At 31.9% G+C, this 72,089-nt stretch overlaps 2 protein-coding genes and 1 non-coding gene across 3 annotated transcripts; 2 read left to right on the forward strand and 1 right to left on the reverse strand.

The window, feature by feature from the left end:
* Nucleotides 1-3,957: 3,957 nt before the first annotated feature.
* LOC114170914 lies at nt 3,958-4,066 on the forward strand. Its single transcript, XR_003601268.1, has one exon. It is a non-coding gene; the product is annotated as a small nucleolar RNA R71 (small nucleolar RNA).
* A 14,607-nt stretch (nt 4,067-18,673) lies between these two features.
* LOC114169793 (pentatricopeptide repeat-containing protein At1g03560, mitochondrial) lies at nt 18,674-21,663 on the forward strand. Its single transcript, XM_028055099.1, has one exon. The coding sequence runs from the start codon at nt 18,832-18,834 to the stop codon at nt 20,692-20,694; it is 1,863 nt and encodes a 620-aa protein (XP_027910900.1). The 5' UTR covers nt 18,674-18,831; the 3' UTR covers nt 20,695-21,663.
* A 28,220-nt stretch (nt 21,664-49,883) lies between these two features.
* LOC114168656 (B-box zinc finger protein 22-like) lies at nt 49,884-54,936 on the reverse strand. The gene is made up of 3 exons (XM_028053552.1): nt 54,629-54,936; nt 51,521-51,946; nt 49,884-50,470 (listed from the first exon to the last, which is right to left on the reverse strand). Exons 1-3 carry the CDS (start codon nt 54,809-54,811, stop codon nt 50,189-50,191), a joined length of 891 nt encoding a protein of 296 aa, XP_027909353.1. The 5' UTR covers nt 54,812-54,936; the 3' UTR covers nt 49,884-50,188.
* Nucleotides 54,937-72,089: the final 17,153 nt, after the last annotated feature.

Genomic DNA, 72,089 nt, shown 5'->3' on the forward strand with positions numbered 1-72,089 from the left:
AATCCTCCACGCATCTTTGAAGATGGTGGGCCAATAAAATCCGCAATCTAGCACCTTACGAGCTGTCCTTTGTGTGCCAAGGTGACCACCAGGTGCAGATGAATGACAAAATTTGAGGACCAAGTCAATCTCATGGTCCGGAATGCATCTTCTGGTAACCTGATCACTGCACATTTTCCACAGATAGGGGTCATCCCAAATGTAATACCTAGCATCGCTCTTGAGTTTATCACATTGAGCTCTGGATGCTAGGGGAGGAAAAACAGAAGCAGCAAGATAATTAACAATGTTAGCAAACCAAGGTGAGGAAGAAGTAGAGAGTGTCAACAAACTTTCATCGGAAAAGTCATCCCGGATCGGTGAAGCATCATCAATAGACCTCTCAATCCTGCTTAGGTGGTTTGCAACCAGGTTTTGTGCTCCGCTCCTATCACGGATCTCCAAATCAAACTCTTGGAGCCAGAGCATCCATCTTATCAGCCGAGGTTTTGATTCTGCCTTCTTCAACAGGTACTTAAGAGCTGCATGGTCAGTAAACACAACAACAGGAGAACCAAGCAGATAAGATCGAAACTTTTCAAGTGCAAAAACTGCCGCAAGGAGCTCTTTTTCTATTGTGGTGTAATTTGATTGGGCAACATCTAATGTCCTGGAGGCGTAGTAGATTACCCTCGGGATCTTATCAATCCTTTGAGCTAGAACAGCCCCTAATGCATAGTTGGATGCATCACACATAAGCTCAAATGGGGCTGTCCAGTCAGGCGCCTGAATGATTGGAGTTGTGGTCAGGGCCTTCTTGAGGCAATCAAAAGCCTCTTTGCATCCTTCATCAAAGATGAAGTCAACATCCTTTTGCAATAGGTTGGACAGTGGGAGGGCCTTCTTACTGAAGTCTTGAATGAAGCGCCTGTAAAACCCTGCATGGCCAAGAAAAGAACGAACCTCTCGCACAGAAGAGGGGTAAGGCAATTGTGAAATAATTGAGATCTTGGCAGGGTCAACTTCAATGCCCTTTTTTGAAATTATGTGCCCCAATACTATGCCTTGTTCTACCATGAAATGACATTTCTCAAAATTGAGAACAAGGTTAGATTGGATGCACTTGTTTAAAACTCTGTCCAAACTATCCAAACATGCATCAAATGAGGACCCATATACAGTAAAGTCGTCCATAAATACCTCTATGCATTTTTCAAGAAAATCACTAAAAATGCTTAGCATGCACCGCTGGAATGTGCCAGGGGCATTGCATAGGCCAAACGGCATCCTCCTATAGGCAAAAGTGCCAAAGGGGCAGGTGAATGTGGTTTTCTCTTGGTCCTCAAGTGCAATGTGAATTTGAAAATAACCAGAAAACCCATCAAGAAAGCAATAGTGGGACTTACCTGCCAAGCGCTCAAGCATCTGATCAATAAAAGGCAGGGGGAAATGGTCTTTTCTGGTTTCTTGGTTTAGCCTTCTGTAGTCAATGCAAACCCTCCAACTGTTTTGCACTCTTGTTGGAATTAGCTCCTCTTTTTCGTTCTTGACTACAGTGAGGCCAGTCTTCTTTGGAACAACATGGATGGGGCTAACCCACTGACTGTCAGAAATGAGGTAGATGATCCCAGCTTGTAGAAGCTTGGTCACCTCCTTCTTTACAACATCTGAGATGACAGGGTTGAGTCGCCTCTGTGGCTGTCTCACTGGCTTTGCTCCATCTTCCAACAATATCCTATGCATGCATGTTGATGGGCTAATACCAGGGATGTCAGCCAATGTCCATCCAATTGCCTTCTTATGCTTCTTAAGAACTTGCAACAACCTTTGCTTTTGTTTAGTAGTGAGAGAGGTGGAAATGATGACAGGCAGTTTGTTCTCCTCCTCTAAGTAGACATACTTGAGGTTGTCTGGCAGTGGTTTCAATTCTAGAGTACTAGATGCTGGCTGAATATCAGGAACCAGAGGGGAGGGAGAAATGGGTTCCACAGCCTGTACCTGAGCATAACAATCAAATGCATATGTACTTCCTGCAACATGGTTAGTGCAACCTGATTGTATAACATCAAAGTGAATAGGTACAACATCCAGAGAGTCAAACTCTGTACATTCAACATTATCCACATCATATTCAGCATCATCAGAATCAGAATCAGAATTAGAATCAAGAACATCAATGCATGCAAATTCAGATAACTCAGACACGGATGAATGTTTTAATGTATGCAAAGAGTGGAAATCAGAAATCAATCCATCAACAGCATCATCAATAATATCCACGTGAAAAACAGAATGATCCTCAGAAGGATGTTTCATGGCATCCAGAATGTTGAATCGCACAACAATATCATCAAACTCCATGGACAAAGTACCTGCATGGACATCAATTTTGGTTCGTGCAGTTTTCAAAAATGGTTTGCCTAAAATGATTGGTGCAGAACCAAGTGAAAATCCCTCTTCCATGTCAAGAACGTAAAAATCGGCAGGGAAAATCAATTCACCAACACGAACCAAAACATCATCAACCAAACCTGCGGGGTGGGCAACACTTCTATTTGCCAACTGAATCACCACACCCGTAGGTTGCAGGGGTCCAAGAGAAAGAGATTTAAAAATAGACAGAGGCATTACATTTATTGAAGCACCAAGATCAAGCATTGCATTTTCAAATTTATTGTTACCTATGATGCAAGGTACACAAAATGTACCTGGGTCCTTGCACTTCTCAAAAATCTGAGGAACAAATTTACCTATCAATGCTGACACGTTTCTGCCCATGCTGATCTTTTCGTTTCCCTTCAGCCTCCTTTTGTGCGTGCATAGCTCCTTCAAGAACTTTGCATATCTGGGAATCTGTTTAATGGCATCCAACAGAGGTATGTTGACCTCCACCTTCCTGAAAGTTTCCAAGATCTCCCTGTCAACCTCTTCCATCTTTTTGCTTGGAATGGCTCTTGGAGGGAAAGGAAGAGGTATGGAAGGTGCAGCAGTAGAGGTGGAAGGTGTAGAAGTCGATGTGGAAGGACCAGCTGCATGAGCATCACGCTTTCTCTGAAGTGTGGCAGGGTCGGCTTCCTTTGGAGGTGTAGGCTCGGAAGTGGGAACTTCAATGTTCTTCCCAGATCTCAAAGTAATGGCACTCACATTCCTAGGATTTTCCATTGTCTGTGATGGAAGCTTGTCAGAATTCTGAGCCTGTGCCTGGTTTAGCTGAGTGGCCATTTGCCCCATTTGATTTGTCAAACTCTGGATTGAGGCCCTAGTCTCCTGCTAAAATTGCATATTTTGAAGGGTCATCATCCTGACTAACTCCTCCAATGAAGTAGAAGAAGAAGGTGCAGGTGCTGCAGCAGGAGTTGGTGTGGGTACAGGTGGAACAGGAGCAGCTTGTGGTGCAGGTGCAACTCTTTGTTGTGGAGGTGGTTGCACATTTTGTAATTGTTGGGGCTGCTGGTTACCCTGGTTTCCCCATCTCAAATTAGGGTGATTCCTCCATCCTGGATTATATCTGTTGGTTGACAAATCATGGTGGTTTTGTTGTTGCTGTTGGGGCCTATTGTTGTTGAAAATATTTGCTGCACAGGCCTGAGGGGTATCCACTGGTGTAGAAGAAGAAGGCTGTTATTGCAATGCTGGGCAAGAGTCTGTAAAATGATCAACAGATATACAAAGGCCACAAACTCTTGCAGCTTGAGCTCTCTGATTGGAAGCAAGTTGATTGATCAGTGTAGTAAGAGCATCAATCTTACTTTCCAACTTCTTTGTGTACTCGGCTGCTCCTACATCATGAACACCTCTAACAACTATGGCATCACTCCTTGTGCCAAATTGTTGAGAATTTGAAGCCATGTTCTCTATCAGTTGTCTGGCTGCAACTGGGGTTATGTTACCAAGGGCACCACCACTTGCAGCATCAATCATATTTCGATCCATGTGGTGCAAGCCTTCGTAAAAATACTGCAGGAGGAGATGTTCAGAAATCTGATGGTGTGGACAACTTGAACAGAGATTCTTGAACCTCTCCCAGTACTCATAAAGGGTCTCCCCATATTGCTGTTTGATGCCAGAAATCTCCTTTCGTATGGCTGTTGTCCTTGAAGCAGGAAAGAACTTGGCAAGGAACAATCTCTTCAGGTCATCCCAGCTTGTGATGGACCTGGGTGCTAGGTAGTACAGCCAGTCTTTCGCATTACCCTCCAAAGAATGAGGGAAAGCCTTCAAGTATACATGGTCCTCTTGTACATCTGCAGGCTTCATGGTGGAACAGACGACATGAAACTGCTTCAAGTGTTTGCACGGGTCCTCACCTGCAAGACCGTAAAACTTTGGCAACAAGTGTATCAAACCAGTTTTCAGCACATATGGAACCTCCTCCTCAGGGTATTGTATGCATAAACTATCATAAGTGAACTTTGGTGCAGTGAGCTCACTCATGGTTCTCTCATGAGGTGGAGGAGGTTGAGCCATGTTATCAGTATGAAAATGCTCAGAATATACAGTATGCTCAGAATGCAAAGAATGAGGAGTGTCAGGAATGTGATGAGAATCAGAAGAATCAGGAAATGTCACTGAATATTCAGCATGCAAAGATGGATTCCTAGGATGCCTACTTCCTCTGTGGAATGTCCTATCAATTTCAGGGTCAAATGGTTGTAATTCACTTGGGTTTCCCCTAGTCATGCACCAAAAAGCACTAATTGTAGTGATATTGGCATAACAAAGGGTATAACTACAAGTATACTAAAACGACCTTATAATGACTTGAAAATTGGTAGGATATTCCTTTGAGTGGTCAAACAGAAGCACAAAAAAAATCAGATCAAAACTCAAAGCACAAGTATTTTTTTCAATTTTTCAAAAGTAAAAAAAATGAAGAAAAATCACAAAAAACATTGCTGAAATGTAGAAAATGGCATTTTCTGGAGAATCTGAGTTTGCAAACCAGCGAAGCGGGTTACAAAAAGGTGGGAAATCAAATTCTACCCCAAATCCATATAAAATAATAGTGATTCTGATAACCAGAGCAAAAGTTATGGTCCTCTGAAGTTTTACTAAAAATCAGTCCAATTTTTTTTTTGAATCTCTTAACTCAGACCATACCAACTGCTCTAGCTATTTTTCCTATCAAGTTCAACGTCTTAGAAGTGGGGAAAAAAATTTCAAGTAAAAACAAGCTCCGTAGCTACCAAAACAAAAATCCAGAAGTTAAATGCCAGATTCGGACACTATTCATACACTATTCACTACTACAAATGACACTATTAATGTGCGCCGTGACACTATTCACTACACTACATAGAAACACACAGGAATGGAAACAGGCACTGAACTTAACACAACATCACAATGAACATATACTAACTCAACCACACTTGAACTACACACACCAAAACACAGAACACAAACACACTGAAAATTTTACTTTGAACGAAACGATTGTTCCCCGGCAACGGCGCCAAATTTGATAGAGGTCGTACCCCACCAAATTAAAACATATTAAATACAGTATATGAAAGTGAACCAAGTCGTCTCCCAACGAACAATATTTTCATTCAAAGCGAAATTTCCAGATGAACATAACAATAACACAAGGGGGGGTTTGGCAGATTTATGGATGCAACGCACAATTGAAAACTTCAATGCAGACGTGTAAAATTAATGTAAAAACAGTGTTGATTCTTTGCTTCAAATGAACATCCACCAATCACGGATTACAACTCAAAATTGTTATATTAACTCTAATGAGACCCGAATTAATTACTAAGCGCAAATGAACTCGAACTCAAGTGCAATTAAGCAAAGCACACAACCATGAATCTGCTACAGTTCACTAAGCATGAACACATAATGATTCCACTCTGCAAATTAAGCAAAAAAACAGAACGGTTTCTTCATTTAAACCCATCGCAAATTCAAAATTGAGAGATTAACATAATTCCACCGAACAAAACACTAATCTCAAGGTTTCAATCCATTCTCTGCAAAGAATCAACACGCAAATTTAGTTCCTCATGGAATCCGAATAAGGCTTAAACATAAATTTTGATTCAACCATCCAAATGAGTGCAAATTGATGTAGAAAACCTAAATTGGTGCAGGAATCGAAAATGAGCAAGGAAAGAAAGGGGCAACAACGAAAACAGCAACAAAAAATGAGAATACTTCAATATAAATGTTACCCAAACGGTAGAAAACGTTAATACAACTTCAATGTGCTGTCCAAGGCTCATAAAACGTGAAAAACCAATGGAAAACGTGAAAAATTTGCTTGTGCTACCATGGGTCACCTTCCAAAGCTTAAAAAAAACAAAAATGGAGGTTTGAGAGAGTGTAGAAGAAGAAGGAGCGGCCGGTCCCTTTCATGCAGACCTAATTCGTGGTCATATCACCCATGCCACTCAGAATTACAAAACTGCCATTATGAGCCGCAGAATTACAAAAATGCCACTCTGGGCCTCAAATGTTGACCCATTGACTTTGCTGACGTGGAAATGACATGGAAATGATGTGGCAATGATGTGGAAAGTTTCTTCAACTAAATATTAATGTCCAAGCTCCAAAATTGCTTCACCCAAATACCTAAAAATAATTAAAAAAACAAAAATTAGGCCAAATAATGTGAAATTAGTCCAAATTCGGAACAGTGGCCCAATAAAGCCCAACAGATGAAAAACACTCTAATGATGAACAATTAAGCACTAATCAACTGTCTAATGGGTGCACAAAGGCTAGTGGAATAGAAGAAAATAATGACTCATCAGATATTTATCAACAACGGTAACATCTCAACCCCCTAAAGTAGTCTACATTAGGCAAACAATCAAATAAATATGCATTACTCATGTATTGAGATAACTAATTATTAAATTTTCAATTACATTTAGAACACTTACCTTAACTTTCTAACATTTTAAGTGAGTTTAAATTCATTGTTTTAACTGGAATGTATCAAATTAGGATTAATTGAGCTTTTAAATAAGATCATCGATTAAAATAACATTTTTAAACATTGATATATGTTGGAGGTTCTATATAGACTAGTCTAATTGAAAAGTCTAAATGTTCAACTTAGGACTTGATAGATCATCAATGAGATAAGTTTTGATGATATGATGTAATGCATAAACAGTTTCTGAATGTTCTAACTTTTGCTTTGCGCAACTGTAGTATAAACAAACTCATAAGTCATCAATAGATGATACAATATAGATTGTCTAATGGATATATGGACGACGTTAGCATGTTGATTTAGGGTTTTTCCAGGAATCGAGAGAAGTTGAGATTATAAGCTTAATGAAGAAATAAAGTATTTTGAAGATTGAAAAAGAAGAAGCTAATTTGTGACAGGTCAAGTGTGCTAGACACATCTAATGTGTATTATTAGAATCATCTAATCAATATATAACTAAAATCGTCTAATTACTATATGATCATAATCATCTATTCAATAAAGGATTAGAAGTGTCTATTGTCTCATTGATGTTTAAGTTTACTCGTCTACTTTGTCAACATACTAGACTTTGTAAAAAACTTTGCTAGTAACCTTTGGCTGAGATAACACAGAAAAGATAGCATAAAAATGTACAACTCTAGTCGATTAAAAAAATTGAGTTGATAGATGTACCTTTCATGATAGACACTCCATCTACATGTTGTGAGGAATTGCTATATTGTGTTATGGGTATGGATGGGTCAGGCTATGTGGCTAATGATTCGAAAGATAAGGTAACAGAATTGAAGCGCAACAAGAGAGAGAAATGCAAAACGTGGAACTTGAGGGTATTTTAGGAGGAAAAATGCATATAATGATTGAGGCAAGGAGTGTGATGAAATTTTGTCGGTTCCTTTCTCTCTTTCACCCTAGCCTACGTTTGTGACTTTGGATTACTCCCCTTTCTTGATTTGTATTTTCCTCACTTTTCGTACTCTTTCATATTAATAACAAAGGAACTTATTATTCTATTATAGTTAACATTTGGTGCTTTCATTGTCCTCCCGATGGCTAACAACACTCGCTTGAAGAATCTCAACGATGATGTGAGAGCTCTGTAGGAAATGCTTCGTTATGGGTGTCTTGACCAATTGGAACAAAAGCTTAATTTTATGATGTTAACTAACGACCCTTCGAGACTTGATCGTTTGGAGTCCACGATGGATTCTATTACCAAGTCCATTGATAAGCTCACCCAAAATCTTGATAAGTTAATGTGCTTCGACATCGGTACAGTTGGTTCGGTGGCAAACCTTATCGACATACCCCTTCACTGTATGAAGCTCGATTTTTCTCGTTTTGATGGTTTAGAGCTTTTAAACTGGTTGTTTCGAGCGGAAAAATTATTTGGCCTCTATCAAACTCTGGATTCTCAATGATTGTCCATTGCGACGATCCATATGGAAGGTGATGCAGGGCTTTGGTTTCAGATGTTACAACACAACAACCTTCTTCCTTCGTGGCAAGCTTTAGCTGATGCAATGCAGAACCACTTTGGCCCCTCTCCATTTGATTCCCCACACTCAACCATATTCAAGCTTTAAGAAATGGATTTCGTATCCCAATATTATACCACATTTGCATCTTTATCCACTCATGTGGAAGGCCTCACCGGTGAAGCTTTGTTGGATTGCTTTATCAATGGGCTTAAGCGTGAAGTGAAACGAGAGGTGTTAGTCTAGTCCCCTCCTACCCTATTGCATGTGGTGGCATTAGCAAAACTATATGATGCCAAACCCATCTCCTTTTCACACCACTGTAAGCCTCGTTATTCCACCTCCCTTAGCCCAGACCACAACCTCCCTCGTTACCCCACCTCCACTAGCCAAAACCACAACCCAACTTTAGGCCCTTCATCCCTACCTGGTTTGCTTGCACCCCTAAAAACCTTAACCCTCCCTACGCCACCAACGTCACCATCTATCAAAACCATAACCCCAATAGAGATGCAAGTTCGTCGCAAACGTGGCCTTTGCTACACTTGTGATGCTAAATTCACCCCTAGTCATCGTTGCCAAATCTTTGGTACTTACTCCTTTACCATGATGATGAGCCACCCCTTAATTCTAAGACCTCCCTTATGGTTGGTCCATCATGCTTTGAATGATGTAAATGGGCTTACGACTCTTCAATTTCAAGGGTCAGTTTGAGCTCATGTCATCAAGGTCCTTTTGGATAGTGATTGGTCTGATAATTTCATTCAACCCCAGCTTGTTAAGTTTTTAGAGCTTCCGGTCCAACAAGCACCGAAGTTTAAGGTCCTAGTTGGCAACAACCACTACTTGACGCGAAATTCCTCTTACCATCCAAGGCTACATTGTTCACCTCTCAGCCCTTTTACTTGTTTCTGGTGCGAAAATCATGATGGGAGCATCTTGGTTGGCAACATTAGGGCCACACGTTGCAGATTACAACCAATTGACCATTAAATTTTATGATGGCCTTTCTTTTATGACCTTCAAGGGTGGCCTGGAGGTGCGTCCTTCTACCATTCAAGTCCAATTTCATCATTTGTGCCAATGACAAGATACATATGCTATTTCAGAGGTGTCCACCTTCCATTCCTAACAACTGACTTTGACTTTAGAGGATCTCCTTATCTCATTGTCCACCTCTTCCTCTAGACTTATTGGGTGTTCTTCACAAATTTGCTTCTACTTATAGAAAACCTCAAGGGTTACCACTAGTTCGGAGTCATGATCATGCCATCCCTCTTATATCGGGTGTAGCTCTGGTTAAGATCCATCCTTATCGGTATCCATTCAGCTATAAAACAGAGATTGAAAAAATTGTTCAAGAGCTTTTGCACGACAACTTTATTCAACCCAACATTAGTCCATTTTTGTCACCTATCATTCTGGTGCAAAAGAAAAACAGTTCATGGCAAATTTGCAACGATTACAGGGCCCTAAATGCAGTAACAGTCAAGGATTGTTTCCCTATTCCAACCATCGACGAACTTTTAGACGAATTACATGGTGCCCAATTTTTCTCTAAACTGGATCTCTGTTCTGGATACCACTAGTAGTTGGTGAAGCTTGTTAATCGCTATAAGACAACCCTCTACACCCACCAAGGCCACTACAAATGGTTGTTATGCTGTTTGGCTTTACCAACGCATCAGCTTCCTTTTAAGCTTTGATGAATCACATTTTTAGAGTTTTCTATATCGATTTGTCTTAGTTTTCTTAGATGATATTTTGATTTATAGTGCTTCCTAACTTGACCACTTGTTACATTTCGAGAAAGTGTTGTCTATATTGCAGGAACATCAATTACACGTTAAATTGGAGAAATAGGCTTTTTCGAATAAAGCAAATAGCATGCTTGGGTCACATGGTTTCTTCTCAAGGAGTTTTTATGGATCCTGATAAAGTCGCTACAGTGCTTCAATGGGTTGTTCCTTCTAATATCAAACAACTTCGTGTGTTTTTGGGCCTCGCCAGCTACAATTGTTGGTTCATGATAGGATATGCTGCCTTAGCCTCTCCTTTGCATTACCTTTTAAAAATATATGCTTTTGAGTGGTCTGAAAAGGCTCAATCTACCTTCCAAGACTTAAAAGCGTCTCTCACTAAGGCTCTAGTGCTTGTTCTGCGTGATTTTTCAATACCCTTCGAGTTAGAAACAAATGCTTTCAGAACATTTTTAAGTGCTATTTTGGGACAATAGGGTCATCCCATTGCCTTTTTCTCTAAGAAGTTGTCACCATCGTTATAAGCTAAGTCTGCCTATGTACGTGAAATGCTAGCAATTACTGAAGTGGTGGCTAAATTTAGCTACCATTTGCTTGGACATCGTTTTATGATTAAAACAGATCATAAAAGCTTGCGCCCTCTCATGGACCAGGTTTTGCAAACGCCCGAACAACAATAATGAATGCATAAAGTCATGGGTTATGACTGTCATTGAATACAAGCCCGACCCATAAAATTCTAGTGTAGATGCTTTATCTATAATGGACTGTTTTGCTTTATCAGTTCAACATTATGAATTCCTAAATGCTTTAAGAGCTGAATTGCTTTAGGATCTTGAATATAGTTCCATTCTCCTTACTCTACGGCGTGGTGAGTCAAATTCCTTCTATCAAGAATCTCATGATCTTTTGTATTAGAAAGATCGTTTGGTGGTTCCTGTTCGCTCTCCCCTAATTGCAACAATTATGAATGAGTTTCATGATTCTCCCGTGGGTGGTCACGCAGGGTATCTCTGCACTTATCAACGATTGATTTTGTAGTTCTTTTGGCATGGGATGCAACATCATGTTAAAAATATGTACGACAATGTCAACTTTGTCAATAGGCCAAGATTTCACATTCCCTACTTGTTGGGCCTTTGCATCCCTTGCCCATTCTGTAAAACATTTGGGAAGATCTTGCTATGGATTTCATCATGGGACTTCCTCTGGTGCACGGTTACACATTTATTCTTGTGGTCATTGAAAGGTTATCAAAATATGCCCATCACATACCATGGATAACTCATTTTATGAGTGCATTAGTAGTAGAGAAATTCATCCAACATGTTAAATTACACGGGGTAGGTAAGACCATTGTGTCTAATCGTGACAAAACATTTACGAATAAGTTTTTTGCAGTAATTGTTCAAAAGACAGGGCACCATTTTAGCCATGAATACGACATACCATCCGTAGACGGATGACCAATCTGAAGCTCTCAACTGCTACATTGAGATGTACCTTCGCTTCTTCATTTTCGAGCGTCCTCGTAATTGGCTGTAATTTGTTCCATAGGCTAAGTATTGGTAAAACACATCTTATTAAACTACAACTGGGTTCTCTCCATTTCAGGTGGTTTACGAGCGACTTCCTTTGATGCTATTTCGGGACACTACCGTCACTGTTCCAGTTGATGTGGAGCAATTCCTTCAACAACGTGATGTAGTATTATCAACCCTTAAGACCAATCTTGATAGGGCGCAAAATCATATGAAGTAGATTATTGATTGCAAGCGTGCAAATGTTGAATTTCAGTTGGGTGACATGGTCTATGTCAAGCTTCAACCATATTGATAAGTTACACTGCGTGAACATTGTCACCAAAAACTTGGGCTTCGCTATTTCGGGCCTTTTCTTGTTATTGAATGGATTGGGCTTGTTGCATACCGCCTCATATTGCCTCCTTCTGCCCACATTCAATTTGTTGAACTTGACTAGCTTATGCCTGATGAATTCCCCCATAGTAGCTACTCTCGACACGGGCTGAGGTGGAATCTTAGCCCTCGGTTGCGCTGCCATTGGCTGCATCGCATTCACTAATCGGTGGATTGCATGCACAATCTTGTTAGTCCTAACAGTGTTTCTTTGCCTTTTGTGTGTCATTGCCTGGATACGCAACATATTCAGCTAATACAATAAAGCAAGCTTAAGTTATATCTAAGCAAACATGCATTAGCAATCAAACTCACACACAAGTTAGTAACCAAAACACAACAAACTCAATCCCCAAGGCCCAAAAAATCTTTGAGAACTTTAGCTCTGATACAAAATTTAACATCCTAGTCAAGTATTACTAATTTAAATAAAACAAAATAATAAATAGTAATAAATTAGCAATTTATAAAACATTTTTCCCAAACGTGGGAAATTCAACTTTTTATCATACACGCCAAAGTTCAAAATTTAAAACGACAACATTGCCAATTCCAAACTATAAACGTCATAATATTCAAATTACATAAATATCATAAAATATTTTCTATATAATTCCCCGACTAGCCCCTCTTCGGCTCTATACATCAACAACTCATGTAACACAATACCAAAATCAGCATTGCACCTGCGTTATCGCTTGGTACAGCCTAAGCTTCACCAAGCGATGAGTCATTACAAGCTGCCTAGCGGGCACCACATGCCGCTAGGCGCCATGTGTGTAACATCCCTCATGGAAATTACCTAATTAAAATAAATAAATAAGAATAGAAATTTAAACGTCGTAATTTATTATTCCCAAAACGCGGGAAAATTTAAATCATTATTCAGCGCGTTATGATTTAAATAAAGCTAAATAATAATGTCATTACAAGTTCCAAAACCCGACAAAACAATGGAAAACATAAGAAAGTCCCTAGCTCAAAATCCCCAAGCTAGCCCTCTCTCCGTCTCTATGCATCGCCAGCATCACCTGTAATATCAATTGCTCTCGTGTAATGAATCACACGATCATCGCCAAACACAAATAGAAAGGGTGAGCTTATAAATAAAATAACACTTAAGATAACATAATAAAAGTAGTGCACCCATCTGATTCATGCTAGTTAGTTCTTGGCCAAGACCTTAACCCCCAAGGCTTGTCAACCTTCAATCACACAAATAGTTAGCCTTTGACTCAGGATTTATGATGCTCACACGAACTTGCCCGCTCGTGGTCTTGCCTCTACGAACCTTCTCGCTCGTAATCCTTCTTTACGAACCTGCCCGCTCGTAGTCCTGCTCTACGGACCTGTCCGCCCATAGTAGTACAACACACGTGATCCACTATCTATATACCTCTTCACACGTAACATCTCTCAAGTGTGAGCACGAAACATACGAACCTACCTCGCTCGTATCGCCACACGAGAGTAACTAGATATGAACTTCCCCACTCATATCATCACGTGTTCACCACCATCCATGAACCTACCCACTCATGGCACAACATCTCCTTATCCAAGTCCGCATCAATGCGTACAAACAACTTACGCAAACACTGCCTGCAACTTTATCCACTAGCGCTACCTAAGTGTCACCAGGTGAAAAATACTACACAGACCTCTAATTCTAATCTCCATCGTTCAAAGTAAAGAACAACATGTTATGGAACACCTGTCAAAATTTCACCTAAATTGGACGATTAACGAATCGAGAAACGCAGTTTTACGAAAACTGCGCAAACAAAAAAAAAATCGTAGTCGCCCAGCGAAACAAGATTAGAGACCTGCTGCCTAGCGGTAGGAAATCACCGCCCAACGGTCCCTACATCGCGCAAAGTAGGAGAAACAACACAATTGCACCTAATTTGGTCAATTTAAAGGCACTCAAGCATGCAAAATTTAGCAAGGCTCATCCATCATGCATAAAGCTACACAAAATCAAAAGGGCACCTGAACCAAAAATGTTGAGAGTCCATTGGTCACATTGCACCTAAACCATTCCTAAGCAAACAATGAATTTAATTGTGCTGCATTCTAAAATCACGTTGGGTGCTTTATACAAGGAAGAAAAGACTACCCTTTTCAATTCAATGAGGGAACCCACGACTGGAGGAAAAAGTGTCATGCACTTACATATTATATACCCCATCAAAAGCTTAATATTTGTACAAATTGGATTCGTACGTGGGCCAAGGTCATGCTATCACTTAACTAGCATGTGAAATGGAATAATTAAAAGTGCAAAAACCAACCCTTAACCATATACGTTGCAGCAATGAATAAAAAAACAAAGCTTTCTCCCTTGGCTCACATAGAATATGCGATTGATTGACAAAAAAGGAGTAGCATAAAGCAAAACGGGATCCACTCAAAGGCAACATCCTATCAAGGTTACAAAGGTGTTGGCACATTACTTTCTTTACTAAGCAATAGAACAACCAAAATTCAACCCACACATTGAAGCGAATTCGTAAGGCCTGGACTTGCACTTCAGAGAACTCTACAGCGGATGTCGAGATCTGTCTCCTTTATATTTTTTTGTGAAACAGATGTCGAGATCCGTTTCAAGAATTTATGAAACGGATTTCGACATCCGTTCCATTTTTTTCTATTTTTTTATTGAAACAAATGTTGAGATCTGTTTCGTGAAATTGTGAAACAGATGTCAAGATTCGTTTCACTAAATTATGAAACAGATTTCGAGATCTATTTCGTAAAATTTTTTGTTTTTTGTGAAATGGATGTCGACATCCGTTTCAGGAAATTGCGAAACGGATCTCGACATTCGTTTCCTATTTTTTTTTAATTTCAATGTTCTTTTTCTTTTTCCAGTTTCAATAATTGTGAGTTTGAGTTACAGAAAACAACATTTAAATTAAAGAAATGGGGTATATATTGAGATTATGTAGAGTTAAATGGTTGGAATATTTTTGATTATATGAAAGTTTGAAGGCTCAGACCACCACTTGGCGCATGCATATCGACTGTATTGATGCACATTTTATGTCTCATAATTGACCTAACTTTGACTGTAAGATCAAACAAAGCCAGGGAATGAGTTGGCGACACTAACAGATCATTCCTTGAAATTCTGAATAATTTTGTTGAGAAGGTCCCTGTCATTGCTGATAGTCTTGTTCAAACCAGAAATCTCTTGCTTGCCTATACCCTACTTGTTTTATGATTTATGTTTGATTGTAATGTTTGAAACTTTGAATTATAGATATGGTTAGGACACGAGGAAATTTATCTAGACGTGGTTCACATGATGCACCCGAGAGTTCTACATAGGGTGCTGCACGAAGGAGACCGACCATTTCAGCTCCTAGAAGGGGTCAGCACGAGGCTGATGTTGTTCAGGATGATGTTGTTGAGCATGAGGTTTTCGATGTTCCTCAGGACGAGGATCATGGGATTGATAACGATGGTGCAAGATTTCCAGGTGGTCCGTCTGATACATCTTTATTGACTCGGTACCATGATCATGTTGCAGGGATCATATGGGATGGTCACGTTAGTAAGAAGTTTTTAGAAATGTTTTATTTTATTTTTGTTATGTATTTTTATTGTTGTTATGTTTCTTTTTTGTTAGGATCGAGTTGTGAAAGTAGTCTCTCATATTAAAAAAGTGAAAAAATTAGGACCTCCTCACCCTTTTGTTCTCCCCTTTGTGGTAGTTTCTGGATTATCACCTTTGTGCGATATTTTATATGAATATCTCGATATTGGGTTAATATTGGGTTTCGTGGAGAGATGACATCCCGAGACTAATATTTTTAATCTACCAACTGGTGAGATGACCATCTCTTTAGATGACGTCAGGTCGCTCCTTCATCTTCCCATCACTGGAGAGTTTTGCTCCACTGAAAATCTTGAATATGAAGATTTTGTTGAGATTTTGACGAGTCTTCTTGGTGTTGATCGGGCCATGGCTTGCGATGAGTTGAATCAAAGTCGGGGTGGATAGGTCAGACTTAGCTAGTTGAGAGAGTTTTATGATAGCTGTTGTGATAACGAGCTATGGGAGTTTGCTGCACGTGCATATCTTTTGCACCTTGTAGGGTGCACGATATTTGCTAATAAAAGTGCCACCTATGTGCGTACCCATTACCTCAAGTTATTTAGAGATCTCCCTATATCTTGCATTATATACTTAGCTTCAAAGTTGTCACATTACACTCATTTTTTCCTTTGAGGGTGAGAAGTATATTTGCAGGTTTTACTTGACTTTTAGTCATATCAACAAACAACGAGTGTTCAGTGGACTTCAACCTACCCGCATAGGGATGACCAACTAGAGTAGATGAGACATCGTGATTATGGTAACCATATTTTACGTTCAACACCCATCCCTCCCCTTGAGAGATGGGTTTGCCTCTCAATCTAAAGGGACAATCACATTTTCTTGTCCTAGATAAACTCGGTTCTGCATCACATTTGTATTTTCTATATTTTCCACCTCTTTCATAACCTAATAATACATGGGTCTTTCTTCCTGGTTGTCCATTATATTTATCTGATCTTAAAATAATAACAACAAATCCAAGATTAAAAGCAACCCCTCTAACCCACTTAATTAAATCTTCACGTGTTAGGAAGATATCATTAGTTGTAAAATGAGATGTATAATCTTGTTCGCAGATATCATGAACGAAATCAGAAAAGTCTGACATGAGACTACAATTTACTTGAGAATCCAAGAAACTTAAATAACTAAAATGATGATTTTCCATAATGACCTATAGTAAACCAAAATATTTTAATATGTTTTATTTTTTAAACATGAAACCGTAATGCATGACTCTAACAACTAAAAAAAATTGGATGAGATAAAATTAGATCAAGCAATCTATATGAATGGTAGTGTATCATACTAACAATTTCCTCTTCTTCTTTTGTACGAAGTTGAGCTCACCATTTTAATATAGGGTCCTAATACTTTAACTGCGTTACGGAATATATTTGTTCCAAGTCTTACTAGATGTTAAAAACGTTTGATACTTTTTTCCAGTATTTTTTTTATGTATATTAAAACTTGTTTCTAAAAACATATTAACACCTTTGGAAAATAAATTTTCCATTTAAAAATTATCAAGTAGAAAAAATTGAACCAAAGGTAGCTATATCAACATCAATGGAAGGAAGAGACTTAAGGTAATTGTATCAACGAAAGAGAATGAATTATGAAAAAGAAGGGAGTTAACATAGCACAACAGATGTTGAAATCCACTTCACTAATTTGTGAAACGGATGGCGACAACCGTTTCAGAAAAAACCAAACAAATTAACAAAATGGATGTCGAGATCCGTTTCACAAATTCCTGAAACGGATCTAGACATTCATTTCTAAAAGAAATTTTACGAAACGGATGTTGAGATCTGTTTCAGGAATTCATGAAACGGATCTCGACATCCGTTTCATAAAAAAAATTACGAAATGGATGTTGAGATCCGTTTCAGGAATTCATGAAATGGATCTCGACATTCGTTTAAAAAAAACCAAAGCAAAATAATGAAACGAATGTCGACATCCGTTTTCCAAATTCTTGAAATGGATCTCGACATCCATTTCACAAAAGAAAAAAAATCAAAACAGATGTCGACTTCCGCAACACAATTTCTGAAGTGGATATTGACATCCGTAACAGTCACAAAAGTTAATTTCACTCTTAACAAACAACATTCCAACATCAAAATAAATTTCAAACATTTATCATTCAAGTGGAAGTAGAGTAACCTGGAAGAGAATAGAAACTCGAAAGAGAAGAGAAGAAGATAGCTTTGAAAAATAAAACTAATGAAACAACATTGCACGAGGTTGGACCAGTTCAACGACAACTGGCAGCTTCAACAAGAGGATGAACTTGAAGACAGGAAGCACTGACACCTTAAAGAACAGACAGGACCACAGACGAGAGTTCAAAGGCACTGTAGAAGTGGAAGAAACTGTGGAAAAAACAAAGAGAAAAAACGGTGTTTGGAGGGTGCAAAGCTCTGTTTTCACCCACTGCCAGATAAAAAACAAAGAAAAGTGAAAGCGCAATAAATTTATTTACTATTTCACCCACGAATAGATAAAAATTAATTAAAAATAAAATAATAATTATTGAGAATACCGAAAAAGATTTGGGGTTAGGGAGAAGGCCCGTGGAGCTCGTTGGTCGGTGATGGCCACTAAATCAAGCACGCCGGGATATGCTTTATGTGCATCAACACTTGGGATGGAACAGGAGGCCTAATATGGAAATTATGCTTTTTAGACGATTATATTTTCTCTTGGTTTTAGATTGTTCATATGATGCTGGATATTTTAGACCGATTATATCTTGCATTTTACATCTAATCAGAATTATAATTTAATATTTTTTAAAATGAAAAGAAAATTATTATTTTTTTAAATAAATGACTCAATCCATTTAATTTACCAAATTATGATAAATCAAACTGAATTAAAATTTTCTAAACTACGTTAAAAAAATAAGTTGAATTGAAGTAACACCTTTAATGGCCAATTCGCGCAAGGTGAGACCGGGTTGGAGGTCGTTTTGACGTCTCTGTTCCAAATAAATAATTTTTGCTTCTTTTTCGTAATTCAAGAACTGAACCATACATTTGAAGAACCCAATTAACCCACACACGAAAATAAAACGCAGCCTCTTTCTGTCGGAAAAGTGGAAATCCTTATTGGCAACAAAATAGTGAGAGTCATGAGAAGAGTGCCCCTTGCGCTACTCAAACGAGTTTATCCTCTGCGCAGCCAAAATGCACGACGCTCGTTCAGCACACTCCTCCCTCCGCCGCGCGAGGTGGTGGAACCCTTCTGCAACCTCTCCGACGTCGTTTCCTCCCCTCAAACCTCTCCGTGGCTCCCTCAAATCCTCTCCCTCCTCGATGGCTCTCCCTCCATGGAGTCCAACCTCGATTCCTTCTGCCGCCAATACCTCATCACTCTCTCCCCCTCCTTCGTCTCCCACACGCTCCGCTCCCTCTCCGACCATCTCACCGCCATGCGTTTCTTCTCCTGGGCCACCACGCAGCCCAAATACACCCACTCCCTCGACTGCCACGTCTCCCTCCTCCCCCTCCTTCCCCTCTCCTCCCTCCCCGCCGCCGTCGCCGCCCTCCGCCGCGCAAACCTCCCCATCACCCTCCCGGCCGCCCACTCCCTTGCCAAAACCCTCGCTGCCGCCGGCCTCCTCCACGATCTCCTCTGGCTGTTCCGCGCCATGACGGCCAACAACCTCCCTCTCTCCCTCATCAACCTCAACTCCCTCCTCAACGCCCTCGTCAACGCCTCCCTCGTCGACTCCGCCGAGCGCGTGTTAAAATCAATGCAGGAGGGGTCGTCGCCCAAGCCCGACGTCGTCAGTTACAACACGCTCGTCAAAGGCTACTGCAAGGTGGGGCGAACGCGGGATGCGTTCGCCACGCTCCGCGAAATGGAGGCTGAAAACGTGCCGCCCGATGAGGTCACGTACATGACCCTGATGCAGGCGTGTTACAACGAGGGTGACATGGATTCGTGCGTGAGGCTTTACCATGAGATGGAGGAGGATGAAACGTTGGTAACGAAAATCCCTTCTCACGCGTATAGTTTAACAATATGTGGGCTGTGTAAGCAGGGGAAGGTTGTGGAGGGTTGTTCTGTGTTTGAGAGTATGGTTAAGAAAGGTTGTGTGGCTCACAAGGCTGTGTATACTGCCATGATTGATGGTTATGCCAAGAGCGGGAACATGGATGCGGCGCTCTCGGTTTTGGAGAGGATGAAGGTGGATGGAGTTGAGCCTGATGAGGTTACATATGGTGCTGTTGTAGGTGGGTTGTGCAAGAGTGGGAAAGTGGAGGAGGCCATGGGTTATTTTAGGTTCTGCAAGGGTAATGGGGTGGGTGTGAATGCTGTGTTTTATTCGAGTTTGATTGATGGGCTTGGGAAGGTTGGGAGGGTGGATGAGGCGGAGAAGCTGTTTGAGGAAATGGCAGAAGAGGGGTGTCCACCGGATTCGTATTGTTACAATGCTCTGATGGATGGTTTGTGCAAGAGTGGGAGGGTTGATGAGGCTCTGATGCTGTTTAGGAGGATGGAGCAAGAGGGGTGTGAACAGACTGTTTATACTTTTACCATACTTATCAGTGAGCTCTTCAAGGAGAGGAGGAACGAGGAGGCGCTGAAGCTGTGGGAGGAGATGATTGACAAAGGTGTCACACCGAATGCTGCATGTTTCAGGGCTCTTTCAATGGGGCTGTGTCTTTCAGGGAAGGTTGCAAGGGCCTGCAGGGTGTTGGATGAGCTTGCTCCGATGGGGATTGTTCTGGAGAGAGCCTACGAGGACATGATTGGTGTGCTGTGCAAGGCTGGCCGTGTGAAGGAGGCCTGCAAGTTGGCTGATGGGATTGTAGATAGGGGTAGGGAAATACCAGGAAAGGTTAGGACTGTGCTGATCAATGCCTTGAGGAAGGCTGGTAATGCAGATTTGGCGATTAAGTTAATGCACAGCAAGATTGGTATTGGGTATGATCGAATGCGGAGTGTTAAAAAGAGAGTGAAGTTCCAAACCCTCGTCAACAACTGATTATCTTGAATTTGAGATGTAGACTCAATGGTTGGTCCCTGAAGATTTGTTATATGGGTTCTATATGGTTAATTTCAGGGTATACTATTTCAATCCAAATGTGTGTTGTCTCACATTAAATTGGCAAGTAACTTTGGATTGAATGTTTGGGGGAAGTGACTTTAGACTTATTTGGCTTCTTTATGGTTGCAAACCTGACCGACCAGATGATCATAGGAATAATGATACTTGGTCCCTATTTGGTGTCACACCATGGCTTCAGTTTTCATGGATACAGGCAAGGAGTTGAGGGTGGATAATTTGAAGATCTAATATTTTAAGTTAAATGTGTGCTTTGTTGAATGATGCTAAATTAAATCTCTTCAGCTTGTATCTCCGAGTAACTTTGGATTCAGTGTCCAGGCAAAGTGACTTATTGGGCATCAAACTGGACAAAAACAGAAGTAATTATAGGCAAAACTCAAGGTGCACGACAGCATTTTTTGGGCACCAGTGCACCCTAGAGTGTAACCTGTGGATAACATGTTAAAATAACAAAAATGTGTTAGATCTCAGTTATGGTAAAAGGGTATGAAGAAATTTTTGTTATTTAAATTTCAGCCCCCTGATAAGCAAATCAAGAACTCAAGGTTTTGGCCAAGCTTTCAAAATCCTAAGCAGTGTTTGGAAGGCAGAAAGTATACTCTGAATATTAGCAATTTGCTCATCAATGAGTGTGAAGTGACACTCTTTGAGTGAGTTTGGTTGAGGTGGCTTGACAGCAGATGCTATTGAAGGGATGGTTTCTCATTAAAGGTTTGTTTTCTTCCTCCCATTTTGAAGCTCTGTTATAATCTTCTATAATCACTATGATGTATCACTGTAGAAGTAGTTTTCCACTGCAGTAGAACTGTAGATGGATTTGATGTTATTTGGGTGACATTGTTCCCTTGAGTAATTGCATTAACATATAATAATTTTTCTGTTCTATTTGATTCATGCCGGTAACAGTTTGATTGATGTTGTAATGACAACAAAATGAATCACTGAAAACCCAAACACCCCCCAGCCGCCCCCCCTCCCCTCCTTGTGGTATAAGGTGAACTACATCATATATGTTATGGGGGAGATAGCCTTGTTATAATAAAAGTAGTATAAAAATAGAACAGCGACCTCTGGTATAATAAAGGCACATAGGTATACTGTACCTTAGATATTTTGGGTGTGATTCTCTATTCTAAGTTTTCATTTCTTTAACCAGCACCACCGATATTTAAGTAGTGCTGACTTTTCCTGCATAGATTGAAGTAAAACATCAATTTTGAATGGAGAACAACACTAACATGTAAATTACTACCCCTAAGTTTTGTCTTTGATAAAATTTGTGTTTTGTTGTTTCTTTATAAGACATCTTGCTAGTGAGTTTATTGGCATAAAAATGCTTGCTATGTACTGTCATAACTAGTAGGTTACCTTCTAATTGGGACCTTCTGCATATGAAGAACGATGGGTCATATTGTCAAATGTGTCTTTTGATTTAATTATCACCTGATGATATCCGGCTTTATTGTATTTTTTTATTCTGTCCTATATTTATGAACCTACTGTTTTGAGCTTTTGCTACATTAAGGTTATGAATTTTCTGTTGATTTCTTGTACTACTTTTTCTGCACAAAAGAGACTTAACCCTGATAATTTTGCTTATGCACAACTGTCTTATGCGTTCTGTTGTTAGCTGTCCTTTTGGACTTGATAGATCTAAATACAACCTATTTACACCTATTTTTATAAAAAAGAATAAATGATAAATCCTACAATCTGAGTCGAAGAAATACAAATTAAAGGAACTAAAACTAATTTTTGTGAATAAGAATATTTCTCTTGTAATGCTCCTAGTTATCTTTGTTAAAATAATGTCTTTTTATCCTCTTCTTTATCTCATTGATGCACTCACCAAGTTCTCACTTTTAGCTATATGGTACTATTGAAGTTTTAAATTGGTTAACTTCATTACAATATGAATTGAACATTTTCTATAAGTCCAAGAAACTCAAATTTAAGAAACTAATTCTATTGATAAGAATATTTTCTCTTGTTATGTTCCTAGTTATTCTTCTTGAAATAGTGTGTGTGTGTGTGTTTATTTTTTTTCATTTATGCACTCATAAATGAAATACTTCCTTTATAGAAATATTGCAGAACCATATAAATTATATATATATATATATATATATATATATATATATATAATACACACACACACACATATATACCAATAAAAATGCAGAAAAATTATTGTTAAAAAATAAAAAAGGCAACCTCTAAATAGTAAGTTTAAAAATTCAAATAACAATTAAATTAAAACAAAACAACACCGACTTCAAGACTTGTTGAAATAACTACATAACTATAAATGTTTTAAATTTTAAATCCTCTGCACCCCCTACTAACAAGCATAAAACAAATTTATCCTTATCTTCAAATAGAATCTTTTCTTTGCTCTCCTTCAGAGAATGAGTATTGAGGGGTTTCCGTGTTTCAGAGAATGAGTATTAAGTAGAACAATGAAGATAAAAAAACGAGAGAAGAGAGTAACAAAAGAAGTAAGGAAAAAGAAACAATAAATATAAACAAATCGCAGGTGTTGTGGCGATGGTGGCACTGGAATGGGTCGGCAGTGTGGGAACAAGTTGCAGTCAGCGACTTCATCGGTACCTGAAGGTGTCAAAATAGGTCTGCCACTATTTAGTCTTTCTATATGGTTGAGGTTGCTTGACAGAAGATCCAATTGAAGGGATGGTTTGGTTTCTCCGTGGAGGTTTCTTTTCTTCCCCCTTTAAAGTTCAGTTTTAATCTTCTATAATCAGTATGATGTATTGCTGTAGAAGTAGTGTTCCAGTGCAGTAGGACTAATGGATTTGTTATTATTTGGGTGCCATAGTTCCTTGAGTAATTGTATTAATATATGATCATTTGTCTGTTCTATTTGATTCATGTCTGTAATTGTTTGATTGATGCTGTAATTACAAAACAGAATTGAATCACTGAAAATCCACCCAGTGTAATTTGTGGAATGGCTTCCTCATCCCATCTTGTCAAAGTGGGGGTCTTGTGGGTGATAACTAGTTTTTTACAATATTGTCCCTGTCGTGAGTGTGAGGCTGCATGGCTCATTCATGAAGAATTAGTGAAGCACACACCCTTGCAAGTGAGGGAGTTTATGCTCATGTGGGTGAGAGAATCAATTATGGAACCAATACTGTGTGAGTGTATTTGGTATATATATATATATATATATATATATATATATATATATATATATATATATATATATATATATATATATTAATCTATTAAATTTATTTTTTTATCTATCACGAGTCAAAATACTTACAACCTTTATCTCTAAATTTATTTACTTTCACCTTCAAATTCTTTAAAAAAATGATACAAACTTTATCTTCAAATTCACCCACTCTTTATTTAATTCATTATCTCAAAAGGAATACATGTTAGAGTGTGTTTTTTTGTGAATATAAATTCGATGAAGAGTGACTGAATAGATTTGAGAATAAAGTTTTTGTTTTTTTTAAAGGATTTAGAAGTGAAAGTAAATGGATTTGAGTACGAAATTTATGAAACTTTGTAAGTAATTTAGTTGATGCCATAGATTAGAAAATTTTTAATATAATATGCATGTGCATGTTAATCATGCAATTGTATGTCATGCAATTCATTATGAATATATATATATATATATATATATATATATATATATATATATATATATATATATATATATATATAAACAGAAGAGAAATGATACAATGACACTTTTTTCTTATCACCTGATGTGGTATGAGATATTTAATTTTCAATTTTTTTTTAATTTAATTGAATAATGAAATGACAATGCAAAAGCTTAGAGTATGCACTTGTGTTGGACACTTACCATTCATCACAGAACCCTTCTCTCTTTTCATTTTGATTTTTCAAAAAGTCTCTCTCTTGTGAACCAACTCTTCCCCAAACCTCCCCAGAAAACCCTCCCTGCACACACCTCTCCTCCATTGTGAAAATTCAACAGACCCCTCTCTCCTTTAAATGTTGAAACCCCAAACCCGTTTATGTTCTTCGAAAAACCCTATCCCATTTTAATCTTCAAACTGTTCCCCCTATCCCAAATCCCTCTGAATCAATTGTTCCCGAAACCTCCCTAGAAAACCCTTCCTGGACACACCTCTCCTTTCATTGTTGAATCCCCCAACCCGTATCAGTTCTTTGAAAAACCATAAACCAATTCTATTTGGCTTTCTAGAAAATCCCAATTCTATCTGGTATTGGTGTGCATTGTTGGGGTCCAACCTTTTAGTAAGGGGGAGAATTGTGTGTTCTTACGTAATTCCAAAATCTGTCAATTTTAATTTGTGCAAAAGCTTTTTGGCGGGTTACACCTTAATTGCTCTTGGGTTGCAAGATAAATTTAAAAATATTACAAGCTAGTTTTTTCCCAAATGAACTTAGACCTGGTTTAGAAGAATTGGGATGGGATCTGGTCTTGGTTTGTATAGTTGGGGTCCAACCTTTTAGTAAGGGGGAGAATTGTGTGTTCTTATGCAATTCCAAAATCTGTGAATTTTAATTTATGCAAAAGCTCTCTCGTGGGTTACACCTTAATTGTTGTTGGGTTGCAAGATAAATTTAAAAATGTTTGAAGGTAAATTTTCCCCAAATGAACTTACACCCAATTTTGAAGAAAATGGATGGGGTCTGGTATTTGTGTGCATAGCTCGGGTCCACCCTTTTAGTAAGGGAGAAAATTGTGTGTTCTTATGCACTTCCAAAATCTGTCAATTTTACTGTGCAGAAACTCTTTTGTGGGTTATACCTTAATTGGTCTTGGGTTGCAAGATAAGTTTAAAAATACTACAGACTAGTTTTTCCTTAAATGAACTTACACTTGGTTTAGAAGAAGTGGAATGGGGTCTAGTATTGGTATGCACAATTGGGGTCCACCCTTTTACTAAGGGAAACAAATTGTGTGTTGTAATGCACTTTCAAAATCTGTCATTTTTATTTTGTGCAAAAACTCCTTCGTAGGTTACACCTTAATTATTCTTGGGTTGCAACATAAGTTTAAATATGTTGCAGGCTGGTTTTTCCCTAAATGAACTTAAGAGAAAGTAGGATGGAGTCTTGTATTGGTGTGCACAGCTGGTGTCTAGCCTTTTAGGAAGGGAGAAAATTGTGTGTTGTCATACACCTTAATTGCTTTTGGGTTATAGACAAATTTAAGAATGTTGCAGACTATTTTTTTTCCAAAGGAACTTACACTTGGTTTATAATAAGTGGGATGGGGTCTGGTATTTGTATGCACAGTTGAAGTCCACCCTTTTAGTAGAGGAGAGATTTGTGTGTTGTTATGCACTTCCAATATCTGTCAACTTGTTTTATGCAAAAACTCCTTGATGGGTTACATCATAATTGCGCTTGGGTTGTAAGATAAGTTTAAAAATGTTGCAGGTTAGTATTTTTCTTCGGTGGCAAGAGAAGTCGTAAGGAAAAGTAGTCAACTAATCATTTTCCATTTATTTATAATAGTTAATTAATTTCATATCTTGATGTTTTCTAACATGTTTTTTTAACTATTTCATTGGTATTTTAGCTTGTGGTTCGCAACCGTTGTAACATGTTTTCTAACATGTTTTCTAACATGTTTTTTTAACTATTTCGAAGAACTGATACGGGTTGAGGATTCAACAATGAAAGGAGAGGTGTGTTCGGGAAGGGTTTTCTGGGGAGGTTTCGGGAACCGTTGGTTCAGAGGGATTTGGGATAGGGGGAACAGTTTGAAGATTAAAATGGGATAGGGTTTTTCGAAGAACAGAAACGAGTTTGGAGTTTCAACATTCAAAGGAGAGAGGGGTCTGTGATGAATTTTCACGGTGGAGGAGAGGTATGTGCGGGGAGGGTTTTTTGGTGAGGTTTGGGGAAGAGTTGGTTCATAGGAGAGAGATTTTTTGAAAAATCAAAATGAAAAGAGAGGAAGGTTATCTGATGAACGGTAAGTGTTCAACACGTGCGAATGCATACTCTAAGCTTTTGCATTGTCATTTCATTTTTCAATTAAATTAAAAAAAATTAAAAATTAAATATCTCATGTCACGTGAAGTGGTAAGAGAACTGGTAAGAAAAAGGTGTCATTGTATCATTTCTCTAAACAGAATATAAAAGTAAAATGCTTAAAATTTATGCAAGTCTTCGTAGTTCTGATATATGAGATTTTGGTATTATTTCACAATCTCTTTATTCATTCTCAAATTAGTTTATGAAATTATAAATAAATTTAATATTCCTATCTCTAAATCATGGTTTGATGAATCTCTTCAAACGGACACCCTTTTGGTGTCATCTCCATGTGATGTATGATCACCCCGTTCACGGGTATTCAATACAAACAATACATCATTTCAAAATACACATACTGTATTGTGTTTTCCTACAAATCCTCGAATTACAAGTACGTACAATATTTCTCGAAACTTTTTTGCGTCATGTCAATAGAAAGTTTAGTTTGATGTTTTTAATGAGGAAGAGATCTCGTACAGACACGTACAGACAATTTCACATGTTTGGTTGCGTAAACTTTCTTATAATCGTGAAAATTTTCTATTCCAATTCTCATTCTAGATTCATCTGGATATGATCCCGACAGTTTGTCCTGTGCTAGGAAAATAAATGTTAAAACCCTGTACAAACAGATTATCATAATAATTGGCTAGGTATTTGAAAAAGGAATATAACCTAAAAGGTATTATTTATAAACTTTTGTTTACTATTTTTAATTTTTATTTCACCCTTCCTAATATAATAAATTTTTTAATATTTTTAAAATAATTTAACATGTAACCGATATTTTACAGTTTGTTTTTTTTTTTCAATAATATCATTTTATTACTATTTCTTCTCGTAAAGTTGTCTTACCTTACTTATTATCTTTACTTTCACATTTAATTTGTTAATATTATTTATCTTCATTGGTTTAAATAAAAAGGACATTTTCATTATTCCTTTTGATTTATGATTATCCGTGTATGCTTAATATTGAATGTTCAATTGTTCCATTTATAATTACTTGTTTTTCATGCTTTTTTATTATTTCTGATGTTTCAATTTTTTTCTGTGAAAATGATGAGAAATGAAATTTAAATGTTTTATAATCTACCATTAATTTTTTGTGCGCATCTTCTTTATAATTGTTTTATGATAGATTAAGGAGGCGGAGAATTGTGGTTTTTTTTATTGTTAGGGTTTACTTTTTTTTTTTATGAATTTAATAAGTTTTATAGGAAATTATGAGTGAGAGAAGAAAATGCAGGACTGAATTAATGTGCAATTTGCAGTGTTCGCACAGTTTGAATGCAGACTGTAGCAAGGATCGCACAGTTTTATAGGATTGGTTTCTAAAATTTTACTTATGAATTTTTTCATTTTCATTATAAATATTTTTATAAATTTACGATATATTTTTCTCACAATGACACTATCCAAGCAAACTGCACACAAATCCACTGGAGTCAAGGCTCTTAGGAAGTAACTGGCCACGAAGGCAGCCAGAGAATCTGCTCCGGCAACAGGTGGCGTAAAGAAGTTTCATTATAAGTCTTTTTCATTTTTTAATTTTTTTAAATTTACAACATAATTATTTTTCATTATAAATATTTTAATTTTTAATCACTTTATAGGTTTACTATATTAATATTTAAATTTTTAATTACATATCGATGTTTATAATTTTTAATCATTTTATAGGTTTACCTGATAAGTATTTTAAATTTTTAATAATTTTACAAGTTTATAACTTTAATATTTTTCATTATAAGTACTTTTAATTTTAATCTGTTTACAAGATTAATATTTATAATTTTTAATTATACATTAATGTTTTTAATTTTTAATCATTTATAAGTTTACTCGATAAGTATTTCTATTTTATTAATAATTTTATAAGTTTATTACATAAATATTTTTTATTATAAGTTTTTAAATTTTACTTTATTTTTTTAACTTTACAGTGTACTATTTTTCATTATAAGTATTTGTAATTTTTAATCACTTTATAAGTTTACAACATTAATCTTTTTAATTTTTAATTATACATCAATATTTTAAATTTTTAATCATTCTATAAGTTTACTTGATAAGTATTTCTAATTTCTAATTAATTTATAAGTTTACAACATAATTTTTTTTAACTATAACTGTTTACAACTTTAAATTATTTAATAACTTTACAATAAAGATATTTTTCATTATAAGTTTCAAAGTTTATAACATGAATATTTTTCATTCAAAATACTTTTAATTTTTTTCTTAATTTATAAGTTTACATGAAATTTTTTCGTAAATATTTTTCATTATAACTATTTTAATTTTTAAACACTTTATAAGTTTACAAGATTAATAATTTTTATTTTTAATTACACAACAATGATTTAATTTTTAATCATTTTACAAGTTTACAACATTTATACACAACGTCACTTTATTTTATCATTACAATTCGGTGCTATTTTTAGAACATAACAATTTTTTATTCAGTATTTTTTTAGAACTTAGTAATTTTTTAACATACTATATTATTTTAAAACTAACAAATTAGTTTTTTTAATTACAGATATTTGTTTCTGTTTCAGTAACTTGCTAACCAACTTGTCATCATTTGTATTTGCTACTCTTCATTGTTACATCAAATCTTGTAATCTTTCTACTCACATTTAGGTACTTCTTCCTATATCATTATCTTCTTTTAGTTTTATTTGTTGTACATATTATGTACTACTTTCATTGTCCTTCTTTTCATTCATTACTTTCTTCTAAGTAATACATTTTAAAATTTATATTAATTTTGGATTTATTATTTATTGTTTTTGGTTTAAATAGACAACATACCTAAATGGAAAATATTCCTTCTAACAAATCAACATTAGAACAACAAAGACAAAGATGGAGAATAAATGTTGCAAATAGAAGACGTAGAATGATCTCCCAACAAAGACTTATTAAACAATCTAAGAAAAGGACAAATAATCCTGAAAACACAACCAATATTGTCCAAATGCCAAACAGAGCTTCCTGATTGAGAATGACATCTATTCGACAAATGGTTCGGTCAATAACTAATGCAGGTAACATCACATTTTTCCTCATCATTACTGTATGTCATTGGCCGAGAATGTCCTTTCGATCCCTCACATTCTTTTTTGTTATTTCCTATAAACTATATATTTGATTTAAATAAAATCTAACTTATGTTTTAAATATTAGGTTATGGTTTGGTCCCACAAAGGTTTGCAGGACGTAATGATAATGAAGCAATACCAAGTAATACACACATTACTGACACTCAACATGGTTAGTCAATTTTATTCATCAATATTTAATACATGTTATTTACTTACCATTTTATGAAATATTTACATATTTTTTATTTATTATGCTTCATGTTTTCACATAACAGATTATACTCATGCACCACAAAGGTTTGAAGAATATAATGTATATGAAGCATTGTAAAGTACTTCACCTGTCAATAACATAGATTGTGGTCAGTAGACTATATACTTTGTATTATGTACAACAATAAAAAATGTATATAAACAATAATGTATTCTACAAATATTAAAAGTACTACGTAAATAATTACATTTACTTACGCTTAAACAAAAAAAATTATATCTAACTCTATACAAAAAAGTAGAATACAACTTCTTTGTTTAGGTTTAAACCACCTCATCACTATTGTATGTCCTTAGCCGAGAAAATCTTTTCGTGTATGCTTACATTCTTTTTAGTTCTTTCCTGTAAAAAATATATTTGATTCAAATACAATTTATCTTATTTTTTAAATATTAGGTTATGGTTTTGCCCCACAAAGGTTTCCAGGACGTAATGATAATAAAACAGGACCAATTAATAGGCACATTACTAACACTGAACATGGTTAGTCAACTTTATTCATCAATAGTTAATCCATGTTATTTACTTTCCATTTCACAAAATATTTTTATTTTTTTTATTTATTATTCTACGATGCGTAATTATGATTTTGATATAATTTATTACGGTGTTGAATAATAAAACACCTTTAAGTTGTCGTTAATTTTTGCAGTTAGTTCCTTATTTTCTTTTTTTCTCTGTGTATCAAGATATGATTATACATTTTTACCATTTATCATGGTTTTTAATTTGCTCTTTATTTATTACAGTGATCTTGGTTATTTATTATGCACTTTTTTACATTGATTTAACATCACATAGGTTATGATTTTCCTACACAAAGATTGGAAGGATGTAATGATAATGAAGCAGGACAAAGTAATACACACGTCAGTACCATTCAACATGGTTAGTAAACTATTTTCATTGAACCTGATTTGTATCTTTTTCCTACCATAATTAATACATGTTGTGCTTTAATAATGCACTTTTAATACTTTTACAATTTATAATACTACATTATTTATTATTCTTCCAATTTATCACAATAATGTAGATATGCTACATACATTCCCCTGAACACATAATAGTGCTAGACAATTTTCAAATACGGTTCTGATGCTCAAATTTCAATTGCCTACACCAACTACATGTCCACATTGTCATGCACGATTATTTTATCATGAATCATGCGATATGTGTTGCTCTGCTGGCAAAGTCTTACTTCCACGTGTTGCTCCTCCACATGAGCTGCTTCAAATATTTTCAGATCAAACATTTGAAAGTAGAAATTTTAGAGAACATATAAGAAGTTACAATCATGTTTTTTCATTCACTTCTCTTGGTGTTCATATGGATGAAACTATAGTAGCAAATGGTCATGGTATGTATAGTTTTCGTGCTCAAGGTGCAATCTATCATAGGATAGGAAGATTTTATCCAAATCATGGGTCCAGACACCGATTTTTGCAGTTGTACATTTATGACATTGAACATGAATTACAAAATAGGATGTTGGAAAACCCTCAACTTCATCAAACTATTGTTCATAAATTGCAACAAATATTACACCGGTGCAATCCTTTTGTGCATGTATTTCGACAACTTGCTCAAGAACCAAATATTCAGATATGTTCTTTACTCATTAAAAAACGTCATGCGAATCAACCACAATATAATCTTCCAACTACATCTCAAGTAGCAGTTGTTATTGTTACTGCAGACAAAACATTAATGGCACGTGGCCGAGATATTAAAGTTGCAGGTCATGATGAAAATTTAATAAACATACAAGAGACCGTAGGATATTATGACCCTTTACAATATCCTTTATTATTTATGGTTTTGATACCAATACAAAAAATCATAATGGCCAAAGTATCTCTTGCCGAGAACATTATAGTTTCACGCTTCAGGTAACTTCTATCATAATTACCTATGTTTCATCAAATTACTTAGTATGAAGAAGGCTAACATATTTTTAGAAACACATGATTATTTAATGTAGATTCGTCCAAACTACCAGTCTATAATATTACAAGCGGAGCGACTTTTACAACAATATATTGTAGATAACTACGTTAAGATTGAGATCGGGAGGTTACGATGGATTCGTAATCATCAAAACAACATTAGTGCTGAAGTGTACCAGAGTTTGCAAGATGCTTTGCATGAAGGACAAACTCACGCAGATAAATATATTTAAAACAACATTTATTACATATAAATATATTATCATTCACTCTTTCATTTCTTTGAAGATACTATTGGAAAGAGGACAATATTACCATCGTCATTTATTGGTAGTCGTCGTGACTTGACACAAGGATCAATATGGTATGACAATTGTTGTTAACAATGGAAAACCTTATATTTTCCTTACAATGACATGCAATCCATTGTGGAGTGAAATTTCTTCTGAACTACAAAATCAACAAACTCCACAAGATCGCCCTGACTTGCTCACACGAATCTTTCGAGAAAAATTTGAGCAATTGAAGGAAGATGTTGTTAATAAAGGAGTCATCAGAAAAGTTATTAGTTATATATATCTTACTAAATTTCAAAAACATGGGTTACCACATGTACATATGCTATTGATCTTAGATAATAATGATAAGTTACTTTATCCACAAGATTATGATAGCATTGGCAGGGCAGAAATACCAAATAAGGAAGAAGAACCACAATTGCATGAAGTTGTGTTGAAACACATGATACATGGTCCTTGTAGAACTCTCAATCCTAGCTCACCATGTATGAAGCGCAATCAATGCCAAAAGAGATTTCCCAAATATTTCTTGGAAGAAACACGACAAGGTAATGATTCATATCCTCAATACAAAAGACATTTTGATGAACCAATTTCCATAAATAGAAATGTGACTGTTGACAATAGATGGGTGGTTCCTTATAACCCTTGGTTACTCTTAAAATACGACTGTGATATAAATGTTGAGGTTTGTAGCAGCATCAAAAGTATTAAATATTTGTATAAATATGTTTACAAAGGACCAAATCGAGTAGCAATGGAGATTCATAAAGGACCTATTATAGATGAAGTCCAACAATATCTCGATGCTAGATGGATTTGTGCTCCCAAGACTTTGTGGAGAATATTCAGATTTATAATCTATCGAATGAATCCAGTTATTGAAAGATTGCAAATTCATATACCAAATTGACAACAAGTGCGATTTATAAGCACCAAAACATCAATATTTAGCTCATTAACCTCAAATCTTGATCAAAGTATTAAATATTACACAATCTTACGAATTAGTAACTTACTACTTTTTTTTTCAACCAATCTACGTATATCCATCATAAATTATCATGAATTATTCTTAATATTATACATATAGATACATAAAAAAAAGCGAACACACAGACACGACAACGCCTATGTTTTTGCTAGTATATATATATATATATATATATATATATATATATATATATATATATATAATACTGACATAAAAAAAGTTTAATAACATGATTATCCTTTCTTAATTTTATAATATAAATGTTTTTAATAAAATATATAAATGGGTTAGTAACTAATTACTAGTTTCATTTTAAAATGTTAATTTTAAATAACAAATATAAAGTGAAATTTAAAATTTGAAATTATTGTGTAATTTTATAATTTTCTTTTTATAATTAACTGTGTCGAATGTAAAGTTAATTATGGAAACACTATGCTATTATTAGTTAAAATAAAACAATCTTAAATATGCAATGTATAATTAGAGAGAAAGGAGAAATTAGATCTTTGCCAAGAGTTCTTTTTGCTTAACATTTGATTTTCTAGGAACCCATCTAATTATAATGTATTTTTGTAAAGTAAACATTGTAATATATTTATTTAAAAAATGAATTGTCACATCATAAATTGTTATTTCTGTTATAAAAGACTGCAAAAAGCGTATCTTTAGATTCATAATGTGTCAAATCTAAAATATTTTAATAAGTTCCTTTTTTATAAAAATTACACTAAAATTTTTCAATAATCAAACTTTTCCAGAGGATTAAAATATTACACCAAGCACTACATCAAATACACTTACTATTATATATTTAGTAAAATTAGTTGAAAGTTAAAAAAGTAATTCATTTAGCTACTTAAATTAGGACACAAATCATGTCTCATTGTTCTGTTTCACCCATAAAAATAGTCACATTGATTAAAAGGTACTTCTGCTAATCTTTTTCATACTCATTTTAAGGGGAAGTTTCATAATTAATTCCTTATATGGACTAAGTGTGTTTATTATACAATGGCTAATCAATATAATAGCTAGAATATCTTCAGGTATAATGATAAAAAATATATAATAATGTCATGATAAACATACACACTAATATATAAAAGTGCTTAAAAATAATAAAAAATAAAAGAATTAAATAAATGTGTCCCAATAAAATATCAATAATACACATAATTTTTTTAATGCTTATTTATTAAAAAAATTAAATGAAACAGTTTTATCTTATAAAAGAAAAGTGAAATTAATGAAGTTGTATCTTATAAATGGATGAATAAAAATAAATAATAGTATAATGTATTATATTTAAATAGACTAGCGAAAACACCGGCGTTGTCGCGTCTGTGTGTTCACTTTTTTATGTATCTATATGTATAATATTAAGAATAATTGATAATAATTTATGATGGTATACGTAGATTGGTTGAAAAGGAAAGCAGTAAATTACTAATTCGTAAGATTGTGTATCAACTAATATTTAATACTTTGATCAAGATTTGAGGTTAATGAGCTAAATATTGATGTTTTGGTGCTTATAAAATCGCACTTGTTGTCGATTTGGTATATGAACTTGCAATCTTTCAACAGTTGGATTCATCCGATAAAATTGTAAATTTGAATATTTTCCATAAAGTCTCGGGAGCACAAATCCATCTAGCATCGAGATATTGCTAGACTTCATCTATAATAGGTCCTTTATGAATCTCCATTGCTACTCGATTTGGTCCTTTGTAAACATGCTTATACAAATATTTAATACTTTTGATGTTGCTGCAGACCTCAACATTTATATCACAATCGTATTTTAAGAGTAACCAAGGGTTATAAGGAACCACCTATCTATTGTCAACAGTCACATTTCTATTTATTGAAATTGGTTCATCAAAATGTCTTTTGTATTGAGGATATGAATCATTACCTTGTTGTGTTTCTTCCAAGAAATTTTTGGGAAATCTCTTCATACATGGTGATCTAGGATTGAGAGTTCTGCAAGGACCATGTATCATGTGTTTCAACACAACTTCATGCAATTGTGGTTCTTCTTCCTTATTTGGTATTTCTGCCCTGACAATGTTATCATAATCTTGTGGATCACGTAACTTATCATATTATCTAAGATCAATAGCATATGTATATGTGATAACCCACGTTTTTGAAATTCAGTAACATACATATAACTAATAACTTTTTCGAGGACTCCTTTATTAACAACATCTTCCTTCAATTGCTCAAATTTTGCTTGAAAGATTTGTGTGAGCAAGTCAGGGCGATCTTGTGGAGTTTGTTGATTTTGTAGTTCAGAAGAAATTTCACTCCAAGATGGATTGCATGTCATTGTAAGGAAAATATCAGGTTTTCCATTGTTAACAATAATTGTCATACCATATTGATATCCTTGTGTCAAGTCACGACGACTACCAATAAATGACGATTGTAATATTGTCCTCTTTCCAACAATATCTTCAAAGAAATGAAAGAGTGAATGATAATATATTTAGATGTAATAAATGTTGTTTTAAATATATTTATCTACGTGAGTTTGTCCTTCATGCAAAGCATCTTGCAAACCTTGGTACACTTCAGCACGAATGTTGTTTTGATGATTTGGAATCCATCATAACCTCCCGATCTCAATCGTAACGTAATTATCTACAATATATTGTTGAAAAAGTCATTCTGCTTGTAATATTATAGACTGGTAGTTTGGACGAATCTACATTAAATAATCACGTGTTTCTAAAAATATGTTAGCCTTCTTCATACTAAGTAATTTGATGAAACATAGGTAATTATGATAGAAGTTACCTGAAGCATGAAACTATAATATTCTCGGCAAGAGATACTTTGGCCATTATGATTTTTTGTATTGGTGTCAAAACCATATGTTCCAAATGGAAATAATAAAGGATATTGTAAAAGGTCATAATATCCTACGGTCTCTTGTATGTTTATTAAATTTCCATCATGACCTGCAACTTTAATATCTCGGCCACGTGCCATTAATGTTTTGTCTGCAGTAACAATAACAGCTGCTACTTGAGATGTAGTTGGAAGATTATATTGTGGTTGATTCGCATGACGTTTTTTAATGAGTAAAGAACATATCTGAATATTTGGTTCTTGAGCAAGTTGTCGAAATACATGCACAAAAGGATTGCACCGGTGTAATATTTGTTGCAATTTATGAACAATAGTTTGATGAAGTTGAGGGTTTTCCAACATCCTATTTTGTAATTCATATTCAATGTCATAAATGTACAACTGCAAAAATCGGGGTCTGGACCCATCATTTGGATAAAATCTTCCTACCCTGTGATAGATTGCACCTTGAGCACAAAAACTATATATACCACGACCATTTGCTACTATAGTTTAATCCATATGAACAACAAGAGAACTGAATGAAAAAACATGATTGTAACTTCTTATATGCTCTCTAAAATTTCTACTTTCAAATGTTTGGCTTGAAAATATTTGAAGCAACTCATGTGGAGGACGAACACGTGGAAATATTTGCTCGCTTGATTCATGATAAAATAATCGTGCATGACAATGTGGACATGTAGTTGGTGTAGGCAATTGAAATTTGAGCATTAGAACCGTATTTGAAAATTGTCTAGCATTATTATGTGTTCGGGGGAATGTATGTAGCATATCTACATTATTGTGATAAATTGGAAGAATAATAAATAATGTAGTATTATAAATTGTAGAAGTATTAAAAGTGCATTATTAAAGCACAACATGTATTAATTATGGTAGGAAAAAGATACAAATCAGGTTCAATGGTACCAAAATGAGTATTAACTATTGATGAAAATAGTTTACTAACCATGTTGAATGATACTGACGTGTGTATTACTTTGTCATGTTTCATTATCATTACATCCTTCCAATCTTTGTGTAGGAAATCCATAACATGTGTGGTGTTAAATCAATGTAAAAAAGTGCATAATAAATAACCAAGATCATTGTAATAAATAAAGAGCAAATTAAAAACCATGATAGATGGTAAAAAAGTGTAATCATATCTTGATACACAGAGAAAAAAGAAAAAAAGGAACTAACTGCGAAAATTAATGACAACTTAAAGGTGTTTTATTATTCAACATCGTAATAAATTATATCAAAATCATAATTACGCATCGTAGAATAATAAATAAAGATATTTTGTGAAATGGAAAGTAAATAACATGGATTAACTATTGATGAATAAAGTTGACTAACCATGTTCAGTGTCAATAATGTGTGTATTACTTGGTCCTGTTTCATTATCATTACGTCTTGGAAACCTTTGTGGGGCAAAACCATAACCTAATATTTAAAAAATAAGATAAATTTTATTTGAATCAAATATATACTTTGCAGGAAAGAACTAAAAAGAATGTAAGCATACTCGGAAGGATTTTCTCAGCTAATGACATACAGTAGTGATGAGGTGGGTTTAAACCTAAACAAAGAAGTTGTATTCTACTTTTTTGTATAGAGTTAGATATAAATTTTTTGTTTAAGCATAAGTAAATGTAATTATTTATAAAGTACTTTTAATATTATTAGATATAGTGTACTGACCACAATCTATGTTACTAACAGGTGGAGTACTTGGCAATGCTTCATATACATTATATTCTTCAAACCTTTGTCGTTCATGAGTATAACCTGTTATGTGAAAGCATGAAGTGTGACACCCCAGTTGGATATTACTAGATAAGCATGAATCATAACATTTCTTTTGGAATTAAAACATTATATAAAGTTTCCCAAGCGCGGGAAAATTTAAAACTTTTCTCACGATAATCCAATCACACTACTCCATCTTTATTACATGTTCATAATAGTGAAAAGCATCATAAAGTTTGTTACAAAATGCATGGAAATAAAATATGGCGAAAAATCTCCCATCGTCTGCCCCGCTCTGTCACTATGCATCAGTGTTCTCACCTGAATTCACATCTGCTCCCACATAACAAGTTACGTGATCATCACCAAACACAAACATACAAACAAGAAGGGTGAGCTGAGAAAGAAAAATAAGATAAATAATAAAATAATAAACATTAAGCCTCACCCAATCTAATCCAATTTTTAGTTTATTGACTTCTTTAGAACATTATACCCCAATCTCATAACCTATATGAGAAAGAGCCATTCTCCACCTTGGTCCTTAGGAATTATCATGCTCCCACAAATCTACCCGCTCGTGGTCCAACTCTACGGACCTCCCCGCCCGTAGTCCAACTCTACGAATCTGCTCGCTCGTAGTCCAACTCTACGAATCTGCTCGCTCGTAGTCCAACATGTGTGAACACCTACTATGAACCTCCCCGCTCATAGTAGCCTCAAGTGTGAGCACGGAACATACGAACCTCCTTGCTTGTATTCCCACACAAGAGTACAACAGATACAGACCTCCCCGCTCGCATCAATCATGCATCTCAAATCACCGTTACGAACCTCCCCGCTCGTAACTAATCCAGCATATCCATGACCAAGCCATCAAGATCATCCATGCAAATCCATCTACAACGGACCCCTGTCCCTGCGCCATCGCCTGGCGCTTCCCAAGCGCCGCTAGGCGAACAGGCTCCAGACCGCCTGGCAGTGTCTCTCTACCGCCAGGCGCCACTCTCCCAGTGATTCCTCTATTCGTGGCTTATCGCCTAGCGGAGCTTCTCCTACCGCCAGGCGCCACACCAGTAAAAACAATCTTCTACTGGTTTAGACACTTCCAAGGGTTTCCAAACACATCCAATCATTCAGTCATACATTCAGATCACCATATTGAAGTATTTACAACACTTCAATCATCAAATCATTATGATAACCTCTCAAACATCAACCAAAGCAAGTACACATGTATTTAAGTTGGAGTTAAAGCACAGAATGATCAATCATCTATTTATGCATGTGACACTAACAACCAGTATTCTAATAATACCATTACACCACCTCCTTACGGGAACACTATTGTCATATCACATAATCCCAACATAACAGTTTATTAAGGATACTCAACATCAACACTAATACGTCACTTTAAGCAGTTAAATAACAACACTCCAACTAGGCACAATCTTATACCAGCAATCTAAACATACATGAAACCACACAAAGTCTATCTTATTGTAATACTCATTTCAAGTTTTCTCATGACTCTTTAACTATAGTTCATACATCTACACATCCCATTTTATAACTCTTACATCATATAATCACCCTCATTTTCATACTAACAGTCATCCATAACGCCCATAAATTTAATTTGTTTCCCACTGAGCAAGCCAAACCACTACTGGCATCTCGGTATCGCCTGGCGGCATATTGTATACCGTCGAGCGATGCATCAGGAATCTGGGAACATCTAGATTTCCTCGCCCCTACAGAAAAACCCTAATATGCCCTAAATTCCAAAATCAATATTCCATCAAAGATTCAACCATATGCATTCACATATTTAATACGCACTGACCATTCTATACAATCTAATTGAGGCCTCCAATAACAAATTGTCGATTCCTATACTTTACAATTAACAATCAAACATAACGTATAGTAATCATGCATTTGTACACAACCCTAAATTTATCACATCACCACCCACAATTTCATCATCATCCAATCATGCCAAGAAACCTATTATCGATATTGTATAATTGCAGAATGCCAAACATATCACAAAAACATCAAAAACGCATCAAATTATGCAATTCCAGTGTGTGTCGCCTGGCGGTTCCTTATTGCCGCCAGGCGATTCATCACAGAACTCAGAGATTATTAAGAATGGCTGTGTCGCCTGGCAGAGCATTTTGAGCCGCTAGGCGGTTTCTGGGCAGATACCCAAAATTTACGAAAATTCACGTGAAATGGAAGGAAACTCAACATTCCAGCCATGGAATCATTCCAGAATAATAAAAAAAAAACACGATTAAACAAGCATGGACAGCTCCCTTTACCCGGTTTCCTTGCTCCTAGTGCATTCCCAATGATCTCTTCTCGTCCCCGAAAGCTTCAACTCTTGCTCCTACTCAAAAGCTCCTTTCCAGCACCCCCTTTCTCTCCCTAAATTGCAAATTTCGTTTCTCTCTGCCTTCCCTTGCTGCCACACACTAAGACTGTTTGCTTTCAAACTCACTCTTTTCTCCCTCTCAATTTCCAGCCCCAAAATGAATAAATAAAAAAATACCAAAATGAAATTTAATTAATAACAAAGGTTTGTGGCTATTAACTAGTGTTTTTACTTCTCCAACAACCTCTATGTTTTCTTAGAGGAGCTCTAGAGTTTCTAGCTTTTCCTTCTTTAGCAAAACATTAAACATAAAAAAATATAACTTATGCCAACTAAGGTTCAAACTCACACCCTTCCACCCACCAAGTCTATGTAGAACCAACAAGTTATCACATGATTCATGTTAATTCTTACGTACATACCACCTTAAGTCATGCTCCTGCATTCACAATATAATTGTAAAATAAATAAAATTAAATAAGCATACTCGACATAATCAAGTGCTCTCAACCACTTAAGCTAACATTATTCCTTGTCTAGGGTTTATCAAATGGTAAGTAAATAACATGAATTAAATATTGGTGAATAAAATTGACTACCATGTTGAGTGTCAGTAATGTGTGTATTACTTGGTCTTACTTCATTATCATTACATCCTGCAAACCTTTTTGGGACCAAACCATAACCTAATATTTAAAAAATAAGTTAAATTTTATTTAAATCAAATATATAGTTTATAGGAAATAACAAAAAAGAATGTGAGGGTACTCAGAAGGACATTCTCGGTCAATGACATACAATAATGATGAGCAAAAATGTTATGTTACCTGCATCAGTTACTGACTGAGCCATTTGTCGAATAGATGTCATTCTCAATCGGAGAGCTCTGTTTGGCATTTGGACAATGTTGATGGTGTTTTCAGGATTATTTTTCCTTCTTTTAGATTTTTCAATAAGTCTTTCTTGGGGGGTCATTCTACGTCTTCTATTTGCAGCATTTATTCTCCATCTTTGTCTTTGTTGTTCTGATGTTGATTTGTTAGAAGGAATATTTTCCATTTTGGTATGTTGTCTATTTAAACCAAAAACAATAAATAATAAATCCAAAATTAATATAAATTTTAAAATGTATTACTTGGAAGAAAGTAATGAATGAAAAGAAGGACAATGAAAGTAGTACATAATATATACAACAGATAAAACTAAAAGAAGATAATGATATAGGAAGAAGTACCTAAATGTGTGAGTAGAAAGATTACAAGATTTGATTTAATGTAACAATGAAGAGCAACAAATGCAGATGATGACAAATTGGTTAGTAAGTTACTGAAAAAAAAAATTACTAAGTTCTAACAAAACACTGAATAAAAAATTGCTAAGTTCTAACAAAAACATTGAATTGTAATGATAAAATAAAGTGATGTTGTGTATAAATGTTGTAAACTTGTAAAATGATTAAAAATTAAAAACATTGTTGTGTAATTAAAAATAAAAAATATTAATCTTGTAAACTTATAAAGTGTTTAAAAATTAAAAATAGTTATAATGAAAAATATTTATGAAAAAAATTCATGTAAACTTATAAATTAAGAAAAAAATTAAAAGTATTTTGAACGAAAAATATTCATGTTATAAACTTTGAAACTTATAATGAAAAATATGTTTATTGTAAAGTTATTAAATAATTTAAAGTTGTAAACAGTTATGGAGAAAAAAACTTATGTTGTAAACTTATAAATTAATTAGAAATTAGAAATACTTATCAAGTAAACTTATAAAATGATTAAAATTTTAAAATATTGATGTATAATTAAAAATTAAAGAGATTAATGTTGTAAACTTATAAAGTGATAAAAATTACAAATACTTATAATAAAAAATATTGCACTATATGATAAAAAATAAAGTAAAATTTAAAAAACTTATAATAAAAAATATTTATGTAATAAATTTATAAAATTATTAATAAAATAGAAATACTTATCGAGTAAACTTATAAAATGATTAAAAATTAAAAACATTAATGTATAATTAAAAATTATAAATATTAATCTTATAAACTTATAAAGTGATTAAAATTAAAAGCACTTATAATGAAAATTTTGAAACACTTATAATAAAAAATATTTATGTTGTAAACTTGTAAAATTATTAAAAATTTAAAATATTTATCAGGTAAACCTATAAAATGATTAAAGATTATAAATATCGATGTGTAATTAAGAATTGTAAATATTAATCTAGTAAACCTATAAAGTGATTAAAAATGAAAAATATTTATAGTGAAAAATAATTATGTTGTAGTTTGCTTGTTGCCGGAGCGGATTCTCTGACTGCCTTCATGGCCAGTTGCTTCCTAGGATTTGCGTGTAATTTTATTTGCGTGTAATTTGCTTGGTTCGTGTCATTGATAAATATGTCGTAAACTTATAAAAATATTTATAATGAAAATGAAAAAATTCATAAGTAAAATTTTAGAAACCAATCCTATAAAATTGTGCGATCCTTGCTTCTGCGTCCAAACTGTGCGAACACTGCAAATTGCACATTAATTCAGTCCTGCGTTTTCTTCTCTCACTCATAATTTCCTATAAAACTTATTAAATTTATACAAATAATAAACAAACCGTAACAATAAAAAAAAAACCCTTATCGCACAATTCTCTCCCTCCTTAATAGAACCTATCATAAAACAACCATAAAGAAGATGCGCACAGAAAATTAATGAAAAGGAATAATGAAAAATGTCCTTTTTTTTAAATCAATGAAGATAAATAATATCAACAAAGTGAGTGTGAAAGTAAAGATAATAAATAAGATAAGACAATTTCATGAAAAAAAACAATAATAAAATAATATTGTTGTAAGAAAAACAAGCTCTAAAAGGACGGTTACATATTAAATTATTTTAAAAATAATAAAAAATTTATTATATTAAAATGGTGAAATAGAAATTAAAAAAAAAAAGATACAAAAGAAGAAATCTTCTTTATTATTGTTGTAGATATATTCATGAATGAGTTTAAATTTTTCGTACGATATTTTTAAAATTTTTAATTTAATTACGTAAAATATAATCATTTCATAGAGACAGCAAACAATATACACGAAGCAAACAATATCATGTCATTCATCTTTCTATATTTATTTAGTAAAAAAATAAAAAATAAGAATATAATTGATATTTAAATGTTAGAGTTCCTTTAAAAATAAAAATTTTATAAACTCAAATATAAAATTTTAAAATAATTTTATAACAATTTAAAATAAATATATTTATTCAAGTTTTGTTTTAAATATTTATATATCTATAATTTATTTAATGTTAAAGATGCTTTAAAAATAAACTTTACAAATTCAAATATAAAATTTTAAGAAAATTTTATAACAATTTAAAATAAATATATTTATTTAAATTTTGTTTTAAATATTTATATATTTATAATTTATAGATAAATGTTAGAGTTGTTTTAAAAACAAAACTTTATAAATTTAAATATAAAATTTTAAAACAATTTTATAACAATTTAAAATAAATATATTTATTTAAAATTTTATAATTCAATTTATAAGGTTGTTATTTTTAAACCAACTCTAACATTTGTCTATAAATTATTGATATACAAATATTTGAAACAATATTTAAATAAAGTTCAATGCAAAATATACATTTAAATAAACTTAATTTTGTTAAAAATATCAATTATTATAAAAGTACCATTGCAAAATTTATATAAAAATCAAATTTGATATAAAAATGAAATTGATTCAGTTTTAGAAAAATTGAGACAAATTAAGACAAAATAACAAATAGAGAAACTGCATTGAGACTTTTCACATTCAATAGTTACATGTGATGTGACAATGTCTCTGTCACATGGCACAATATTAAATTGACACGTGACAATTTTTATTTTTTTTAAAAAATTACAAAAAAATAAAAAAATCATATGCTGATATGTGACACATAATTAACACAATTAGAGTACTATAATTCAATTGCAATGAATTTTTCAAAATGAGGACCCAATTAAATCAAATAAAAATAAAGAAACCTACTTAAAATTTCATTACAAAATTTGGAAATCTCAAAAATAATTTAACCAAAAAAAACTTGAACTATGCAACTAGCGTTCAACACAACATGAAATTGTACTTATTAAATGTTAAATATTGGACTTAATATATTATATGTGAAAAAAAACATGAGAAAGTGTGATTGGAAAAATTATAAATAGAATAGAAAAATGACAATATATTTGGTAATAACTTTGTGTAATGTAGGACTGAACTGCAAATTCGAAACTACTTTTAGATACCAAAATGAAAATAAGTCGATGAATTCAATAACTAAATTAAAAATAATGACACGATACAATGTTATAATTCTTAAAGAGAAATTACAATAACTAACTTTTACTTTAACCGTAACCGATCTCTTTTAACAAAGGCAAATTAAGTAACTTCTTTTAAATTCGGAATTTGGAAGTATTATGAATTAATGATTGTCCATTAATTTGATAAATTTATTTATATGATTTATATGATTAATACTCATATGATTCATTACTTTACTCTTTATTTAAATATTTGTATTAACCAGGAGGTTGATTTGTTTTCTTTATGGATTACATGTTGTATCTATAAATAGGACTCCTCTCCCTATCAATAATAATACACAAATGAGTTACTCCCTATTCTCTCATTCTCCATTCTCTATCGTTTTTTCTCTTCTCTTTTATTTATTATTCGCTCTATTATTCACTTTATTTCATAACACGTTATCAGCACGAAGCTCCAACCAATTGAGGACTAGTGAAATTTGTTTCTCTCTAACGACAGTGCTATGCATGTCTCAATCCAGGCTCTTTCTAATCTTTTCTCAATTTATAATTTTACCTTATATTCTTCCTCTTGTGATAAGAATTGTTTGACTTTATCAATTTTCATCTCCGTCTTATTATTTATTTTTATTATGACGGTGATTATTATTATTAATATTATTATTTTGATTATTATTATTATTATTTTATGTGTTAGTTCTAAACACACGAAACGTTGCAAAATTTGGATTTGTGACGTTTGATATTGCAAGGAAGAATTCCTTATATTGTATTTTAAATGTTGAAATACATTTAGATGCAATGGATATTGGGATACCATTAAATAAAGAAATAAAGCATCTAAGCAACTAATTTGCTCATGCGACAAAAATATTGTGAAAAAGGATTCACAAATATTATGGATTTATTTCATGTCTATGTATGGCTGGCTGGACAAAACAATAAAGCTTTTGATGAAAAATCATGAGATCCGCCTAATTTGTTCCATTCCCAGAAGTGAATGTAACAGTCAATATTATGAATTTATTTCATACCTTTGTATGGCTGAACAAAGCAATGAGCTTTTGATAAAAAATCATGAAACCTATCCAAATTGGTTCTGCTCCATTCCCAGAAGTGAATGCAACAACATTTGATTTATATTTTCATGATCGTGATCATGATCTTGATTTTGGACATGGTTATAAAGAAAATTTCAAAGACACATTTTGTCACCAAAAGTGGCACAATAATGTGAAAAAAGGAAAAGGAAAATGTGAAAATATTGACAAAAAGATGAAAGTATATATTATCATTACGACGGTAAAGGCCATTTGAGTTATACTTATTGTACACCAAAGCATCTTACAAATAATGAAAAGAACATGGAAACACACTTTGCTTAGGAAGATGGTGATTCTGATTATGGCCATATGGATGCTACTCATCTTGATATTGTTATTTTCTTTGCTAAAGCAAATGGAAGTATTGATCACCTCATTGATTATGAGAGTGTTAAAAAAATCTCATATTGATATTTACGTTTATATGAAAAATGAATGTTTGCACTAATACCAAAAAATATGTGCCTTATTGATAGTGCATCGATATTTTATATGAAAAACGAGTGTTAAATTTTTCTCTTGTTTGATAATGTGACACATCGATATTAGTATTATTTATAGTACTATAAATATATTTGAAGACTCTAGAAGAGCTATTATACTTCTACTAAGAAGTTGAATAGAAACTTATTAAGTTTCAATGATATTTGTCTAAATGGATATTATATTGAGACAAACAATGAAAAAAATATGAAATATCTTTATATCTCTATGACTGAGTTGAAAAAGAAAGTATATTGGAGAAATTATCAACATTCTCTGATAGTTTGTACTACAAGTTTATTAGTACAGCTGAAATGCATGTCATGGTAAACTAGAAATTTACAAATCAAAATGATTATTTTGTTTGACATGATCAGTTATTATGATGGAAAAAAAGAAAGGTTGAAAAACTCATGTGGATACGTTTGAAGCATGGTAGACCTATTGGTTCTAGAGATAAAAACTCTTTTGAATGAGAAAGGGGGCTAATATGCAAAATGACCTAATCGAAAAGGTTGAAATCCCAAAAAGATTCATTTGACATAATTAATGGTTCGATTCCAGAAGAACCTCAAGTACCTGAAATGGTTGAAAATGATGAGATCTCAATAAATTATATCATGAATCATATAATATAGAACCAAAATGAAGTCAACATTGATGAAACTTTTACATATAATATAGTGATGAATGTTGTGAATGACAATGAGCATCAATAACCAATGATCATTGAAGATTGTCGACAAAGACATGATTGGCCAAAATGAAAATATGCAAAGAAGCATAATTTCTTGCTAAATGAAAGATTTTTGGACCTATAGTTCGCACACCTGAAGGTGTGAGACTCGTTGGGTACATATGAATTTTTGTGCAAAAATCAAATAAAGAATAATGAGATACAAAGCACAATTGGTTGCTCAAGGTTGTTCACAAAACCTTGTATTGATTTGTGAAAAAACATATTTACTATTATCGGATGCAATAACATTGCAATATTCAAAAATCTAATGGATTATGTTACAACCTATTCGTACGGTTCTTTTGAGAATCATATTTATATGAAAATTCCTGAAGGATTTTATTTGCCTAACAATGCAAATTTTAAAGAGGATTATTCAGTAAAATTGAATAAGTCCATTTATGAATTGAAACGATCAAGACGTATGTGGTATAATCGTCTTAGTGAGAACTTGTTAAATGAAATGTATAAAAATGACCCTATTTCTCCTTGTATTTATATGAAAAAAATCCGAGAATAAATTTTCCATAATTATTGTTTATGTAAATGACATAAACATCGTTGAAACTCCTAATGAGCTTACAAAGGCAATTGATTGCTTAAAGAAAGGATTTAAGATAAAGGATCTTGAAAAGACAAATTTTTTTTTTGAGATTACAAATTGAGTATTTAAACAAAGATGTTTTTATACATCAAGAGGCTTATATAATTAAGGTGTGTAAAATGTTCTAAATGGACAAGTCACATTCATTATGCACTCTAATAGTTGTGAGGTCGTTAGATGTTGATAAATGCTCTTCTTAGACCTCAAGAAAATGATGAAGATCTTCTTGGTCCAAAAGCACCATATCTTAGTGTCCTAGAAACACTAATGTATCTTGCTAATTATACTTGGTATGATATTGCATTTGCTGTAAATTTGTTAAGCCTAAGATATATTTCTTCAACTACAAGAAAAAATGATTTAGAGTAAAACATATACTTCGTTACTTTAAGGGTATTACGAATATGAGCTTATTAGATTCAGACCAATGGGTTATGTATATGCATGTTATTTTACATATTCTCACAATGTCACAATGGTTGATCACAAATAAGATGTTTGTTCACATGTGGTAGCACAATAGTTTCATGAAGATATATGAAACAAACCATTGTAGCAACATCGCCTAATCATACAGAATTACGAGGAAAGTTGTGAATATGTTTGGTTAAAGTCTATAATTCAACATGTGCAAGAAACTCGTGACTATTCCCAACAAAGATGGAATCAACAACCATATATGAAGACAATAGTGTGTTGTTCAATTGAAAGGATGGTATACATATCCAAAAACTCATTCATGTGAAAATATGGCAGGTCTATTTATGAAGTTTTTGCCAAGAAGAACTTTTGAGCAAATGATTCACAAGTTCGGACTCTGTCACCTTAATGATGTAAGTTTACATGAGGAGGAGACATAGGAGACATAGAATATGTGATGAACAATATTGTATTAAAGAATACAGAATGTTGTACTCTTTTTCCTTCACTAAGTTTTCTTTTTGTCCTAAAAAGTTTTTTCTAATAAGGTTTTAACGAGACATATTCTTTTATCAATGGACACTCAAGGGAGAGTGTTATGAATTAACGATTATCCATTAATTTGATACATTTACTTATATGATTGATACTCATATAATTCATTACTCTTTATGTAAATATTTATATTAATTAAGTTGATTTGTTTTTTTTATGGATTACATGTTGTATTTATAAATAGAACTCTCCCTGTCAATAATAATACACAGACGAGTTACTCCATATTCTTTCATTTTTCATTCTCTCTTTTCTTTTATCTATTATCCGCTCTATTATTCACTTTTTCATAATATGAAACTTCTTTTATAATTATACTAAAATGACAATGTTATACACACACACACACGCTTTTTGAAGAGTACTTTGTGAAAATCTCTAATAAATTAAAATTAACTTATTCTTAATATTTTATTTTTTGGACTTATATGTATACTAATTTAACTTATGTTAAGAATGTTTTAAATCTAAAATTTGTCTCAAAATTAAAATTCGTTCATTTCCAAAATTTTAATACATATTAATTTTTAAACTTTAAAAATAAATAAATATAATTTTTTTATATTAATTTTTAAATTTTAAAAATAAATAAATATAAATTTTTATCTCAAATACGTTAATTTTTGTATATATGTCAAACACATTTTATATTAGTATGGAACTATCTCATTTGACACATTCCCTCATTTTGACATATTTTCAGTTCATACATATGCCGAAATACATTCAACTCCTAAAAAAAATTACTGTAATTAAATTAAAAAAATAATATTTATTTATTTTCAAAATTTAAAAACCAAAATATATTGATGATTTAAATAATGACAAATTTTATTTTTAGATCAAAATTCAGAAACTAAAAACATATTAAGTAGTTTTAATTTAAAAATTATTTGTTCATCTCTAAATTATTATGAAAAATTATTTTTTTATAAACTAAATTATGAATAAAAATTATGTAAAATATGATTTTCAACAAATCGTAAGTTATATTATATATTATAGTCGAATGTGAAACTTTGAGAATAATATTTTACAATACTCTCACAAAATACAAAAACTAAATATATTATAATTTAGTTTAAGGACAAAACATAATTTTTTATAATATTTTAGAGAGAAAAAAACGTATTTAACTACTAAAAATCATTCCATTTTCTTTACTACTTTTCTCTTCAAAAAAAAAAAAGTTTAGAAAAGGTTTATCCAAATAATACTTCAAATAACACCCTTACAAGAAGCAGCTATAATGAAACTGGAATGAGAAGCCTTCTAAAACGCAGTTACAAACAACTACTTTCTTTGTCAAATGGAGAGTTCAGAGATTCACTCCCATAAAGAAATTGAGGACCGCCATGAATAGAAGAAACATGTTGCAAAATGAATTTCAAATGCTCTAAAAGAAGGATAAAAACTTCAAAAGCTTACTCCATCTCTAACAGCTAAAAACAATCTTTTTTAACATACCATACCAAGCTTGTGATCAGAGACCAAATTATAGGTTCCTCCGCCGTTTTGAATGTATAGAATGATGAAGAACACGGCGAGGCTGCCGCCGCTCACCGGAAAAGCATATGTCAGGAACAAACATAGCATTGTCAGATGTATATCGGCGGAGTTCCGGGCAGTGTAATCCGGAAGCCGTAGGAGGGGAAGGGATTTGAGGAACTGTCCAGGATGAATCTGGAACACGCCCCAAGAAGCCATCATCATCAATTTCCTCTTCACTAGACCTCAAAACAGATGAATCAGAATCCCCAAGTTTACCACTGTCAGCCTGCAAAGATTTTCATTGCAAGGAGATGAGATCAAGAATGGAAAATGGATCAATAAGTATATCAGCTCATCAAAATGGAAAATGAATACTACAAAATCAACTTGGGTACTAGTTTAGGTAAATGAAGCATGATACTTCAATTTATGTTGTGTCAGTGAATCCATGTCCAATACATCGATATATGATATTTTATCGATACTTATCAATGAAGTATTTAATAGGTATTCATTTAATAGGTGTAGAAACAATGCATCCCTAGCTAGTAAGTAATACATGGTAAAGGAACAGACAACTGATTAAGATTACAAGCACAAGAAAAGAGGTTTGATGAATAAAACATTGGAATACATCTGACTTTCACAAGTGCATGTCTTTTAAACTATATTAACTTCCTCAAATTGTCTTCCTGACAATATCAGATGTTTTGTGGTACTCAAAATAAACAGGACTACTCCTTATCAGGGTGTTAGATTCTGTTTTGGAGGCTATGTTGGATGTTAGTTTATAACAGAAGTTGGTCCCCCAACCTTCTTTAAATAGGATATCTGTTATGGTTAGTTACAAACTGGACAGATTCCAGTGAGAAAGTAGGAATCTCTTGTGTACTTATTTTTTTTACTTTGCAAAATAAAGCCTTTTAAGGCTCTCAACCAAGAAAAAACTCTATTTCTCACAATAAATTTTCATATATTTATGGGACCTATTTGTCCATTGTTTAGTGATACTGTGAAAACATGTTAACATGGAATTTACCCACCGAAGTGTGGGTACTTATTACATTTTATCGTATCCTATTATTTTTCAATACAAAATATATCATATATCGTATACTATGATTTTCAAATTAAATGTCTCGCCATATCAGATGTGAGATGTGCGTATTCAATATATGTATCGTATCCATGCATCATAAATTGAAATGTATCTGATGATCGTATCCATGCATCACAAATAAAAATGTATTTGATGATCGTATCCATGCATCATTGATAGATAAAAGAATAGAAGCTACACAACAAAGAATTGACTACATTGCAACTAAAAGCGTACCTTAGATGATCCATCCATATAATTATAATACTGACTGAATTCATTTAACCCGAGAAATTCTTCCATGGGCCATTGTGAGATGTTTCCAGCAGTATAACCACCACCATAAGACACCTTGTTTGGTGCAAAGTCCTCAACTCCTCCCATTTGGGAGGGCAACATTTCATTAAAATTTGATGGTTGTGGCATGGAGGTAACGTTTCTGGAGATAGATGAAGATTTAGCATCAGATGTTTTCTCCCCAGACTGTGACTTCACAGAGGACGATGAAGCACCACGCTCAGTAGCTTCAAGGCCTACTCTCACACCAGTAAGCAAAAACCTTTGGTGACCAGAGACACAGGCATTAGCAGTGTGAATAGATACATCACAATTCCTACATAGCAAAGCCCGATCCTCTAAACAGAAGAAATAACCAACCATTTCCTGTAAGGTGAATACCACACTTCAGCATCACAAGCAATCCAAAGTAATAAAAGACTCATATCATACATATGTGACTGAACCAGAAAAGCTAACAAATCAAAGAAAATTTTGTCTTGGTAACAATGCCAAATAGCCAACCACAGATTCAAAGCACAAATAATTTGGTTTGACAACATTCTGAAAATATACAAAAAACAAAACAAATGCCACATTCCAACCATTTCTATAACAACAGAGGGAACTTTGTCATCATAAAATCCTCAAAATACCAATTTGGAATCAAAGATATATGCACTTGGCAAGGAAAACAATTTCAAACTTCCATAGAAAAATTCATTCTTGAGACTTGATCTTCCATGAAAAGTTTATCATATCTGAAAATGTTTTCTAACACACTACAAGTGTACAATAGTCACTTAATAAACTCAATCAAAAGACGGAAAGTTAATAACTCTATTTAAAGCTGAACAACATCAAGGGTCACCAAATGCATAAAGGCTCACAAAGTGAACAGTATTTAATACACTTTGAGTCCCTGCATTTATCCAGAAAAGATATGCTACTTAACATAACACTATTTAACAACGTTATTCATAATTGACTGTAATTTATTAAAAATCACAAAAATTGTATATTTCTCACTTCATATTTAATGATCTCAGTTCATGATTGTGTAGTTTCCAATAAATTTTGATCAACAACAAGGGTTATCAGGAATGTGTATTAGAGAGGTTGTTGTTTGCACTACTCCGGAACAGGGTCTGCACTTACTCTAGTTTTTCATTAGATATTTGTGGGCACCCACTTATTTATTTGTAGATGGTCTAATAGTAGTCTTATGGCACTTGACTTGATAACCACAAAAGATAAGATGTGAGTGTATCAGAAAGTAAATTTTAAGAGTAACTCAAAACCAACTTCGTAAATATATGAATTTTCTAATAATTTTTTATAACAACAAGGGGTACTAGGAAAAGTGTGTTAGAGTGATTGTTGTTTGTACTACTCCTGAACAGGGTTTGCACCCACTAACTCTGAGCATGGGACTAAATATATATGGGCACTCACATAATGGAATTAGATATTTTTAGGTAACTACAGTAAACATTTTTTTAAGTCCGCACTCATTTAAATTCGCATCCCATCTAAATTTGTATTTGAAAAAAGAAAATTCTCAGATCAATAATTTTGTGACTTTATTTGTAAAAAAAAAATCACCAAAAATCATTTGGTTTTATATTCTGTTACATTTTGTTATATATAAAGAGAAAAAAAAGAGTATATGAATAAAATAAAAAAAAATAAGTTTCTCCTATAACATATCTCTTACATCTATAATATATTTTATATCTCTTATATTTTCACAATCCCTATAAATTTTTAATACTCATAATATTTCATACTATAATTATATGACTTCCTATTACCATATTATAATATGACTCTTAAAATTTATTAATTTCCACTCATTTAATTTCACATCACATCTAATATGCAAAAAAAATTATCAGATCAATAATTTTGTGATTTTATTTGTAGAAAAAAATCACGGAAAATCATTTGGTTTTATATTTCGTTACATTTTGTTATATATAAAGAAAAAAAATCACGGAAAATCATTTGGTTTTATATTTCGTTACATTTTGTTATATATAAAGAGAGAGAAAAAAAAGTATATGAATAAAAAAAAAAGAAGTTTCTCCTATAATATATTTCTTACATCTATAATATATTTTATCTCTTATATTTTCACAATCTCTAAAAATTTCTAATACTCATAATATTTCATACTATAATTATATGACTTCCTAATACCATATTGTAATATGACTCTTAAAATTTCATTAGTTTACATTCCAAATTAGTCCGTATCAAACTCTTAAAATCAAAATAAGAACTTAAGTAAATGTTTACTGTATTTACTGTACTTGAATATGGAATTAGATATTTCTGATATTTCTGGTGGTTTAATAGCATTCTTATAACACTTGGCATGATAGCCCTAAAAGATAAGTGATAGCATCACAAAAGCAAAATTTTAAGTCTAACTTAAAATCCACTTGGTAAATATATGAACTTTCCAATAAATTTTGATGAACAAGTGTGTTAGAGAGGTCGTTGTTTGCACTGCTCCTGAACAGGGTTTGCACCCACTTGGCTATTTATGGGATTAACTATTTATGGGCACTCACTTACTTAGTGGAATTAGAAATTATTAGGTAACTACTACTTGAATGTGGAGTTAGATATTTCTGGATGGTTTAATAGCAGTTTTAAAAGATAAGTGATAGCATCCAGCTAACTCAAAATCCACTTGGTAAATATAAGAACTAGAAACATAATAAATTTTGGTCAGAACTAAAACCGACATTTTGAAATACACTAAAACCGACATTTTGAAATACGTTGATTGAACAAAACATGTTTTGACCCAAATAATACTGATAAGAGGATTGTCAACCATCCCCCAAGCTGTATTTCCACAAATCCAGCAAGGTTAAGTTCACCGATTCCAAACATTAATCATTGAAAACAAATAAAGAAACGGTTGAAGATTTTGCTTACATAAACCAAATTAGAACACCTAAAACGACAAACCCACTTTGTAAGATGTATTAAAGTTTATAAATTTGAAAAGGGTTTTCCATGAAAGTAAAGTTAAGAAGCAAGAAGATGAGATACCTGACATATGTCACACTTTGGGACGTGGGAAGCAGAGAGAGAAAGAGGGACCCTTTGGTGCTTGGTGGCGAGCTTGTTTGCGGCGTGAACCTTTTCATCGCATTCCAAGCAGAGTGCGGCTTCGTCTGCGCAACAGAGGAGCTTGGCCTCCGCAGCTTCGCACACGTTACACTGAATCTTCATGCTGATTCTGAAGCGAGTTGGAGCGAGTTATTGTGACCCAGTTGGAAGGGGTTCGAGAGAGAAGAAGAAATTTTAAAGCTTGGGTGTGTGAGAGAGAAGGGAACACGAGGGCCGAGTGAGAAGGACAGAACAAAATGTGCGATATTTTTGAAGAGCGTCAAGATCAATGCCACGTGGCTGGGACACCGACTTTGCTCGTTCACATTACTGAATTTTTCACTTAATTTGTCTTTTTCTTTTTTTTTTTTTTCTTTTCCTCGAAGGATAATACATTGTTCTCTTTGGTTTCAAGACAAACTTCGACTTTGAGTTGGTTTTTGTATTTTTTTTGTTTTAAAAATAATGAAAAGGAGATTGAGTTTAAAAGTAAGTGAGTAGGATATAATAATTTAAATAAGTAAAAAGATTAGATAATTAAAGTTCTATAAATAGATATATTTTTAAAAATTAAAATTAGAAAATATGTAATAAGAAATATTTAATGAACGAAAAAAAGGAAAGAAAGAGTTGTAAGAAAATAATGAAAACTGTATGATATAATTGAATTTATTGAGTTGTGGAAAACATATTAATTTAAAAAAAATAAGTTTATGTAATATATTAATTTTAAAAAAATAAATGTTTGTATAAATAATTATTTATAAGCACGCATATGTTAAGCAAACATAAATAAGAAAATATATAAATAATAAAAATTTATGAAGAAGTAGAGGAAAGAAAGAATTATAAGAACAATTTAATGGAAAGTTTTTCGTATCATTGATATTATTGAGTCGTGTATAATGAATATTACACACAAATATTGATCAATTGAAAAAATAATTTTGTGTTCATTCTTAAACTTTTTTTTTATATAATTTATGCTTATAATAGTAATGTTTACATATGTAAATAAATTTTATATTTGTATATGTTTGTAGTCAAATTATAACGTGGGACAACATGCATGTTTATCCACTCTAATCATCCGATGCGTGTTAGAATTACAATTCCGAGGTTACCTATGCTCAACACTCATTTTTCATGAGGTTGACAAGTGCTACATTCATGGTAGTTTGCATGTTTATTTGATAACACATGTCATGAACCACCCTAAGCATTAGGGTGAGCAAAGTTAATTAAATTGTACCAAAGTATCAGTTAACTATACTAAATTTACTAAATTGTTTTAAAGTAAAATTAAACTGAACTATATTACAGATCAGTTTTAAAAAATTGAACTAATGCAATTGTAGTTCGGTTAACTACATATAATCAAAACTGCTTTTTTCCAATTCAAAAAAAATATGGGTGATTAGTGAAATGTATATAATGTCGTCTTTCTTTTTCTCTCCAACCCATACACGCCTAAATAAGATAAGCATCAAGTTTTCAATTCCATCAACCATATTCCATTTTTTTCATTTTTTGGTAAATATTTTTCAATTCCATCAACTAAAAAAAATAACGGATGATTAGAGAAATATATCACTGTATTTCATTCTTAATATTTTTCATTTTTTATAAATATTTCTTTCACTATTAGTAAACACTGGTAATTATAATTTTAGAAAATACAAAAGTAAAAAATAGTAAAATTTGTATAAAAAAATATTAGTATTAGTTTCTTTGTTATTTCGTGGAGTTTTCTATTATTATCTTCACAAGAGATGTCGAAATCAAAGTTATATTTGTAATCAACAACTTGTATTGATTTGTTCAAAAACTAAAATAAGGAAAATAGTCGTATAAATGAAATGATTAAAAAATATGAATTTTTTTTAAGATAACCTTCCAAGATAAAATGAGACTTTCAAGTGCTATCAATTTTGATTATCAATTGATGATTGAAGATGTGTTAATAAGTTGTATTTTATAATGTAACTTATATCTGAAGATGTATTAATTTTTATGTTTTCTTAGTTTTTTTTTTTTGTATTTGAAGATGTATTCTTGAGTAGAGACAAAATTTTTCTATCTACTTAGTTTTATGTCTTTGTTTTCTTTTAGTTTGTAAGAAACATATATTATGAATGAAGTAGGTAAGTACTACCTTTTCTAGTTTTTTAATTGAATGCAATATTTAATAGAATAATTTAGTTAAGAAATTCAAAAACAGTTCACAACCAGTTCAGTTAAAAAATAGTGTAGTTCAATTCAAAATTAGTGCAGTTGAATTCAAAAATAGTGTAGTTCAATTTAAAAACAGTACAGTTCGATTAAAAAATAGTGCAACCCGGTTCAAAAATAGAGAAGTTTGGTTCAAAATTAGTACAATTTGGTTCAAAATTAGTACAATTTGGTTCAAAATTAGTGCAATTCGGTTCAAAAATAGTACAATTTGGTTAAAAAATAGAGCAGTTCAGTTCAAAATTAGTGCAATTCGGTTTTAAAATGGTGCAATTCAATTCAAAAATAGTGCAGTTCAATCTAAAAATAGTGCAGTTCGGATTGTTTTGCCCAACCCTACTAAGCATATAGATCCAACGTCATCTCTGGTTAGTACTTGTTCCTAATGTGGTTGACTAGTGATACATGTGTGGCAATGTGCATGTTTATTTGATGACATGTATCTTGTGCCACCCCGATCATCTAATGCATGTCAGGACTACATCTCATCCAAAGTCACATCTTTTGAGCATGCCTTCTCAATGAGGTTGGCAAGTGTTGCATGCATGGTAACATGTATGTTTATTAAATGACACATGTTCCGAGTCATCCCAACCACCTAATGCATGACAACATTTCATTTGATTTGAGGTAACATCTAATGAGCACACATTACCAATGACAACATGCGTTGTTGATTAGACAAATTAGTTTAATTTTGTATTAAAATAGTCTAAAGCTCTATTTAACCCTTCTAGAGTCAGTCGTTGTTCCAAGTTTCTTTTATCTAACTATTCCAAATTGGTAGGACTAACCAAAGTCTTAATGGGTATTATTTAACAAGAATTAACTATATGACTAATCAAAGTCTTAACAAATAGAATAACAAGACTACAAACTTATATTCTTTCTTATGTAGTCATTTACTCAGATAAGAACAAAGATATTCTCTTACTCTCAGATACTATCAACGATATGATGAATTTCATGCAACAAATAAGCTTAAATTAGAAATTCTCTTTTACTCCATTAAAAACCTTCCTGGTTTAACTTATGCAATTACATTTTTACAAGTACTTAGCTAATTTATCCTTTTATTATCTCCTAAACTAACCATTAAAATCCTATTCTAGTTGGAACCAAATTGAAAAAGAAAGTTCAAATTAAGAGATACAAATTACTCTATAAATATGAATATTACACTAAGGTGGGTACAAACACTCTTGAAAGAAACAAACATTAAAACTTAGAGGACATGTTACATGATCAATAACTCAAAATATTAAGTAAGGGAAGGAGACAATTATCATTTTGTGTGTTTGTGTATGTATTGTTCAAATGATATTTTTCTTTTGTCGAGTATCTTTAACATCATTATTCTATTATGAATTGGTATTGTAGATTTGTATAAAGTGTTCTAGATTTTAATTTATATTTGACACAATTTTGAGAAAATGGAAATTTAAATCATATGTAGTTAGAAGTTTGAATTTGAGCATCTAAATGAATGGTATTTGAATCATATTAGTTGGTCATTTATGTGATCTTGAATCATAGAGCAACATTTCCTATTCCTTTAAAGAAATAAATGGTAATGATACCCAACGATTATTGATTTACACCCAGCGAGAATTGCATCTGTGAAAACAAACCTTGCATTTGAGAAGGAAGTAGCTTGGATTGCATATTCCTTGAAGTTTGCTTGTCAAATGTAATATTAGAAATAGCTTCCATATCACATTAGTGATAACTTGTAGTGTACTCTTCTTTAAATCCTTGTAGCTTATTTGATGAATCCAACTTCTCTCTTATATAGAGAGAGCTACACTTGTATCGTATTTTTCATATTTGAAACATACATGCAAATGCTATGAACATAAATTTTGGTGCTTGAGTTTTATCTTGAACAAGCACTTCAAGTGGCAACTCATCCACTTATCTCATTCATGAGTGGTGTGGTGATGGTGATGGTGCACTTCCATTTCTCGATGGTTATTTCACTTATCTCGCAAATGAAACGAGTGGTGTGATGGTGGTTTCACTTATCTTGAATGATGATTCGAGTGGCTTGATGAGGAACATGTGTTCTTCGCAAATCAATCCTCACTCATCTTGGAACACCTTCAAGTGGCGTGGCAACATTTCCATTTCCAAGCTTTAATCGAAGCTCCTTCAAGTCCTAGCATCCATCGTCCATGTTCAATGGCTACACCCACTGATGAGTCATTATTTTTTCTTATTCCATTGCCTTTTTGTGCCCATCTTGAGTTTTGTTTAGTGCTTAATTGTCTTTTGTTAGTGCATTTTCCTCAATTGGGCTTCATTGGGCCATTTTTCTGAATTTTGAGTAATTTGACATTAATTGGTCTAATCTTTCTTTCTAATTATTTTTAGGAATTTTGTGGAGCAAATTTTGAATCTTGGACACTAATCTTAAGATGAAGAAAGAATTTCCACATCATTGTCACATCTGTGTCATGTCATTTAGCCTGTCCACGTCATTGGACCATCATTTTCAGCCCATAGTGGCATTTTTGTAATTCTGAGTGGTAGTTTTGTATATATGAGCAACTTTGGTGATGTGCCATGTTTTTAGGTATTCTTCATGGGAAGCCACTCTTTTCTCCCCCATTTTCCATTTTCACGTTCTTGAGCTTGGTTGGTGACCCATGGAGGTGCCTCTTTTGTTTTTCATGTTTTAGTACTCGTTTTTAGCATTTGTATGCACCATTGACAACACCCAATGTGTGTTTTATGTTTTCAACTCATTTGCTAGCTTCAGTATTTCGTTTTGTTGATTGTATTGACTTAGAACAACACCCATGTATGGGGTTTTCAGTTTATATATCATAGTAGCCATTTTTGTTCTATTAAAGCTTTAGAATTATCATTTGCTCTTGAATTTGCATTTCAAAAAGACCCAAGTCAGGGTTTAATGTTCTAGTTTGTGCATTTTAGTTTTGAATTGTTTAATTGTTCCATTCCCATGACTTTCTAAATTTGTGTATTGACTCCTTGATGAAAATGCAATTAAGCTTTGAAGTTGTGCTTGTTTTGTGAAATTTGTCATGTCCTTTATCTTAAATTCACGGAATGTATGTGGTTCATCTATTTACGCTTAATTTACAAATTAATTGCATATGTTTGGGTTGGGTTATGTTCATGCTTAATGTATTTAGTTTGACTATCATGAATGGATGTATGCATTGCTTAATTGCATAATGAAACTGGATTGTAATTTTTGTTTAGTGGGTTATTGTCTCGTGGATTGAGAGTAGGCATAGGCGTTAATTTGGTGGCCTATGATAAGTGAAATTGTATTTGAATTAAGGAAGTCAGTACGTTTTAATAACTATTGCATTTCATTTAATCTATTGTAAGCATTTGAATCTGCCAACCCCCTTTGTGTTGAATGACAATCTAGAAAGCTTTGAATGATAAGTTTGGTCACTGGTAGACAACCTTGGTTTAACTACTGAGTATTACATTTACATGTTCAATTTAGTTGGATACAACCTCGATCACCCACATAAGTCATCTTTTCCTCTAAAATTCTAGTATTCTTAGTAACCTCCTCGAACACATGGTGCACATTAGTATTCCATTCATAATTCAACTCTATCATCACTTACATCAAAGCTTATTTATCCTTTCTAATCAACATAAAAATAATTAAAATTTGTGCATGTGAATCAAACCGAATGATTGACATGTATATTTATTTGACTATAATGTCATACACAACTTTTACATGATATATATTTTTACTTGCTTTCTGTTTTTATTTGTATTTTTTTTCTTTTTTAATAAAAATGGTAGAGATAATATATGAAGTCCTTCTTTGTTAGACAATTCTCAAAATAGTAAATGCCACATATTTTGGACATCGGATACACACAAAATATATTGACATTCAAATTACGATATCATGCTTATTAACATTATTAGATAAAACTATCAACATGATCGATTACTATCATTTTCATTGTTTTCATAATCACAATAAATGTTAACCTATTTTATACTAGTCCATTAAATTTGCTAAATATGATGTACTCCTGTTATATCCAATCATGATTTAAAGTTAAAGACAATTTAAATACTCTTTTTTCCTTTCATATATCTTCTAAGTCATTTTTAAGGATAAAATTATAAATTATATTAAAAAAAACTCATTTTTTATCGTCTGATGAATGAAATTTGCTTATTATTTAAAATATTTATCAAACAAAATAATCATAATTCATGGTATTGTAATAAATATCTTAAAAATTCTCTCACTAATAATATGTCTTACATTTCACTTTTGTGTGATAAGTTATGATAAATTATGATATAAATTTAAATATTTTATTTCCACAATAAATGTTACATCACTAACTTGATCTGATATAATCAAATTAGAATTCAAATCTCAACCTCTTTAAACTGTAAGATTAGAACTACTTCTGATATATTTATGAATTTATATTTCGATTTTAATAGAATGTCATGAATCATAAGTTTATATAAGTTTTGAAACTATTATATTTTAATAAAAAGTATAAATGTAAAATTTAATTTTTTTATTATATTTATATATATTAATAAAAATTTATTTATTATCAAATAATTTATATTGTTAATATATATTATCAAAAAATAAATACAAAAGTAATATTTCTTCTATATATTCAAGATTTAAGTGTCGCTAAACATAAATTGCATAACCACGTTTCCGAAAGCTATACAAGGATAAAACATCGTCCTTTTTACTTTACCCTTATCTTCCTCTAGAAAGCTAATTAAAAAATAAAAACTAAAAGTATTAAAACATATTTAATATTTTTCTAAGATAAAACATCAGGCATCAATGGCTAGAAATAAATAAAAAAAGTACTAGCACAACTGTCCCTATTACTCTTCTTTTTTTCGCAAATTTTCTTATCAGAAGTACTGTGTCAGCACGAGTGTGCAGAAACCCACAGCACACCATGTCGTGTTGTGTAGGATTGAAATTTCATAAAATCTTATGTTGTAGGTTTAAATGCTAATGTGATCCTACTAATATTCGTTCATTTTTTACGATTTAGTTCTTTTATATATATATATATATATATATATATATATATATATATATTAATTTAGTCATATTGTTAATTTTGTTTAATTTAATTTTTTTAATAATATCGTTAAAATAGTTGATGACGGTCACATGTCATTTTGTGATTTTTCTAATATTTTTTAAAATTTTTTTAATTTTTTTTCAATTTTTTTTCAATTTTTTTATTTAAAAAAAAGCTTAATTATTATTTTGGTCCCCTAATTTGTTGATTTGGTTCATTTTGGTCTTCTTATTATTTTTTGGTTCAATTTGATCTTCTAATTCTTTAAAAGGTTCGATTTTGTCCGTTTTCGTATCCTTGATTCCCAAGCGTAATGCTTCTTTTCCAATGTTGCCTATCAGTACTAGTAATTTAGGGTTGACCTAACCCCATAAGTATAGGTATAACCTTTCGCTTAATACTACAAACTTAAAATTCAAGCATATAAGGCTTCATTAATTGAGGATACACGACAGAAGGAATTAATCCTTTTATTTACAAATTTCACCTTCAACACGCGTGGGGTTTTCCAATTCCATTTTTTTATCGAAATCGGTCAAACAAAAAATGGAATCAAATCACACCATCTCTTTTATAAGTGAATGCCCTTTTTTCTCCTTAAGTTGTCAAAATTATTCATAATAAGATATTGGCTACAATTGGTCCCTGCCGTTAAATTGACGTTAACGTCGTCTCTGTACATGCCATGTGTCATTTTGTGGATTTGTCAATTTTTTTCAATTTTTTTTTATTTTCTGATTTTTTTTAAATAATCTGCCACATGTCACTTTATGATTGTGACACGTGTCAATTTAAGAATTATTTATTTATTTTTTATTTTTTATTTAAAAAAAATACTATCACGTGGTAGATCACAATTGTGCCACGTGTGAAGCTAACATTGATTGTTTTCAATTTAGTCCCTCTATTTACAATTTTGATTCAATTTAGTCCTCCAATTTTTTAAAATGATTCAATTTTGTCCTCTCTAATTTGAGACCAAATTAGTAATTAAGCTTAATTACAACTTATATATACGTGTTAAAATAAATTTTAATCTATTTATAGATCAAATAACTCCACCTAACTATTCAAATTATATTTTCTTTTTTTACATGTGTACAAAATTTCAAGTGTGAAAAATTACACGTGAAAAAAATGTAAGAAATAAAATAACATGAGTATATAGGGAGTAATTTGATGTATAAATGATAAAATATTATTTTAACATGAATATATAAGTTGTAATTAAGCTTAATTATTAGTTTGATCTCACATTGGAGAGGACAAAATTGAATCATTTTAAAAATTGGGGGACTAAATTGAATCAAATTTTCAAATAGAGAGACTAAATTGAAACAACCAATGTTAGTTTGACATGTGACACAATTGTGACCTGCCACGTGACAATATTTTCTTTTTTTAAATAAAAAATAAAAAATTCTTAAATTGGCACGTGTCATGAGACATGTGGTAGTTTATTTTTTTTTAATTTCAAAAAAATTAATAAAAATTTAAAAAAAAATTCAAAATTCCACAACATGACACGTGACATGTACGGATATGGTGTTAATGTCAACTTAATGGCAGGGACCAAATTGAACATTTTTAAAGAATTAGAGGACCAAATTGAACCAAAAAATAATAAAGGAACCAAAATGAACCAAATCAACAATTTAAAAAATGTTCACGTGTTAAATCAATATCATGTCATGTGTCAGGATTAATTTTCTATATTCAATTTGGTTTTAATATTTGTTATTTTTGTTCAATTTGGTCTTAATTTTTTTTTTAAATTGAGCAATTTTGTATTTTTTTCAAATTGAGACCAAATTTAATTTATATATGAATGTTATACTGATATTTTTTTTAAATTCATATTTTTGTTAAATATTTTTTGTTTAGAGTTAGAGAAGGTTTAAAATTAGAATGAAAATGTTAAAAGTTGAGAATCACACTGTTGTTTTACAAATTTAAAAGGTTAAAATTCACATAAAGTATTAAAAATTACATAAACATTATACTAATCAGTTATATTACTTTCTATAATCTTTAGGGTCCAAAAATTAAATTTGGTATGAAATTGGGAAAGGAAAAAATTGCTAAATTTTTTTTAAAAAAATGGACCAAATTGAACAAAAATAATGAATATCAAGAGCAAATTGAATACAGAAAACTAACTTTGACACGTGGCATGATAATTATTTGACATGTGGACATTTTTTTAAAATAGAAAATAAAAAAAAAAACATGAAATGACATGTGGAAGTCATTATTCATAATTCTTTAACTATTTTAACGGTGTTAGCAAAAAGGACAAAATTAAACAAAATTGACGAATATTAGGACCAAATTAATAAAAAATATTATGACCAAATTAAAAAAAACAAAACTGAACGAGTATTAGAACCAAATCAGTATTTAAGCCTATATTTTGTGAACTTTTTCCTATTTCTGAGGCATATTATAATATTTTTTCAGCTTATCATATTTGTCCAATAGGATAACTTCATTATACATTAAATCTATAACAATATATAAAGAGAATTCTCTGTTTTGTGTCCACATTTCAAAATACCAATTATACCCTTTAAAATATAATTATTTATTAAATTTTTGAAAATTGACCGTTACTTTTACAAGCTTTTTCAAAAACTCGTCTATCTCTGCTTCTTCTCTTTTTCTCTATTTATCAACGGTTATTTTCTCATCTTTACTGATATATTTCACTTTATTTTTAATAAATATAATTTTATTTTATATATTAACTTTAAAACATCACATTATCATCATCTACTAATATAATATCACGCATATTTAAAAAATGCGTACACACAAGCGTGACAACGCCTGTGTGTACGCTAGTATTATTTAATGCATTTGACTCACTTAATTTCTAAATAAGTTATAGTAATTTGCTTAAATAGTAGGGATGTCAAATCAGGCTCAGCCCGTTAGGCTTACACGCGAACCCGACCCAAAAAAGGCGGGTCGGGTTGCATATTTGAATCCGCTAACTCGAAGGAACCTGACCCGCTAACCTGTAGGGCCATAAGATGGGCTAACCCGACTGGCCAATAACCCGTAACCCTTTCCTTTTTCTAATTTTTTACCTCTCTTTCTTCGTTCATTCTTCAAGCTCCACAGAATAGGTTGTTCCCTTGGTATATTCACGGGCGTGACTCCAGCAGCGTCACCGGCAACAACCTCACCACGTCGGCGTCCTAACCCACGACGACATCACCTACGGCGGTTGTCCCAGTACAAGCGCAACTTCGAACACTATTCTCAGTTGTGACCTCACCCACGATGGCGACACTCATAGCGACGAAACATAGTTTATGATTTAAGGTTCCTAGATCCTTCGATTTCATTTCTCTGATTAAATTCATTTGTCCCAGCTTTTGATTTAAGGTTCCTAAGGTTCTTTTTATTACTATAAGAGTCCTCAACAAGAGGGAGTCTCCATGGCGGCAAGAAGGTGGTGCACGATGGTGAACCTATTTGTTTTTTGGTTTTTTCGTTTCTCTTCTTTGCACCAAGTTTTTTGTTGTTTGTTGTTATTGTAAATTTGGTAATGATGTTGTGGATTGGTTGTTTCGATAATTTTTCAAATTGGAATTTTTTGGTTGTGTTTGTGAAATGTGATGACTTTCAAGTTTAGGGTTTTTGGCATGGATTGGAATTTTTTTTTTGATGAATTTGATGAAAGAGATACATAAAAAGAAGAAATAAAAAAAAGGAAGGGACGAGCCAGTCCACCCTGCCCATAGGCAAGACGGTTTCAACCTTCCAACCTATTTTTACATGTTGGGCTAACTCGACCTGACCTGTTTTCGATGAATCAAAATTGAGTTAGGCCAAAACAAACTAGATCGATCCATTTTGACATCTTATTAAATAACATCTTTCTCTTGAACTTCTTTCTCTTCATTGCACATGTTAATTTGATAAAAAGAAACATATGTTTTGCACTTGAAAAAGTGGATTTCATCACACTTTTGAATATGGTGAAAACATTAATTAAGCGTGGTGGATCCAAGATTCCACGGTTTTAAATAAGTGGAACAATTAAAAATTACTTGAGTTTAAATCCAATAATCTTTTTAAGTAAAAATAAAAATTAAGAGAAAAAGAAATAGAAAGTCAAATACATAAATAGAAGAAGAGCAAAATATATTTTTTAAATATTTAATAATAATCTTATCAAAATCAGAAAATGTGTTTGTCACACATAGATTCACTACTGATTATATACATAGCAACAATATAATCATTTATATTGGAAAATGTTTCATCATTTGGATAGCAATGTGTGTGTATATATATATATATAAATATATATATATATATATATATATATATATATATTGGCGGATTTTATTGAAAAAAATGTTTGAAGGATCAAAGTAATATAATTTTGAGATCATTAAATTTGATTATTAGTATAATACTTCAAAGAATGACTTCTCTACTACATAATTTGATCATTAGTATAATGCTTTAAAATATGTGAAGAAGTAAAATCTATATTGTTTTCATTAATAGTTTCTTTTTTTATCACTTTTAAACGATGAATTTTTATTCTTTTATTTTTTATCAATATACTTTTTCTTTGTAAATAATATTTAAAAATAATTTATCATAATCTAATAAAAAATTGAGACACGTAATTATTACAAGAAAAATATATTATAATCAAGTCACAATTAAAGACCGGTTATGAAAAAACACATGATACATTAGTTTTTTTTTATATTCATACAAAAATGAACAAAAAACTGATGAGATAAAAAAATAATATTTTGATTATCAAGTGAGACAAGAGACAAAAGAGGAAGAGGATAAATGAGAAATGAAAGCAAAAATAATGAGTTTGTTTCTAACTTTTTATTTTCTTCAAAAACAAAAAGAAAACATATGAGAAAACACAATAAGAATGAAAATAAAAATTATCTTAATAAATATTTGGTTTAATTACTCTTTTAATTCATGTTTTGAAAAACTAATGTAATTTGGTCTTTTAGGATAAATTTCTTTAAATTTATTAAAACGGATCAATGATTCTTGCATTAAAATTGAAACTCTTAAGCTTTGTTGATGTAATTAATATAATTATATTGTCAATGTTTTGACAAAAATAAGGACCAAAAGAGAAATTAAACCTAAATATTTTTATTTATTTTTATCTATTAACATTAAATGTTGTGTTTTATAAAATAAAAAAAAATACACAATTTAATTTTGATCAATTTTTAAAATATGTTACTTATAATTAAAAAATTTAATAAATCTCCAAAATATATATATATATATATATATATATATATATATATATAATTAAAATTAAAAAAAAAATCGAAATTTGGGGACCATGACTCCTCCTGCCAAAAATCATCCCCATATATATATATATATATATATATATATATATATATATATATATATATATATATATATATATATAAGTTGATGTATTAAAAATATTTAAACTGATATCAAAATTTAGGGTCTGTAAGATCTAAATATGATTTAATATTTTTAAATAAAAACTAGATTTATGTATATGTTAAATTTTACACTTTAGTTTTCATGTTTATGAAATTGCATATCTTGTTCTTGTGAATCTATTAGCAATACATGCATCCTAAGTTTATTTTTTAAAAATTGAACACGGTCATAGTTTAATAAATGGCATCTTTTAAAATTTAAATATTTGAGTTATATATTTATATTTATTTTAAAAATAAACCTTTATCAATTAAAATAGGTTGTAATAGTATTTTTGTATAGTCTCACATTGCTAGATCGAGATCAAGAACAATATAAATATATTTTCTTTTCTTTCATCCTCTTTTAATGACAAATTCGAACAAAATTTCAAGTTTTAAAGCAAATAATACTTAAGATATGATCATCCTAATGATGTTATTTCAGAAAAATTGAAGTTAAGCATTGATATCACCTGTAAGAATAGAAAAGTGATTTCGAAGTTAAATTTTCATCTCCTTAAATTTCGAATGAGGATTTGTTCTATTATGTTTAATAGTTTCATATCATTTAAAAGTTAATATCAAAAACAATTTTTATATATATAGTTAACCTATGAAATACCTTTTAAAGGCAACAATGGTAAAGAAACCTAAAGTTTGAAAACAAACAATTGATTATAACATTTAAGTCTCAATGCATAACCAGATTCCCAAAAAGTTATAAAAAGTTAAACATTTTATTGTACACTAAAAAAAAGAAAAACAAGTAGGTCCAAACATGACATGCTCACATTGCATTGTCTCACTAGAAGATCCTATACACATTTTTATTTAAGTGAAAAGGTAAACTCTTTTTTGCAATTTCATAATCACCATGATTCCATTTCTAGTAAGACAAAGAAGTAATGGTGATTGAGGTACAACCCATTGCATCCCCTATGCCTAGTGTTGTAGCCATATCTCCATGAACATGATTGAAGTATGTCTTGGTCTTGAATGTGGAACAACATGTGTTAAAAGGTGATGGAACAACATGTGTAGAAGGAGGTGGAACATATTTTTTGGCTACATGTGTCACACCTTGATTCATTTGTGGGGCACATTATGTTACGTAGTTGTGATAGTTTGCTTGGTTAAAGGTGGAATACTTTAATGAATGTGGGACAATATATTGAATCATGCAATAACATGGATTCATTGTTGAGTCATTGCTTTATGGAGCATCCTAATAATAGAACCTATAAAACAAATAAAAACACAACATTTTCCTTTGTTATTTGATTCTTAGGTTGTGGAGTCACTCCTTTGTTTTTGCTCAAGTCAATTTATATATGGTCTTATAATGATTAGCCAATTATATATGGTCTTATAATAATTTCATGAGTCTTAATAATTGAAACTTTTCCGTAGTAAAAAAAAAATGAAAAAAATTAGTTAACAAAATCCTTTGTGATAAAATGAAGGGAACTAGAAAGACTGTTGAATTGGGTAGTTTTATTTTTTCCTTTAAAAAGCTTTTCCTTAAAAACCACCATTGTCAAACAATATTTTTCAAACTGAATTTTGAAATTTGGTGAAAAGAGTAAGACACCGGATGAATTTTCATGGGAATTCTAGAGAGATAATAAGGAAAAAATAAAACGAGTCTTTTTATAAAATTAACTTTTGAAAAGGTTATTTTTTTTACAAAAAGGTTATAAAAGAAAATTTCACCAAATTGGCTTATACGTAAATGTTTTTTGAACTTTTAAGAAGTTTTCTTTTCTTTGGAACAAGTCTTCATGGAAAAAGTTATTCAAATATATCCACGCAAGATGTTTTCACCAATAAATATTTTGTTATAACAGCATGTGTGAACAAGCTTTTTAACAATGTCTTTAAGAGACGAACATATGAAAGAGAAAAAAATAAATTTATAATTACTAATTTACTCACCTAATTTTTTTTGTTTGATTTGATTTGATACTCTTATTATTTGTTAGTTTAATCTATTCTTCCATTTATTTAAACAAGTTCAATTTGTTCCTATTCGATTGGATTTAACACCGTGTTCATAGATAACGTCCGCCAAGTCGTGAAATTTTTTATTTTTTTTTATTTTTTTTCTAAAAATATATAAACTATCACATGTCAGGTTATTGTTATGTCATGTGACAGTTTACAGTCGTGCACATGATGGTAGTAGTAATTATTGTCAATTTAATCATTTATTTAAATTTTTGGTTCAATTTAGTATCCTATTTTTTAAAACGATATAATTTTGTCTTTTCCATTTGAGATCAAATTAGTAGATAAGCTTAATTACAAATTATATATATATATATGTTAATTTTTTTTTGAACTTATATATCAAATCACTACACCTAAATCTTCAAATTATTTTATTTTTTACAAGTGTAAAAAATTTTAAGTGCAAAAAATTACAAGGGTAAAAATGTAAAAAATAAAATAATTTAAGTATTTAGGTGGAGTGATTAATGTATTATTCAAAAAATTATTTATTTTAACATGTATATATAAGTTGTAATTAAGCTTATTTACTAATTTTATCTCAAATGGAAGAAATGAGAGAGGGCCAAATTGGATAGTTTTAAAGAATATGAGGACTAAATTTTGAACCAAAAATTTAAATTGAAGACTAAATTGAAAACAACTACTACCACTGTCATGTGTCACGACGGTAAACTGTTATGTGGCATGAGTGTAACCTGACACGTGGCAATTTATATATTTTTAAAAAATATATATATAAAAAGAAAAATTAAAAAAAATTGAAAATTTCATGGCTTGACACGTGTCATGTACGGACACACAATGTTAATTCCAACTTAACGTAGATGACCAAATTGAACATTTTTTAAATAATTGGAGGAATAAATTGAACTAACAAATAATAAGAGACCAAATTGAATCAAACCAAAAGACTAATGGACTATATCAATAATTATACCAAAAAGAACCAAGTTTTTTTTTTCAGAAGTCAAAATTAAATTATGCATAACCTAGTTTCTTTTATATAATGTTTTTGAATTTTTTTTTATTTGTGTGGACAAATATCTCTATAACAACTTCCAAGAGAAAAAAAATTAAATCATCACGCAAAAAATTTTAAATAATAATCAATTTTAGTAACAAAAAATTTTTAGTCTTAGAAATTAATTATATATTAATTTACAAAATAAAAAATTATTAGATACTAAAATAGTTACTATTATAAATAAAAAATTATATTTGGTTACTAAATTGGTCACTAATTAATTAGAGACTACTTATTTTTAGCTAAAATTTTGGTTGTTAATATTTAGTGACCAATTTCTAAACTAATTTTTTTGGTAGTCAAAACTTGGATAGCTAAATTTTAGAGACCAATTATTTTTTTTATTCATAATAGGGATTATTTTATTATCCAATCATTTTTTATTTTGCAAATCACTATAGTTAGTAATAATTTTTTGTCATTAAAATTGATTGATAATAGAGAATTTTCTTTAATAAACTTTTTCATAAGTTAAAATTATTTTATACATAATTTTACATGTAGGCGTTTTTTCATATAATTTCATTAAACTTTTGTTTTAAACTAGGCATAAGTTTACTTTAGCTCAAAGTCTCGTTTTTTTTAAAGCGTCTATAAATAATATTATCTAATCATGGCTCAAGACTAAAATAATTTTGTGTGATCATAAATATGAAGAAATACAAGCGACTCAAGGGTTTAAGAGGTCTAAAACAAATTTAAGAATGAGACATTTTATTTAAAATTTATTTTTTGAGTTTGTTTCAGCAAATTATTTATTAAATTGTCGAAATTAATTTTATTTAATATTTTTTTCAATAAATATTATGATTAATGCATTTAATCTTTTTATATATTTTTAATGGTTATCATGAGTTTGAGAATCAGATTCATCCTCATCACTAACTACCTTTCTTTATCTATTGTTGCTTTTACCTATATTTATATTGTTATTATCTTATTCATTCAAAAAGCACATGTATTTTTTAATTCTTTTTTCTTTTTTCTTTTTAGAAATTTATTCATAACTCATTTTTATGATGCAATTGAAGCCTTAACTTTTCCTTCTTCTTGATGTATGAATAGTCTCATTCAAATCTTATGGTTGATATATCTATATATTTTTATATAAAATAAAAATTATAATATATACAACACTGCTAAAAATAAGTATATAAAAGAATGAGTTAAACAATAAAACATAATTTTGGTTGTTAAGAAAGCAAACTCGATGGTAGACTTATAGTATCTTAAAGTTTCAAGTCTCTTTCTCTTTCTCAAGTCTCAACTTTCTCATAAACTTACAAAGTTTATTTTTAGATTAATCATTAATCAAAATAATTAAAAAGAAAATTAAATTTTCTCAATTATAATCTTAAACCTAATCCCTAAACAAAACAAGCAAAAAAACACATTTCTAATCCTAGTACAAATTTAATAAATAGAATAAAAATAACATTAACACAAATAGAAAGAAAGACATAACAACAAAAAACAAGAATAAAAAGATTGGTAAAGGGACAATATGAGATTCAAGGAATGAAAAATGTCAAAACCATCAAAATAAGAATTCTATAATAAAAGAAACAAGAAGAGGG

Source organism: Vigna unguiculata, chromosome 11 (assembly GCF_004118075.2).
Source record: "Vigna unguiculata cultivar IT97K-499-35 chromosome 11, ASM411807v1, whole genome shotgun sequence".
Lineage (NCBI taxonomy): Eukaryota > Viridiplantae > Streptophyta > Magnoliopsida > Fabales > Fabaceae > Vigna > Vigna unguiculata.

Bases quoted from the DNA above. Each gene is read 5' to 3' on its own strand.
- LOC114169793 (XM_028055099.1), top strand. From the start codon at position 18,832: ATGAGAAGAGTGCCCCTTGCGCTACTCAAACGAGTTTATCCTCTGCGC.
- LOC114168656 (XM_028053552.1), bottom strand. From the start codon at position 54,811: ATGAAGATTCAGTGTAACGTGTGCGAAGCTGCGGAGGCCAAGCTCCTC. The intron at 51,947-54,628 runs GTATCTCATCTT...TTCACCTTACAG, and splicing joins CAAAGTGTGACATATGTCAG to GAAATGGTTGGTTATTTCTT. The intron at 50,471-51,520 runs GTACGCTTTTAG...AAATCTTTGCAG, and splicing joins ATATGGATGGATCATCTAAG to GCTGACAGTGGTAAACTTGG.